Source organism: Nicotiana tabacum, chromosome 16 (genome assembly GCF_000715075.1).
Source record: "Nicotiana tabacum cultivar K326 chromosome 16, ASM71507v2, whole genome shotgun sequence".
In the NCBI taxonomy this organism is placed as follows: domain Eukaryota; kingdom Viridiplantae; phylum Streptophyta; class Magnoliopsida; order Solanales; family Solanaceae; genus Nicotiana; species Nicotiana tabacum.
Window position 1 is genome coordinate 35,106,921 of NC_134095.1, and position 72,089 is coordinate 35,179,009.

The 72,089-nt window shown below is 36.1% G+C and overlaps 1 protein-coding gene and 1 long non-coding RNA gene across 5 annotated transcripts; both read right to left on the reverse strand.

Moving 5' to 3' along the window:
- Positions 1–22,173: 22,173 nt before the first annotated feature.
- On the reverse strand, positions 22,174–23,260 carry LOC107827988 (uncharacterized). Its single transcript, XR_012699997.1, has 2 exons — positions 23,079–23,260; positions 22,174–22,764 (listed from the first exon to the last, which is right to left on the reverse strand). It is a non-coding gene; the product is annotated as an uncharacterized LOC107827988 (long non-coding RNA).
- Positions 23,261–26,117: 2,857 nt separating this feature from the next.
- On the reverse strand, positions 26,118–50,740 carry LOC107827989 (protein ALTERED SEED GERMINATION 2). 4 transcript variants are annotated; one of them, XM_075232729.1, is made up of 20 exons: positions 50,292–50,740; positions 48,311–48,423; positions 47,225–47,302; positions 43,087–43,221; positions 42,867–42,974; positions 42,633–42,761; positions 42,044–42,159; positions 41,840–41,957; positions 40,870–40,975; positions 39,740–39,885; positions 39,441–39,611; positions 39,237–39,347; positions 38,344–38,455; positions 37,407–37,756; positions 36,346–36,436; positions 33,648–33,743; positions 33,473–33,543; positions 33,253–33,380; positions 32,530–32,615; positions 26,118–26,391 (listed from the first exon to the last, which is right to left on the reverse strand). In XM_075232729.1, exons 4-19 carry the CDS (start codon positions 43,219–43,221, stop codon positions 32,534–32,536), a joined length of 2,070 nt encoding a protein of 689 aa, XP_075088830.1. In that variant the 5' UTR covers positions 47,225–47,302; positions 48,311–48,423; positions 50,292–50,740; the 3' UTR covers positions 26,118–26,391; positions 32,530–32,533. The 4 variants fall into 4 exon arrangements, with proteins under 4 accessions (XP_075088830.1, XP_016510719.1, XP_016510720.1 ...); XM_016655233.2 differs by having other exon boundaries at positions 48,355–48,423; positions 50,292–50,737; XM_016655234.2 differs by having other exon boundaries at positions 32,505–32,615; positions 48,355–48,423; positions 50,292–50,737.
- Between the last annotated feature and the right edge of the window lie 21,349 nt (positions 50,741–72,089).

Consider the following 72,089-nt stretch of genomic DNA (forward strand, 5'->3'; position numbering starts at 1 on the left):
ATTTGACAAGTCGTTAGTAATCTGACTTGGGGATATAACAGAATTTAAAGTCCATGTAGTCGGAAAATTAATTTCCTCCCATCTGATAGGTCTCCTAGTGGTGACCTTGGACTTTGCAAAATTGGTTTCGACCAATATGGTCTGATCCGAAGTATCGTATAACTTACATTTCGGATTTAAAGTAGATAATAATTTGAAATAAATCCTATAGGACAGACATATAAGTTCAGAACCAGGCGCATAATTATAACCATGCGTTTTCACATTTAAAGTTAAAGCATCAAGAATATTAACATCAGAAAGAGATAGTTGCAAATTGGGTTGAGTATTAAAATATACTGGACCATAGGCCACTGTAGATTCTATCGAACCCATTAGAGACTGTCTGAAATTCAGATTTCTAGCATCTCTAAGAGCTGCTAAGAAGGTCTCTGGTAACCCTTTAAGGGTTAAAGGTTTAAAAGCAATTTGAACCATACCAATATGCACATAATGGTAATTAGATTTATATAAATCTATATCATGCTTGTTTAACAAACGAATAGTCTGTTCAGATGAATTTAATGCTAAAGACTGTTCAGTCGTTTTTATCAATTGTTTAGAAGAAAGTTTATCAAACCAACCATAATCATAAATGGTTTTTATAGAAACTTTAGGAATTGTCCATTTATTTAACAAATCAAGGTTTTGAGGTATATCTACCTCTTCAAGTCTAGTACTTTTAGTACTTGTTTCTCCCAGATCCATTCCCAAAGGTTCATATCTATGTTGAATCTTTCATATCTATTACACAATTACCATGAAAATTCCTAGGCTCTGATACCATTTTAAATGCTCATGTTGAATGCTCATGTATTCGACTATCTGTAAAAGTGTTAAAAATACAGATAGAACTATTTGCAAAATGATTATTGCAGGTTTTACTGGCCAACTTCGTGGCTGGTGGGATAATCATTTATCTGTAGAGGAAAAGGCGTTCGTTATAAATGCTACGGCAACCGACGAAGGTGTTGATAACATAGGTATGGCTCTAGTAGTGGGTAGAGAAGATGCAGTTTATACTCTTATCCTTACAATTTTAGAGCATTTCAACGGTAGATTTACCTTAAACCATCAGACCGTCCGAACTTTACTTAATGGACTTAGATGTAAGACCCTTAGTGAGTTTAGATGGTATAAAGATACTTTTATGAGTAGAGTTATGGAACTACCCGAGAATAGATATGAGCACTGGAAAGCCAAGTTTATAGACGGCCTCCCTTCCTTATTTGCTGAAAGAGTAAGGAATGTGTTAAAGGGTAGTTGCGGAGAGATTCTGTATAATAATTATACCTATGGTAAGCTTATAGGTGTTTGTACAGAAGAAGGTCTTAAATTATGTAATGAGCTAAGACTTTCTAGACAGCTTAAGATAGATAAGTTTAAAGAAAGGTCCCAAGTAGGTGACTTTTGTACCCAGTTTGGTTTACCCGGAACTTCCACTCAAAATAGGAAGAAGAAAACCAAATATCATAGGTACCCTAACCCGGATAGCCCGTATAAGAAAAAGAGGTCTAGATATAGGCCTAAGGAAGAACGTGATACTAGAAAAGCGAACAGGAAATCTACTCGATTTGCGAAGAATAGATCCAAACGTGATCTCGCTGATATTAAGTGTTATAAGTGTGGAAAGTTTGGTCATATTTCTCCAAACTGCAAGCTTCAAAAGCTAAAAACCTTAGAACTCGATGATGAGTTACACGATAAGGTTTATGGCTTGTTATACATTTCGGGATCAGAATCTGACTATTACTCAGAGACTGAATCTGAAGCTGAAGTTGAGTTAATTGATTTTTCTGATAATAATAAAAATGTTGATACTGCTTGCACTGCTTGCAAAGGTGATATTTGTGCTTGTGATAGTGACGAATTTTATAAATTGAAATCACAATTTGATGATCTTAATATAAAAACTATTACATCTGACAATGTAATAGAACTTTTAAAAGAAGTTACTGATGAAAAACTTCGTGAAAAAATTATTACTTTAGCTGCAAGTTCAAGTTCTAGTAGTTCAAAAACTGTTGAAAAATACAAAAACGAATTTGAACACTTTGCACCATATTCTTTATCTGAAATAAATAGAAGACTTCAAAAGTCCAGTACTCCTAGTCGAGATACTTCTTTTGATGATTTAAAAGAAGAAATCGAAAATTTGAAAAGAGATATTAAGTCTCTTAAGCAAAATCAAATGATTTGCGATCACCGGATTACTCAAATTGAGAAAAATAATTCTCTACCTGAATCTTCGACTAAAGGATTTTCTGATTTTTCTAATGATAAAGGAAAAGAAATTTCTGATGAAAAATCTGATTTATTTTTAGGTATGATGCAAATTGTTACTGCACACAAATGGTATATTAAATGTACTATTTTAATTGATAATAATTTTTCTATAACTGATATAGCTATGATTGATAGTGGTGCAGATGTAAGCTGCATTCAGGAAGGATTGATTCCTACTAGATATTTTCAAAAGACTACTCATTTGGTGAAATCCGCTTCTGGTCATGCTTTAGATATAGAGTACAAATTGCCTAATACTCATATTTGCCAGAATAAAGTCTGTATTCCACATTTCTTCTTTTTGGTAAAAAACCAGTTATACCCTCCAATCATACTTGGAACACCTTTTATTAATGCTATTTATCCGTTTAATAATATAGATAAACATGGTTTTTCTGCTACTTATCAAGATAAAAGGATAAGTTATTCCTTTGTTACAGATCCCGTAACTAGAGATATTAATGCCTTGATTAATATGAAACAAAGGCATGTTGATTCACTACAATTAGAAATTCTTAGTATGAATATATTTGATACTATACAATCTGCAAAAGTTCAGCAGAAGATTAAATTAATTGCTGAAAAAATGGCCGTTGATGTTTGCGCCGATCACCCTAGTGCCTTTTGGAACAGGAAAAGGCATATTGTAACTCTTCCATACGAAGAAACCTTCTCTGAGGATGATATTCCTACTAAATCTCGACCTTGCCAGATGAATGCTGAGCTAGTTGAATTCTGCAAAAACGAGATTGATAGTTTGTTACAAAAGGGTTTGATAAAACCCTCAAAATCTCCTTGGTCATGTTCTGCCTTTTATGTTAATAATGCGGCAGAGAAGGAACGAGGTATTCCTCGCTTAGTCATAAATTATAAACCATTAAATAAACATCTGAAATGGATTAGGTATCCTATCCCTAATAAAAGGGACTTGCTATCCAGATTATATGACGCCAATATATTTTCAAAATTTGATTTAAAATCTGGTTATTGGCAAATTCAAATATTTAAAGAGCATACTTATAGGACTGCTTTTAATGTTCCATTTGGGCAATATGAATGGAATGTTATGCCATTTGGTTTGAAAAATGCCCCTTCTGAATTTCAAAAAATTATGAATGATATTTTTAACCCATATTTGGATTTTATCATCATTTATATTGACGACATATTGGTATTTTCTAAAACTCTGGAGATGCATATTAAGCATCTTGATATTTTCAAGAAAATTGTTATACAAAACGGTTTAGTAATCTCTAAGCCCAAGATGAGTCTATTCCAAACAAGTGTTCGTTTTCTAGGTCATAATATTTGCCAGGGAAAAATTACCCCAATACAAAGATCTATTGATTTTGCCTCAAAATTTCCTGATGTTATCACTGACAGGACTCAATTACAAAGATTTTTGGGAAGTCTAAATTATATTTCCCCTTTTTATAAAAGTTTGTCACGAGATCTAGCCCCTCTATACGATCGGCTAAAGAAAGATCATAAACACCCTTGGACTAACCAACATACTGAGTTAGTCAAAAGTATTAAAGGGCGTGTTAAATCTTTACCATGTTTAACCCTTGCCAATCCTACTTGGCAAAAGATTATCGAGACAGATGCGTCTAATGTTGGATATGGAGGGATTTTGAAACAAGTAAATCCCAATAATAAGAGTGAATACTTAATAAGATTTCACTCTGGTAAATGAACCGAAGCTCAAAAGAAATACGCTACTGTGGCGCATGAAATGTTAACAATTGTTAAGTGTGTATTAAAATTTCAAGACGACTTATACAACCAAAAGTTTTTGATAAAAACTGATGCTCAATCGGTTAAATACATGTTTGACAAAGATTTTAAGCACGATGCTTCAAAATTAATATTTGCTAGATGGCAGGCTCAGCTAGCACCTTTCGATTTTGAAATACAATACAAAAAAGGAATTGATAATTCCCTTCCGGATTTTCTATCCCGGGAATATTTAGAATAGATTATGAATTATTATACCATGTTTTTGGATGATAAAGTACTGATCACTATTCTTAAAGTGATTAAATTAAATAGAGACTTACAAGAAGTTATACTTGATATTATTATGGCTGACATTATTCAAACAAGGGAAAAAGAACACTCTGATTTTCAAGAAGTTATTGATATTCTTCAGTTAATTGAAAATGTGTGTCCCTTCGGTCAAGATGATATCAGCACTAGAATTATGTTATCCTTTTTAATTAATAATGATTTGCAATTTCCGCAGAATGGACCCTTCATGGGTCACCCGGGGCAGAGGTAGGGGAAGATCTTCCCCTAGTAGGACTTATTCTCAGGGATCGTCATACGGATCCTCATCAACCTCTCCAGTAATACAAAGAGGAAAAAAGAGTTTGATAAACTCAAAGGTGCCGCATACAGGAGAATCCTCAGGACATTCTATACATCTGGAAGATATTCCAGAAGACAGTCCGTTATACGGACATCTGCATGCTTATTTAGCATCTAAAAAGCAAAGTGATACTTTTGCTTCAATTGCTAAAGAGGAAGACAATGATGATATCAAGTCATATGAAAAGTTACCAAAAAGAGAAATGATATTTCTCCTTGAAAACTCTGAGATTCAGAGAAAAGAAGAACCGTGGAAAATATTTCAGAGATATCTGATTAATGGATTATACTATCCGGGTGAATCATATAAAACCCGCACCTATTATGAAACTATCCTGATCAGTACAGGTAGTGCAGAATTCCAGCACTTTTCAGGTTATAACACAAATGAAAATGTTTATAACTTTTCAAAGGTCATTATCAAACAGATTATATCTGTTGAAGAATGGGGTATTTCCACAATGAAAGAAAGGCAGATAAGCCTTAATAAATCACCAATGAATTTCACTTATTGGGATTATATTCAAGCATTTGATAGAGTGCTTTATTATAACAATGAAAGACATAAGCATACTTGGTTTATCAAGGTATGCGCCAAGGTATTTACAGGACCTATCCCTAACTGGTTTTTAAACTGGTGGTCATACCACGGTCCTACTACCAAAATTTTGCCTGAACCATTCCTGAAATTATACAAAGAATGGACAAAAGCCTCTCCGTTCTTAACAGATTTGTATCACGCAGATCATATCTGCTATTTAGAAAAAATTGATCAGATTTACTTATTTATTGAATTTTCTATCCCCTGGATCCATAAATGGACCCCGGAAATGGGTTATACGGAAGAACAAATCCCTTGTTTATATAGGGTATTCTACAACAATTTTTGGGACAAATTGATGAAAACTGATCCCAAAACAAAGACGTTATACGGCCAAGAATTATTAGATTCTATAAAAACACAAATTCATTTATATGTGACAGCCCCTCAAAAAAGGATAGTAGAAGAAAGCACTGTTAAACATATTGCTCGGAGAATATCAATCCAAGATGGAGATAAAATGGATTTGATAAATCAATACTTAGAAGGGTTGAAAAGAAATCTGCTCCAATCACTAGATCAGTGTGAAAAATCAGACACTTCAATGAGAAGTGAGACGAGTGGTGATGACCTCGTAGAAGATACTCAACCTATACAGCCAGAAATGATATTATCTGACAGAGAAATTGACAAGGTGGAAGAATTCCTCCAACAGATGCAAAATATGGACAAAAAGAAGACTTGACAGCTTATCAGCCGCCAGGACCCACTTAAACAGTAGATACACTGTTCATCAACAGTAGAAACACTGTTTATCTACAGTAAAAACACTGTGTAGGGACCCAGATGTGGGACCCATTTTACTATTCAAGATTCTTTTTTTTGTTATTTAAGAATGCTTCTTCATTTGAAGAAAGAAGGCCGGAACCCCCCCTTCTCTCTCTACTTTCTCTCTCCTCTCTCTCTCTCTCAACCAACCCCCTTTGTAAACACTTAGTTCATAGCTTAGTTTGTAAATCGAGTTCAAGAATTAATAAAAGTTTTGAAGTTCATCTTCAGGGCCTTGCTTCTCGGCCTACAAGGTACATATTTATTCTTCTTTTAAGTATTTTTAGTATCTCTCCCTAGCCGTGACTATGTCCGGCTAAACGGATTCATATCTATGTTGAAGCACTAATTTCTCTTGCATATTAACCATGAAGAATCCAGACTCTTTCAAAATATAAAGAAATTTTAATATAGTTTCTTGATTTGGTTCCAAGATGGTGGTACAGTCGGTTCTGGTACTACTCTTATTGGCTTTGCCTTAGTGGCTACGTCTAGCCAGCTGTGACATTAAAGCCCGCTGAAGTTGTCAAAAGGGCTATCTCTTTCACAGTTAGAACTGCTAGACACATGGGCTCAGTAAGAGTATGTATCGGCCTTAGACAGGCCCCTTGCTTGGGTAAAAAGATGTAGATCCTTCCATACAGTCATTAAACTATAATAGAATTTCCGTATATTTCGAATCCTTATTGGTCGTGCGGACTACCGCCAACCTTTAAAGTGTACTAAAGCAGCTAGATCTGGATGGCCGTGCGGACTACCGCCCGCCTACCTAGATGCTGGTGTAAAATGGTATCAGAGCTATTTGCAAAATGATTATTTGGGTTTATATGTTAAAATTTTAGGAGAACATATTGGTTCTCTTGATAAAAAACTTGATGATTTGACTATTTTAATAAAAAAAATGGGTACTAAGAAAGGACCAACTGATATTGCCTCCACTTCAGGAAGTAAAACAATTGATCAAAACATTCTTACCCATATTCAAAGACCTCCTGAGATTCAGGATTTTAAATTTAAATCTCTTGATGACTTAGCTCAGCTTTTAGATAAAAAGCTTTCTGGTTTAAATATTAGACCTATTGATTTATCAAAAAATTTTGCTGATAAAATGGAGACCGTTTCTGATTATAAAACTGAGACTTGGTCAGAGTTTAATAAACTCAAAGGGATTGTTAAACAAAATCATAGGTATGCTGATAAACCGAGAATGCAGACCTATTATTATCCTCGTCCTACTCCTCAAGATGTGTTGATTGAGGAACGAGATTGGAATCAGACTAATACGTCTTATAACGGTTCCGAAATTTATGAATGGAATCTTGATGGTCTAACTGATAGACAATTAACCATTCTCGTACACAGAATGCTCATGTATTCGACTATCTGTAAAAGTGTTAAAAATACAGATAGAACTATTTGCAAAATGATTATTGCAGGTTTTACTGGCCAACTTCGTGGCTGGTGGGATAATCATTTATCTGTAAGAGGAAAAGGCGTTCGTTATAAATGCTACGGCAACCGACGAAGGTGTTGATAACATAGGTATGGCTCTAGTAGTGGGTAGAGAAGATGCAGTTTATACTCTTATCCTTACAATTTTAGAGCATTTCAACGGTAGATTTACCTCAAACCATCAGACCGTCCGAACTTTACTTAATGGACTTAGATGTAAGACCCTTAGTGAGTTTAGATGGTATAAAGATACTTTTATGAGTAGAGTTATGGAACTACCCGAGAATAGATATGAGCACTGGAAAGCCAAGTTTATAGACGGCCTCCCTTCCTTATTTGCTGAAAGAGTAAGGAATGTGTTAAAGGGTAGTTGCGGAGAGATTCTGTATAATAATTATACCTATGGTAAGCTTATAGGTGTTTGTACAGAAGAAGGTCTTAAATTATGTAATGAGCTAAGACTTTCTAGACAGCTTAAGATAGATAAGCTTAAAGAAAGGTCCCAAGTAGGTGACTTTTGTACCCAGTTTGGTTTACCCGGAACTTCCACTCAAAATAGGAAGAAGAAAACCAAATATCATAGGTACCCTAACCCGGATAGCCCGTATAAGAAAAAGAGGTCTAGATATAGGCCTAAGGAAGAACGTGATACTAGAAAAGCGAACAGGAAATCTACTCGATTTGCGAAGAATAGATCCAAACGTGATCTCGCTGATATTAAGTGTTATAAGTGTGGAAAGTTTGGTCATATTTCTCCAAACTGCAAGCTTCAAAAGCTAAAAACCTTAGAACTCGATGATGAGTTACACGATAAGGTTTATGGCTTGTTATACACTTCGGGATCAGAATCTGACTATTACTCAGAGACTGAATCTGAAGCTGAAGTTGAGTTAATTGATTTTTCTGATAATAATAAAAATGTTGATACTGCTTGCACTGCTTGCAAAGGTGATATTTGTGCTTGTGATAGTGACGAATTTTATAAATTGAAATCACAATTTGATGATCTTAATATAAAAACTATTACATCTGACAATGTAATAGAACTTTTAAAAGAAGTTACTGATGAAAAACTTCGTGAAAAAATTATTACTTTAGCTGCAAGTTCAAGTTCTAGTAGTTCAAAAACTGTTGAAAAATACAAAAACGAATTTGAACACTTTGCACCATATTCTTTATCTGAAATAAATAGAAGACTTCAAAAGTCCAGTACTCCTAGTCGAGATACTTCTTTTGATGATTTAAAAGAAGAAATCGAAAATTTGAAAAGAGATATTAAGTCTCTTAAGCAAAATCAAATGATTTGCGATCACCGGATTACTCAAATTGAGAAAAATAATTCTCTACCTGAATCTTCGACTAAAGGATTTTCTGATTTTTCTAATGATAAAGGAAAAGAAATTTCTGATGAAAAATCTGATTTATTTTTAGGTATGATGCAAATTGTTACTGCACACAAATGGTATATTAAATGTACTATTTTAATTGATAATAATTTTTCTATAACTGATATAGCTATGATTGATAGTGGTGCAGATGTAAGCTGCATTCAGGAAGGATTGATTCCTACTAGATATTTTCAAAAGACTACTCATTTGGTGAAATCCGCTTCTGGTCATGCTTTAGATATAGAGTACAAATTGCCTAATACTCATATTTGCCAGAATAAAGTCTGTATTCCACATTTCTTCTTTTTGGTAAAAAACCAGTTATACCCTCCAATCATACTTGGAACACCTTTTATTAATGCTATTTATCCGTTTAATAATATAGATAAACATGGTTTTTCTGCTACTTATCAAGATAAAAGGATAAGCTATTCCTTTGTTACAGATCCCGTAACTAGAGATATTAATGCCTTGATTAATATGAAACAAAGGCATGTTGATTCACTACAATTAGAAATTCTTAGTATGAATATATTTGATACTATACAATCTGCAAAAGTTCAGCAGAAGATTAAATTAATTGCTGAAAAAATGGCCGTTGATGTTTGCGCCGATCACCCTAGTGCCTTTTGGAACAGGAAAAGGCATATTGTAACTCTTCCATACGAAGAAACCTTCTCTGAGGATGATATTCCTACTAAATCTCGACCTTGCCAGATGAATGCTGAGCTAGTTGAATTCTGCAAAAACGAGATTGATAGTTTGTTACAAAAGGGTTTGATAAAACCCTCAAAATCTCCTTGGTCATGTTCTGCCTTTTATGTTAATAATGCGGCAGAGAAGGAACGAGGTATTCCTCGCTTAGTCATAAATTATAAACCATTAAATAAACATCTGAAATGGATTAGGTATCCTATCCCTAATAAAAGGGACTTGCTATCCAGATTATATGACGCCAATATATTTTCAAAATTTGATTTAAAATCTGGTTATTGGCAAATTCAAATATTTAAAGAGCATACTTATAGGACTGCTTTTAATGTTCCATTTGGGCAATATGAATGGAATGTTATGCCATTTGGTTTGAAAAATGCCCCTTCTGAATTTCAAAAAATTATGAATGATATTTTTAACCCATATTTGGATTTTATCATCGTTTATATTGACGACATATTGGTATTTTCTAAAACTCTGGAGATGCATATTAAGCATCTTGATATTTTCAAGAAAATTGTTATACAAAACGGTTTAGTAATCTCTAAGCCCAAGATGAGTCTATTCCAAACAAGTGTTCGTTTTCTAGGTCATAATATTTGCCAGGGAAAAATTACCCCAATACAAAGATCTATTGATTTTGCCTCAAAATTTCCTGATGTTATCACTGACAGGACTCAATTACAAAGATTTTTGGGAAGTCTAAATTATATTTCCCCTTTTTATAAAAGTTTGTCACGAGATCTAGCCCCTCTATACGATCGGCTAAAGAAAGATCATAAACACCCTTGGACTAACCAACATACTGAGTTAGTCAAAAGTATTAAAGGGCGTGTTAAATCTTTACCATGTTTAACCCTTGCCAATCCTACTTGGCAAAAGATTATCGAGACAGATGCGTCTAATGTTGGATATGGAGGGATTTTGAAACAAGTAAATCCCAATAATAAGAGTGAATACTTAATAAGATTTCACTCTGGTAAATGGACCGAAGCTCAAAAGAAATACGCTACTGTGGCGCATGAAATGTTAACAATTGTTAAGTGTGTATTAAAATTTCAAGACGACTTATACAACCAAAAGTTTTTGATAAAAACTGATGCTCAATCGGTTAAATACATGTTTGACAAAGATTTTAAGCACGATGCTTCAAAATTAATATTTGCTAGATGGCAGGCTCAGCTAGCACCTTTCGATTTTGAAATACAATACAAAAAAGGAATTGATAATTCCCTTTCGGATTTTCTATCCCGGGAATATTTAGAATAGATTATGAATTATTATACCATGTTTTTGGATGATAAGGTACTGATCACTATTCTTAAAGTGATTAAATTAAATAGAGACTTACAAGAAGTTATACTTGATATTATTATGGCTGACATTATTCAAACAAGGGAAGAAGAACACTCTAATTTTCAAGAAGTTATTGATATTCTTCAGTTAATTGAAAATGTGTGTCCCTTCGGTCAAGATGATATCAGCACTAGAATTATGTTATCCTTTTTAATTAATAATGATTTGCAATCACTTTTTAATTAATAATGATTTGCAATTTCCGCAGAATGGACCCTTCATGGGTCACCCGGGGCAGAGGTAGGGGAAGATCTTCCCCTAGTAGGACTTATTCTCAGGGATCGTCATACGGATCCTCATCAACCTCTCCAGTAATACAAAGAGGAAAAAAGAGTTTGATAAACTCAAAGGTGCCGCATACAGGAGAATCCTCAGGACATTCTATACATCTGGAAGATATTCCAGAAGACAGTCCGTTATACGGACATCTGCAGGCTTATTTAGCATCTAAAAAGCAAAGTGATACTTTTGCTTCAATTGCTAAAGAGGAAGACAATGATGATATCAAGTCATATGAAAAGTTACCAAAAAGAGAAATGATATTTCTCCTTGAAAACTATGAGATTCAGAGAAAAGAAGAACCGTGGAAAATATTTCAGAGATATCTGATTAATGGATTATACTATCCGGGTGAATCATATAAAACCCGCACCTATTATGAAACTATCCTGATCAGTACAGGTAGTGCAGAATTCCAGCACTTTTCAGGTTATAACACAAATGAAAATGTTTATAACTTTTCAAAGGTCATTATCAAACAGATTATATCTGTTGAAGAATGGGGTATTTCCACAATGAAAGAAAGGCAGATAAGCCTTAATAAATCACCAATGAATTTCACTTATTGGGATTATATTCAAGCATTTGATAGAGTGCTTTATTATAACAATGAAAGACATAAGCATACTTGGTTTATCAAGGTATGCGCCAAGGTATTTACAGGACCTATCCCTAACTGGTTTTTAAACTGGTGGTCATACCACGGTCCTACTACCAAAATTTTGCCTGAACCATTCCTGAAATTATACAAAGAATGGACAAAAGCCTCTCCGTTCTTAACAGATTTATATCACGCAGATCATATCTTCTATTTAGAAAAAATTGATCAGATTTACTTCTTTATTGAATTTTCTATCCCCTGGATCCATAAATGGACCCCGGAAATGGGTTATACGGAAGAACAAATCCCTTGTTTATATAGGGTATTCTACAACAATTTTTGGGACAAATTGATGAAAACTGATCCCAAAACAAAGACGTTATACGGCCAAGAATTATTAGATTCTATAAAAACACAAATTCATTTATATGTGACAGCCCCTCAAAAAAGGATAGTAGAAGAAAGCACTGTTAAACATATTGCTCGGAGAATATCAATCCAAGATGGAGATAAAATGGATTTGATAAATCAATACTTAGAAGGGTTGAAAAGAAATCTGCTCCAATCACTAGATCAGTGTGAAAAATTAGACACTTCAATGAGAAGTGAGACGAGTGGTGATGACCTCGTAGAAGATACTCAACCTATACAGCCAGAAATGATATTATCTGACAGAGAAATTGACAAGGTGGAAGAATTCCTCCAACAGATGCAAAATATGGACAAAAAGAAGACTTGACAGCTTATCAGCCGCCAGGACCCACTTAAACAGTAGATACACTGTTCATCAACAGTAGAAACACTGTTTATCTACAGTAAAAACACTGTGTAGGGACCCAGATGTGGGACCCATTTTACTATTCAAGATTCTTTTTTTTGTTATTTAAGAATGCTTCTTCATTTGAAGAAGAAGAAGGCCGGAACCCCCCTCTCTCTCTACTTTCTCTCTCCTCTCTCTCTCTCTCTCTCAACCAACCCCCTTTGTAAACACTTAGTTCATAGCTTAGTTTGTAAATCGAGTTCAAGAATTAATAAAAGTTTTGAAGTTCATCTTCAGGGCCTTGCTTCTCGGCCTACAAGGTACATATTTATTCTTCTTTTAAGTATTTTTAGTATCTCTCCCTAGCCGTGACTATGTCCGGCTAAACGGATTCATATCTATGTTGAAGCACTAATTTCTCTTGCATATTAACCATGAAGAATCCAGACTCTTTCAAAATATAAAGAAATTTTAATATAGTTTCTTGATTTGGTTCCAAGATGGTGGTACAGTCGGTTCTGGTACTACTCTTATTGGCTTTGCCTTAGTGGCTACGTCTAGCCAGCTGTGACATTAAAGCCCGCTGAAGTTGTCAAAAGGGCTATCTCTTTCACAGTTAGAACTGCTAGACACATGGGCTCAGTAAGAGTATGTATCGGCCTTAGACAGGCCCCTTGCTTGGGTAAAAGGATGTAGATCCTTCCATACAGTCATTAAACTATAATAGAATTTCCGTATATTTCGAATCCTTATTGGTCGTGCGGACTACCGCCAACCTTTAAAGTGTACTAAAGCAGCTAGATCTAGATGGCCGTGCGGACTACCGCCCGCCTACCTAGATCCTGGTGTAAAATGACCAGAAAGCTTTTTATCTAAAAGCTGAGCTAAGTCATCAAGAGATTTAAATTTAAAATCCTGAATCTCAGGAGGTCTTTGAATATGGGTAAGAATGTTTTGATCAACTGTTTTACTTCCTGAAGTGGAGGCAATATCAGTTGGTCCTTTCTTAGTACCCATTTTTTATTTATTAAAATAGTCAAATCATCAAGTTTTTTATCAAGAGAACCAATATGTTCTCCTAAAATTTTAACATATAAACCCAAATAATTGTTTTGAGAAATCAATTTATTAATTTCTGCAATACTAATAGCTGCCACATTATCATCAATAAATTTTTGAAAGGCAGTGAAAGTAATACCAGTATTATTAGGTAAAATAAAGGGAGCTTGAGGCGGATAAATTGCTTTAGTAATATTACCACTCCCGTCTTTATAAGATCTTTCTAATACCTTTATATAAAGAGGTAAATAAGTTGTTATAAACCAAGGAACAAAATACATAATTTGATTATGTAAGGCACAAGTTTCATAAAATTCTTGAGATATATTACTCAAATCCTCTTTACTATAAGTATCAAAAAACCATGTTTTAAACTGGTTCCATTTTTCACTAAAAAATTCTTTTTGAATATAAATACGGGCCCGAGAACCTGGGCTAAAATCAATTTGGTGTGGAATCATTAAATATTATTGGGGTCGAAATCCATCTCAGATGGAGAAGGAATATCCTTATCTGAAATATTGTCATTATCTTGAACAATATTTGTTTGAGGGTTAATCTTAACCCTTTCAACCCTCTTATCTTTGGAATCAGGCTTATCGCTAGCAATAGTGTGTAAAGAAGCCGCACGATTGCGAGCTGGACCGTAAACTGGTTCAACAGGGGAAATATGTTGCATAGCAGGTAGAAGTCTGTGATTAGAAAAAGAATGTCTATTATAAATAGTAGACTTATCATCAAATTGAATACAAATCCTACCATCCGGATTTTGAGTGACATGCGAAAATTCAGTATTTGACAAGTCGTTAGTAATCTGACTTGGGGATATAACAGAATTTAAAGTCCATGTAGTCGGAAAATTAATTTCCTCCCATCTGATAGGTCTCCTAGTGGTGACCTTGGACTTTGCAAAATTGGTTTCGACCAATATGGTCTGATCCGAAGTATCGTATAACTTACATTTCGGATTTAAAGTAGATAATAATTTGAAATAAATCCTATAGGACAGACATATAAGTTTAGAACCAGGCGCATAATTATAACCATGCGTTTTCACATTTAAAGTTAAAGCATCAAGAATATTAACATCAGAAAGAGATAGTTGCAAATTGGGTTGAGTATTAAAATATACTGGACCATAGGCCACTGTAGATTCTATCGAACCCATTAGAGACTGTCTGAAATTCAGATTTCTAGCATCTCTAAGAGCTGCTAAGAAGGTCTCTGGTAACCCTTTAAGGGTTAAAGGTTTAAAAGCAATTTGAACCATACCAATATGCACATAATGGTAATTAGATTTATATAAATCTATATCATGCTTGTTTAACAAACGAATAGTCTGTTCAGATGAATTTAATGCTAAAGACTGTTCAGTCGTTTTTATCAATTGTTTAGAAGAAAGTTTATCAAACCAACCATAATCATAAATGGTTTTTATAGAAACTTTAGGAATTGTCCATTTATTTAACAAATCAAGGTTTTGAGGTATATCTACCTCTTCAAGTCTAGTACTTTTAGTACTTGTTTCTCCCAGATCCATTCCCAAAGGTTCATATCTATGTTGAATCTTTCATATCTATTACACAATTACCATGAAAATTCCTAGGCTCTGATACCATTTTAAATGCTCATGTTGAATGCTCATGTATTCGACTATCTGTAAAAGTGTTAAAAATACAGATAGAACTATTTGCAAAATGATTATTGCAGGTTTTACTGGCCAACTTCGTGGCTGGTGGGATAATCATTTATCTGTAGAGGAAAAGGCGTTCGTTATAAATGCTACGGCAACCGACGAAGGTGTTGATAACATAGGTATGGCTCTAGTAGTGGGTAGAGAAGATGCAGTTTATACTCTTATCCTTACAATTTTAGAGCATTTCAACGGTAGATTTACCTTAAACCATCAGACCGTCCGAACTTTACTTAATGGACTTAGATGTAAGACCCTTAGTGAGTTTAGATGGTATAAAGATACTTTTATGAGTAGAGTTATGGAACTACCCGAGAATAGATATGAGCACTGGAAAGCCAAGTTTATAGACGGCCTCCCTTCCTTATTTGCTGAAAGAGTAAGGAATGTGTTAAAGGGTAGTTGCGGAGAGATTCTGTATAATAATTATACCTATGGTAAGCTTATAGGTGTTTGTACAGAAGAAGGTCTTAAATTATGTAATGAGCTAAGACTTTCTAGACAGCTTAAGATAGATAAGCTTAAAGAAAGGTCCCAAGTAGGTGACTTTTGTACCCAGTTTGGTTTACCCGGAACTTCCACTCAAAATAGGAAGAAGAAAACCAAATATCATAGGTACCCTAACCCGGATAGCCCGTATAAGAAAAAGAGGTCTAGATATAGGCCTAAGGAAGAACGTGATACTAGAAAAGCGAACAGGAAATCTACTCGATTTGCGAAGAATAGATCCAAACGTGATCTCGCTGATATTAAGTGTTATAAGTGTGGAAAGTTTGGTCATATTTCTCCAAACTGCAAGCTTCAAAAGCTAAAAACCTTAGAACTCGATGATGAGTTACACGATAAGGTTTATGGCTTGTTATACACTTCGGGATCAGAATCTGACTATTACTCAGAGACTGAATCTGAAGCTGAAGTTGAGTTAATTGATTTTTCTGATAATAATAAAAATGTTGATACTGCTTGCACTGCTTGCAAAGGTGATATTTGTGCTTGTGATAGTGACGAATTTTATAAATTGAAATCACAATTTGATGATCTTAATATAAAAACTATTACATCTGACAATGTAATAGAACTTTTAAAAGAAGTTACTGATGAAAAACTTCGTGAAAAAATTATTACTTTAGCTGCAAGTTCAAGTTCTAGTAGTTCAAAAACTGTTGAAAAATACAAAAACGAATTTGAACACTTTGCACCATATTCTTTATCTGAAATAAATAGAAGACTTCAAAAGTCCAGTACTCCTAGTCGAGATACTTCTTTTGATGATTTAAAAGAAGAAATCGAAAATTTGAAAAGAGATATTAAGTCTCTTAAGCAAAATCAAATGATTTGCGATCACCGGATTACTCAAATTGAGAAAAATAATTCTCTACCTGAATCTTCGACTAAAGGATTTTCTGATTTTTCTAATGATAAAGGAAAAGAAATTTCTGATGAAAAATCTGATTTATTTTTAGGTATGATGCAAATTGTTACTGCACACAAATGGTATATTAAATGTACTATTTTAATTGATAATAATTTTTCTATAACTGATATAGCTATGATTGATAGTGGTGCAGATGTAAGCTGCATTCAGGAAGGATTGATTCCTACTAGATATTTTCAAAAGACTACTCATTTGGTGAAATCCGCTTCTGGTCATGCTTTAGATATAGAGTACAAATTGCCTAATACTCATATTTGCCAGAATAAAGTCTGTATTCCACATTTCTTCTTTTTGGTAAAAAACCAGTTATACCCTCCAATCATACTTGGAACACCTTTTATTAATGCTATTTATCCGTTTAATAATATAGATAAACATGGTTTTTCTGCTACTTATCAAGATAAAAGGATAAGCTATTCCTTTGTTACAGATCCCGTAACTAGAGATATTAATGCCTTGATTAATATGAAACAAAGGCATGTTGATTCACTACAATTAGAAATTCTTAGTATGAATATATTTGATACTATACAATCTGCAAAAGTTCAGCAGAAGATTAAATTAATTGCTGAAAAAATGGCCGTTGATGTTTGCGCCGATCACCCTAGTGCCTTTTGGAACAGGAAAAGGCATATTGTAACTCTTCCATACGAAGAAACCTTCTCTGAGGATGATATTCCTACTAAATCTCGACCTTGCCAGATGAATGCTGAGCTAGTTGAATTCTGCAAAAACGAGATTGATAGTTTGTTACAAAAGGGTTTGATAAAACCCTCAAAATCTCCTTGGTCATGTTCTGCCTTTTATGTTAATAATGCGGCAGAGAAGGAACGAGGTATTCCTCGCTTAGTCATAAATTATAAACCATTAAATAAACATCTGAAATGGATTAGGTATCCTATCCCTAATAAAAGGGACTTGCTATCCAGATTATATGACGCCAATATATTTTCAAAATTTGATTTAAAATCTGGTTATTGGCAAATTCAAATATTTAAAGAGCATACTTATAGGACTGCTTTTAATGTTCCATTTGGGCAATATGAATGGAATGTTATGCCATTTGGTTTGAAAAATGCCCCTTCTGAATTTCAAAAAATTATGAATGATATTTTTAACCCATATTTGGATTTTATCATCGTTTATATTGACGACATATTGGTATTTTCTAAAACTCTGGAGATGCATATTAAGCATCTTGATATTTTCAAGAAAATTGTTATACAAAACGGTTTAGTAATCTCTAAGCCCAAGATGAGTCTATTCCAAACAAGTGTTCGTTTTCTAGGTCATAATATTTGCCAGGGAAAAATTACCCCAATACAAAGATCTATTGATTTTGCCTCAAAATTTCCTGATGTTATCACTGACAGGACTCAATTACAAAGATTTTTGGGAAGTCTAAATTATATTTCCCCTTTTTATAAAAGTTTGTCACGAGATCTAGCCCCTCTATACGATCGGCTAAAGAAAGATCATAAACACCCTTGGACTAACCAACATACTGAGTTAGTCAAAAGTATTAAAGGGCGTGTTAAATCTTTACCATGTTTAACCCTTGCCAATCCTACTTGGCAAAAGATTATCGAGACAGATGCGTCTAATGTTGGATATGGAGGGATTTTGAAACAAGTAAATCCCAATAATAAGAGTGAATACTTAATAAGATTTCACTCTGGTAAATGGACCGAAGCTCAAAAGAAATACGCTACTGTGGCGCATGAAATGTTAACAATTGTTAAGTGTGTATTAAAATTTCAAGACGACTTATACAACCAAAAGTTTTTGATAAAAACTGATGCTCAATCGGTTAAATACATGTTTGACAAAGATTTTAAGCACGATGCTTCAAAATTAATATTTGCTAGATGGCAGGCTCAGCTAGCACCTTTCGATTTTGAAATACAATACAAAAAAGGAATTGATAATTCCCTTCCGGATTTTCTATCCCGGGAATATTTAGAATAGATTATGAATTATTATACCATGTTTTTGGATGATAAGGTACTGATCACTATTCTTAAAGTGATTAAATTAAATAGAGACTTACAAGAAGTTATACTTGATATTATTATGGCTGACATTATTCAAACAAGGGAAAAAGAACACTCTGATTTTCAAGAAGTTATTGATATTCTTCAGTTAATTGAAAATGTGTGTCCCTTCGGTCAAGATGATATCAGCACTAGAATTATGTTATCCTTTTTAATTAATAATGATTTGCAATCACTTTTTAATTAATAATGATTTGCAATTTCCGCAGAATGGACCCTTCATGGGTCACCCGGGGCAGAGGTAGGGGAAGATCTTCCCCTAGTAGGACTTATTCTCAGGGATCGTCATACGGATCCTCATCAACCTCTCCAGTAATACAAAGAGGAAAAAAGAGTTTGATAAACTCAAAGGTGCCGCATACAGGAGAATCCTCAGGACATTCTATACATCTGGAAGATATTCCAGAAGACAGTCCGTTATACGGACATCTGCATGCTTATTTAGCATCTAAAAAGCAAAGTGATACTTTTGCTTCAATTGCTAAAGAGGAAGACAATGATGATATCAAGTCATATGAAAAGTTACCAAAAAGAGAAATGATATTTCTCCTTGAAAACTCTGAGATTCAGAGAAAAGAAGAACCGTGGAAAATATTTCAGAGATATCTGATTAATGGATTATACTATCCGGGTGAATCATATAAAACCCGCACCTATTATGAAACTATCCTGATCAGTACAGGTAGTGCAGAATTCCAGCACTTTTCAGGTTATAACACAAATGAAAATGTTTATAACTTTTCAAAGGTCATTATCAAACAGATTATATCTGTTGAAGAATGGGGTATTTCCACAATGAAAGAAAGGCAGATAAGCCTTAATAAATCACCAATGAATTTCACTATTGAGATTATATTCAAGCATTTGATAGAGTGCTTTATTATAACAATGAAAGACATAAGCATACTTGGTTTATCAAGGTATGCGCCAAGGTATTTACAGGACCTATCCCTAACTGGTTTTTAAACTGGTGGTCATACCACGGTCCTACTACCAAAATTTTGCCTGAACCATTCCTGAAATTATACAAAGAATGGACAAAAGCCTCTCCGTTCTTAACAGATTTGTATCACGCAGATCATATCTGCTATTTAGAAAAAATTGATCAGATTTACTTCTTTATTGAATTTTCTATCCCCTGGATCCATAAATGGACCCCGGAAATGGGTTATACGGAAGAACAAATCCCTTGTTTATATAGGGTATTCTACAACAATTTTTGGGACAAATTGATGAAAACTGATCCCAAAACAAAGACGTTATACGGCCAAGAATTATTAGATTCTATAAAAACACAAATTCATTTATATGTGACAGCCCCTCAAAAAAGGATAGTAGAAGAAAGCACTGTTAAACATATTGCTCGGAGAATATCAATCCAAGATGGAGATAAAATGGATTTGATAAATCAATACTTAGAAGGGTTGAAAAGAAATCTGCTCCAATCACTAGATCAGTGTGAAAAATCAGACACTTCAATGAGAAGTGAGACGAGTGGTGATGACCTCGTAGAAGATACTCAACCTATACAGCCAGAAATGATATTATCTGACAGAGAAATTGACAAGGTGGAAGAATTCCTCCAACAGATGCAAAATATGGACAAAAAGAAGACTTGACAGCTTATCAGCCGCCAGGACCCACTTAAACAGTAGATACACTGTTCATCAACAGTAGAAACACTGTTTATCTACAGTAAAAACACTGTGTAGGGACCCAGATGTGGGACCCATTTTACTATTCAAGATTCTTTTTTTTGTTATTTAAGAATGCTTCTTCATTTGAAGAAGAGAAGGCCGGAACCCCCCTCTCTCTACTTCTTTCTCTTTCCTCTCTCTCTCTCTCTCAACCAACCCCCTTTGTAAACACTTAGTTCATAGCTTAGTTTGTAAATCGAGTTCAAGAATTAATAAAAGTTTTGAAGTTCATCTTCAGGGCCTTGCTTCTCGGCCTACAAGGTACATATTTATTCTTCTTTTAAGTATTTTTAGTATCTCTCCCTAGCCGTGACTATGTCCGGCTAAACGGATTCATATCTATGTTGAAGCACTAATTTCTCTTGCATATTAACCATGAAGAATCCAGACTCTTTCAAAATATAAAGAAATTTTAATATAGTTTCTTGATTTGGTTCCAAGATGGTGGTACAGTCGGTTCTGGTACTACTCTTATTGGCTTTGCCTTAGTGGCTACGTCTAGCCAGCTGTGACATTAAAGCCCGCTGAAGTTGTCAAAAGGGTTATCTCTTTCACAGTTAGAACTGCTAGACACATGGGCTCAGTAAGAGTATGTATTGGGCTTAGACAGGCCCCTTGCTTGGGTAAAAGGATGTAGATCCTTCCATACAGTCATTAAACTATAATAGAATTTCCGTATATTTCGAATCCTTCAATAAATTAATAAATACTTATATATATAATACGATTATACTCATTTTGAATTTCACAACTTTAGTTACTGGATTCACTAGCTTACTTGGCAGCTGGCTAGTAGTGGCGAAGCTAGAATTTTAAGGTTATGGGTTCTAATTTCATCATCGAACCCTAGCTCGTTTTAGTTACTGGGTTCGCAATTAAATATTTTTATATATTTAATAATTTTTTCAATACAAATATAATGTTTAAACAAAAGCTACTGGGTTCGACCGAACCGTAGCTACCACACTACCTCCGCCCCTGACACTATGCCGTGCTATAGTGGGAGTAGTAGCTATTTACAGTTATTTGTCTGCTCAATCACACATTGCTCAATCGTTGCTTCCATGTTGTGTAGTGGTGATTTGTGAATTGTGATAAGACACTCAACAAGAATTTCCTACCCATGATGTTGATGATGTTGGGTGACTGGTTGTTATCACCATTATTGCTGCATATTCTACCCCGTTTTATTTCTAAATACACACACAAAATATGTGTATTCACAGAGTATATATCTGCCTCATGTTAGTTTGTTATTATTAAAAAGGCAACCGAGTACATAAAGTATTCTATATTTACACACAATCCAAAGAAGGACCGCAAACCGAATAATGTAATATAGACAGTCTACCCTAATACAAGCATTAATGGTTGCTTCCACGACTCAAATCTGTAATCTATAGGTCACGTCATATTAGTTTGTTATTCTTGAGTATAAATTAATGCCAACAAGAGTACTAAAGAGCGTTGTTACATAATTAAGGGATAATTTCAAAGACATTCACTCTCTTTCGGTTTGGCTTCGTAACACTGACATTTCTAGTAGTTTCCAAAAATAGACATGAAAAAAAGAACAAGAAGAAAAATGGAACCAAGTGATCAGAAACTCCACTAACCCTAATTTTGCATTGTAATTTCTCTCAATAATGATCAAAGGGTTCTAATGAAGCAACCCCATTTATTTGTCTACATAAATTTGTATGTATGGAATTTCAGAACCTCCAAACAATACACCAAAAAAAAAAAAAAAAAGACCTTAACAATCTACAAAATCTTAAAATTTCATTAGCTTGAGACTTCATCCAATAGCTTATACCTTCTTACCCTATTTTTAAGTACCTTTCTTGTGATTCCCCTTTCCTCTGACTTTGTTCTCCTTATTTTCTCTTCAGTTGTGACCCTTTTTCTGGCAGCCAATGACGGTGATCGCTCCATAGACTTTTGTATTTTAATGGGATTTTTCTTGATAAGTTGCAGCTTCATTAAAGAACCCTTTTTCCCCTTTGGACTTGGCCCCATATCAATATTTTCATTTCTAATAATTAGCTTTTTCTTGAACTTTATTGGACCATCTTGAATGTCACTTGTATTTCTACATGAAGAAGATGAATTTGGAGAGTTCTGTGTTTTATCACCAGAAACCTCCTTTGGACTCAAGCACCAATTGCATATACGATATGACTCAGCTTTTGGATACAAGTTGCTACAATACCTGCAAAAATTTAAAAGGAAGTCTTTTAATTGTTATTATTTTCAAGAAAATCCAAGAAAATAAATTAGAAAGTAGCATAACTAAACTCGGATAGGATCAATTTAAATCCCCCCGTCATATTATGTATACAATTCAACATGTCAACGACAAATTAAGAGCTTAGTCTAAATACGAAACAACAATCAGAAATGTCAGAAAATCCCCCGCTCCTCAGTCCTCAGGGCGCATGCCCTCAGCAACAAGGAAATAAATTAAACAGCACAATTAAGTGGAACTAAAAAATAAAATAAAATAAAAAGATGTAAAGTGGGTACCTATGTTGAGATCTAAATTGGCATATTTTGCATTTGAAGAGCTCAGAAGATAAGCCATAATCTCCACACATGCAACACTCAGTGGCTCCTCTGCTGCTTGTCATCTTTGTGTATCATTTCTCTTATTATGGACACAATACTTCCCTTTTTTTGGGTTCCCCAAAGGGGTTTTATATATGTATGTATATATACAAAAATCCCTATATATATATATATATATATATATATATATATTATATATATATATATATAGAAATAAAAGATCAAATATAAGGATGGGGTGGGAGGGTAGGTGTTGGGGTGGGGTGGGGGAATGGGGTCTTGAAGGGTATTGTCTGCCACACAAGAAAAGAAAAAGATCAATCACATAATAGAAGGAGAAAGTTTATCTCTTTTTTTTCACCTTTTTAATACTTTGTTTCTTAGAATTGCGTATGAGTATTGAAATGAATCATTATATCATTTTCAAGGGGCCCGTGAGTGACAAGTACGTAATATATATTGTAATTTGCGACCGATTAGTTGCTGAAAAAGAACCGTGGGGCACGTAGCTACATTATTTATTTGTATGTTTAGAATTTAAAATGTATTTGAGTGGACATTCTTTCATTGTTCACTCGTTCTAATTTTTTTAAATTAAGAAGACTTGACTAGGAAATGATGAGAGAAGGAATAAAAGTCCAAGACTAATAAAGTTGATTTTGACATATATCATACTTTATTAAACAAATTAAAGTTGATAACCAATATTAATGTATGCAAATTGTGTATTAATTTTGGTATGCCGGACACGATTGATGCAGAGACTAGCAATTTGAGGAAAAGGAAATTTTTGTTTGCTTCTTTTCTCCATCCTTTTGGCCTTAAGTGGTGGGAAAAAAGAGTTTTCTTGATCCATTTATAGTTCTAATTATGATTTGTAATTGATTAATATATAAATTACCGATGACACGATTTCATTCGAAAGCTCACATGGTAAAATACTAATTGTCTTCTTAGAAGCTTTCACATTAAAAGTATTTACTATTGCTGATAAACTTTCCAAAAAAGTCTCTAGTATTTTGAATTACCTGATCGTAGTGTAGCATGGTAAATCCCATACTTATATGGCTACAAAATTTCATTAAATAGACCGTACATAATTTCAGCAAAACGTGTTCTTGATTCAACAAGTTACTTTATTTTTTCAACTCTAAATCCAAGAAAATAGATAAAAGGGTTGTGGGGTGACAAAGACGGATTTAGGATTAAAATATGATGAATTTAACTTTTGCAGCTCTAACGCTAAACCCATTGTTCGTTTAGAATTATAAGTTCAGAACTTAAAATAGTTTTGAGATTTTATATACTTTTCACACACACTTATATATCGAAAATGTAGGCTCGTTGAACTCACTAAACCTATATTTTCAGCCTCGGGTAGAGAAGGAAGAGGAAAAAGGATTCTTTTTCTAGCATTTAGCAAGATAGTAAATGGTCCACACGTAGAGAAAACAAAGAGAAACAGACAATAAAATGTCAAAACTCTTACAAACGCTGTCAAGACGCGGCTACCATCTTAAAACAGCAAAATGTCATTAGTCATTACATACCAAAATTAGACAATTAATCTATCAGATCTGTCAAAACCAGTTTCATTTGATTTATGCAATATATGACATGTCTCTGCAATTCCTAGATGTTTCGAATAAATTTGGTAAAGTTGCGTCAAAAGTTAGATGTGCCTTCCTATGTAAGTTCAAGATTATTAGGTTTGTATTATTCTCTTGCAATTTAACTAATTATACTTGAACTAAACAAGTCCTCCTAATCATAATTAGTGTCTGGTCATCACGTTTGGAAACCATTTTATTCATCAACACTATATACATTTGGAATCATCTGCTTTAATTGTCAAAAATCACTTTCCTAACCCAAATCAATCAAGCCAATATTAATTCTACTTTTTTCCATTTAAATTCTTTTGTCTTTTATCCTTAATTGGAAGTCCTATTCACAACATAAAATTCTTACGAATTCTCAGATTTATATTTTCTTTACACGAAATTATATTCTTTACTTTTTGTTTCAAGACAAGATATGAAATGAAACCAAATCAATCGATTAGTCCTTGGTCATTCTAGTCAGGGCGGATGCAACCGAAACGGTGTCACGCAACACCGCTTCGTCAGAAAATTTATAAATATATATATTAATACTGTCGAAAACGGATAACTAGAAACAAATGACATCACTTGACATAAATTGTGTCTTGATGAGTTGGTTATGTGCTTGATTTTATATAAGAGGTCAAAGGTTCAAACCTTAGCTAGCACTTTTTTTTCTTTTGCAAATATTTGAAAGAGCCTTTTTGGTTGAAAATTGTGATGAATTAAAATTAAACTCAGCATCTTTTTTAACTTAAGACTCAACATACCAATAGACTAAGGCTATTTTTTGTCTAAAAGTATGATAACCAAAGTTATAATTCAGTTCTTCTATAAATTTCGACATCACTTACAAAAATTCATGCGTACATTATTTCTAGAAGTTTCCATGTCACCGTCAAACGCACTTGAGTGAATGATCAATTAAAGAACTAGACTCCGCCGAGTGATAAAGTTAATGAGTTCAACTGCAACACGGAAAAAATGTAGAAGGGAATAACGTCTATGGTCGGAGGAGTTTGTTTTACTTTTTCAGTTTCTGAGCTTCAAAAGATCTTTTACTACTATATTTAACATGACAAACCCTCGTATATTCATTCGTCAGTTCAAGGAAGGGCAGGCAAAAGAAATGCACTAAACTTCCTCTCATCCAAAGGAAATAACTCACAAGTAGTCATTCTCTCCTCACTTTGAGAAATACTTTTGCTAGAGAAAGAATTTACAAAAAAAAAAAAATGACGTAACACCGAAATCCTAATTCACCAAGGATATGATTTTCTGCCGCAGTACACATATTAGCAGTCATTCTCGCCCACATTAAAAGGTGAAGCCAACGGCACTCTACTATTGCTAATCTAAGCCTCGAACTATCAATCAAATACAATGAGGATAGACCATGTTTAACTTGAATGTATTACTATGTAAGATAAAAGACCGAGATATATATTTACAAAGACCTCGCAGGAAGAGAGGACAGCTGAGAAGAATTAAAATATAATACAGAGAAACATGTCACCGGGAAAGACTGCACAGAAATATGAATTACAATTGGATCAAACTTCAGCTGGTTTGGGACCCAAAATTTTCAATCGACTTGGTTAACTATATATTCCACTCTCTTCCTTCCCATGCCAGCATGTCCACCGGATAAACTTCATATCCACCATCTGTAGTAAAACACATACGTTAATACAACACGAGCAAGACTGCTGCACCTACAGCATTCCAGAAACTAAAGAAACCCGGTCAAACGCAAGCAAGCTTCAACAATGACAAAATGGTTAATTACATCCTTAATAGGCTAAATAACTCAAGCCCAGGTACAACATTTTGCTCGCTTCTGTCACACTCCTTGACATTCTCTCATCGGTGTACTGTAGTGTATTAAGCCCAACTTCAAACCCCTACCTCAGAAGTAAAATTCGCTAAGCCACCTACTAGGTCATCTATGAATGACACAGGATGATGAAACTTGCACTTCTGTTAATTTTATTGATGAACTAGAGCCCCACGAATAGAAAAAATGTGTTACATAGTGAGCACAATACTACGGGCATATATGCAAAAAGAACTTATTAGTCCAACAACAAAGAAACAATAACCTATGTCCCCTTTTTCACCCAAAAAGACCAAACACAAAAAAAAATATTGGATTACCATTCTTGATCAAATATTCATTTTGCCTTAATGAGCATCTTTACATTGCTGCATTTTTGGCACAATGAGCTAATTTAAAGATAAATGGCACCATAAACCATATGCATCTTCGTACTATTGCAATTAGAACATGAATGAACCCGTATTAGGTGCAATGTGACCATTTTTGCTAAATCACTTATGGGCTAGACAAGGGAAGTCATCTGACTGAGGATACATTAACCATGCATCATTATCGTCACTCTAGCCTTTATCTTTGGAAATCTTATCAGATACATCTACCATGCATCATTGTTGTTACTCTAGCATTATCCACGAGAATCTTATCAGATAAAATTCCTAGGATGTACAGGAACTATGACTTATTAAATATTGGGGTGCATTTTCTCAAACAAGAAGTTGCCAGAAAGCTACCATTGCTAGAGTTTGTAGGAACTCAAGAGAAGGTGATGCAAAAGCACATACATCAATATTCCAGTCCAAGTGGAACTTCCAGGCATATCACACAATTGGTGTTGCGGAAGCCAAATGTATATAGTGTGAATGAGTCACAACTACTATACCAAAAATTATGACAGCCACCAAATAATAAATAAGACAATAAAGCAACAATAAAAGGAACACCAGAATTTATGAGGTTCGCCAATTTTGCCTACTTCCTCGGACACAACCAATATTTTATTTCACTCCAAAAATACAAGTGAAATAATACTAAAGAGAGAAGATATAAATGCCTTAAGAAGATAAGAAGGTAAATGAGAGGTGTATCTAAATCCTAAATAATAGGCCTTCTTTTATAGGGAGAAATTCTCCCCAAATTAAGTCTCCCACCGATGTGGGAGTTTGCCATTTTCAACAAATCTCCACCTTGGCAAAATTCCACATCTTCAATTTTCTCTCGGTAACAAATTTTGGTTGTGTCTTCATCTTCAATCTTCAGTGTTCAACAATATTGATCAAATCCAAACAATGTTGAAACTTGACCGCAGTCACCACTTTTGTCAGCATATCAGCAGAATTCTCTGTAGTATGAATTTTATTCACCGTGACTCCACCTTCTTCTATGATTTCTCGTACGAAATGATACCGAACATCAATGTGCTTCGTCCTTGCATGATAAACTTGGTTCTTCGCTAATTGAATAGCACTTTGACTATCACAAAAAATTGTGATACTTTTTTGTTCAACACCAAGCTCTTTTAGCAACCCCTAAAGCCAAATTGCCTCTTTCACAGCCTCTGTAATATCCATGTACTCCGCCTCTGTTGTAGACAAAGCAACTGTTGACTGCAAAGTAGACTTCCAACTAACTGGTGCCTTTGCAAAAGTAAACACATAACCAGTAATTGATCTTCGTTTGTCCAGATCACCCGCAAAATCTGAGTCACAATATCCAACTACAGACTGATTGCCTTCCTGCTCAAAAACTAACCAAACATCTACAGTATTGTGAATATACCGTAGAATCCACTTCACAGCTTGCCAATGCTCCTTTCCTGGATTATGCATATATCTGCTAATAACTCCAACAACTTGTGAAATGTCAGGTCTCGTACAGACCATTGCATACATCAAGCTACCAACAACATTTGCATATGGTACCCTTGATATATACTCCTGCTCAGCTTCATCTTTTGGCGACATAGTAGTACTTAGCTTAAAATGCAAGTGAAGTACTAACCGACTTAGTCTTCTCATCTATGCCAAAACGCTGCAGTACTCTCTTCAAATATTCTTTCTGAGATAAACAGAGTTTCTTTGAACGTCTATCTCTTATTATCTCCATGCCAAGAATTTTCTTTGCCTCACCTAGATCCTTCATCTCGAACTCTTTCTTCAGTTGAATCTTCAACTTATCAATTTCTTCCAAATTCTCGGAAGCTATCAACATATCATCAAGATATAGGAGAAAATATACAAAGGAACCATCTTTAAGCTTGCGCACACACAATGATCGTATTTGTTTCTCTTGTACCATTGCCGCAACATAAACTCGTCAAATCGCTTGTACCACTGTCTAGAAGATTGTTTCAATCCGTACAATGATTTTCCAAGTTTGCACACCATATTTTCTTTTCCAGCAACTTTGAATCCTTCTGGCTGAGTCATGTAGATTTCCTCCTCCAAGTTTCCATGTAAAAACGCAGTTTTTACATCCATCTGAACTAGTTCCAAATCCAACTGTGCTACCAAAGCCAATAAAATTCTAATGGAGGAATGTTTTACAACTGGAGAAAACACTTTATTGTAATCAATTCCCTCCTTTTGAGCATATCCTTTGGCCACCAATCTTGCTTTGTAGCGAACATCTTCTTGGTTAGGAAATCCTTCTTTCTTTGCAAATACCCATTTGCACCCAATTGCTTTCTTTCCCTTCGGAAGATTGGCCAATCTCCATGTATGATTTTGATGAAGGGATTGTATTTCATCATTCATGGAAATCCTCCACTTATCTTCTTCTGAACTTTGGACTGCGTCTTTATAAGTGGTAGGAACATCATCAGCTACAATTGAGGCGGCACAGGCAATCGTCTTTATAAGACGAATATATTTTGTTATTGTCCTTTTTGGCCTGCTAGTTGCAATTGATTCAAGTTTGTCGAGGTTCCTGAGTTGGAATCTCCTTCTCTACTGGCTCTTCTTCCAGAGGATAATCTTCATTTGTTTCCTCTTCTGCTTCTTGTGTAGGAAAAATAAATTTTCCCTCAAACTCCACCTGCTTAGAAGCACCCTCATTTTGTTTGGTATCTTCTGTTACCTTATTTATCATAGCAGATTCATCAAAGGTAACATCCCTGTTGAATATTACTTTCTTTGTCATAGGACACCATAAGCGATATCCTTTGACTCCAGAAGTAATCCCCATGAAAATAGCTTTTTTTGCCCTTGGATCCAATTTTGACTCAGTCACATGATAATACGCAGTTGAGCCAAACACGTGCAAAGAGTCATAATCTACAGCAGGCTTTCCATACCATTTATCAAATGGTGTCTTGCCATCAATAGCAGCAGATGGTAAGCGATTAATGAGGTGGCATGTATATGTACCTGCCTCATCCCAAAATTCTTTTCCAAGCCAGCATTGGACAACATACACCGTACCTTCTCCAGCAAGGTCCGGTTCATACGTTCTGCCACTCCATTTTGTTGTGGTGTATGTCTGACAGTGAAGTGTCGGACGATGCCATCATTTTCACAGACCTAATTAAAATGATCATTTTTGTATTCACCTCCATTGTCTGTGTGAATATACTTGATCCTCTTGCCTGTTTGATTCTCCACCATCATTTTTCATTTGAGAAAAATTCTCAACACTTCATCTTTGCTCTTCATTGTATACACCCACACTCTTCGGGAAAACTCATCAACAAAGGTTACAAAATAGTGTTTCCCACCCAATGAAGGTGTTTTGGAAGGACCCCAAACATCAGAGTGTACATAATCCAAAATACCTTTAGTATTATGGATCGCTGTACCAAATTTAACCCTTGTCTGTTTCCTTTTGACACAATGCTCGCAAAACTCCAAGTTGCAAGCCTTTACTCCTTTTAACAATCCTTGATCTGATGAAGTTTTCAAGGATTTTCCTCCAGCATGTCCCAAGCGCATGTGTCATTGTCTGGTTGCTTCTGCCTCTTTTTCGTCACTGGATGTTACTGTCGCTGTCCCAATAACTGTACCACCGCGATAACGGTATATGTTATTGTTCTTCCGATTGGCCTTCATTACCACTAGTGCACCGGAGCATACTCTCATCACTCCATTTTCTGCAATGATTTTGAACCCTTTTGATTCTAGGGCTCCCACAGAAATGAGATTTTTCTTCAAACCCGGTACATATCGAACATCTGTTAATGTTCTGATCATTCCATCATGGTTCCTTAATCGTATTGAACCAATGTCATATGAGGTAAGAGGGCTGTTATCCGCTGTGTGGATGACTCCATATTCTCCTTCTTGAAATTCCATGAACCAGTCCCTGTTGGGACACATATGATAGCTACAAGCCGAGTCCATCAACCATATGTCTGATGATGTTGATGACTCTGTTGTAACTAATAAGAAGTCTGAATCATCACCATCAGCTACATTTGAATCAATAATGGCCTTTCCATTGTTATGTTTGGCCTTATTCTTCAACTTCGAACAGTCTTTCTTCCAGTGCCCCTTTTCTCGACAAAAGGCACATTCATCTTTGCTGGGTCTAGATTTTGACTTGGATCTTCATTTCTTTGTCCTCGTTTGATTTTGAGGACGACCCCTCAAAACCAGTGCTTATCCTTCTCCGCCCTTCTGTTTTTCTCTCTTTCTTTGTTCATAGTTGTACAAAGCCGAACAAACTTCTCTGAGAGAAATTTCGTCATTTCCATGGAGTAGAGTAGTTTCAAGGTGCTCGTACTCATCAGGAAGTGACTCCAACAACATCAAGGCCAAGTCGCCATCATCAAAAGTTGCATCCATATTTTGCAAATCTGTGACCAACTTATTGAAACTGGTGATATGTTCATTCATCGTGGTACCAGGAACATAGGTGAAGCGAAACAGTCTCTTCTTCATGTACAATTTATTTTGACAGTTTTTCTTCAAAAATTTATCCTCCAGTGCTTTCCATAATTTACTTGCAGAAGTTTCCTTCGTGTATGGATATTTTTGCTCTCTAGCAAGGTAGGATCGAATGGTACCGCAAGCAACACGATTGATAATTCTCCAATCTTCTTCTCCAATAACATCTGGTCTCTTTTCTTCAATAGCAAGATCTAGCCCTTGTTGAAAAAGGACATCTAGAACCTCGTCTTGCCACATCCCAAAATGTCCTGACCCGTCAAAAATTTCTACCGCAAATTTCACATTTGACACAATTCTTGTCATAAGCAAAGATGCCAATGATGACGTATTGTTGACACTTGATGTAGATTCTTCTTGTTTATTGTCTCCCATCTTTGACACAAATATTTATTTAATAGTTGACGACACAAATCAAGATTATTTCCTTTCTGGTGTGGAAGATCAGACTAAGTTGCAACCACAGAGCATACTCAGACAGAACCTTAACTCAGTTACCAAGATAAATCTTTTCTGATGTGGAAGATCAGACTATGCTGCAACCACAGAGCATACTTAGACAGTACCTTGGCTCTGATACCTAGATAAATCTTTTCTGATGTGGAAGATCAGACTATGCTGCAACCACAGAGCATACTTAGACAGTACCTTGGCTCTGATACCAATTGTTGCGGAAGCCAAATGTATATAGTGTGAATGAGTCACAACTACTATACCAAAAATTGTGACAACCACCAAATAATAAATAAGACAATAAAGCAACAATAAAAGGAACACCAGAACTTACGAGGTTCGGCCAATTTTGCCTACTTCCTCGGACACAACTAATATTTTATTTCACTCCAAAAATACAAGTAAAATAATACTAAAGAGAGAAGATACAGATGCCTTAAGAAGATAAGAAGGCAAATGAGAGGTGTATCTAAATCCTAAACATTAGGTCTTCTTTTATAGGGAGAAATTCTCCCCAAATTAAGTCTCCCACCGATGTGGGAGTTTGCCATTTTCAACAATTGGCACAACAAAAAGTTTGCACGGGTTAGATAACAATTTATCATACCAGTATTTAAGAAAATAAGCTTAACCTTTTCAGCTTTGCGTGCATTCGAATGGATGTAAGCTGCCTTCTGTAAACTCGTGCATCCTAAATCTCTCCAAAAATTCAAAAGGCCTGCATTGAACAATATGGATAGCTCGGAATTGTCAGAGACTAATAGCTAAAATAGGAAAATATCCATTTCTCATCTATCAGTCAACGTGGAAGTTTGTCATTCCGGCATTATCAACACTACTATATTCTCATCAAGATTAGGTGATCTATTATATTTATTAAGGTGCCTTACAACAAGAATGGAAGAACGGGTTTGAGCTAACATAAAGTAGCTTAAAAAACAGAGGAGAAAACAGGGTGAAACAGGGATTGAGCTACACTGTCCAGGCTTTAGATATAAAAGACAAATCATGAATAACCGGACCACCCGAAGGAAGTAATTAACAGTCTGCTTTTCAATTCCATATTAGAGTTTCGACTGGTGAAGGGGAGCCTTGGAGCTACAGTAAATTTGTCTCCGTGTGACCTATAGATCATGGGTTCGAGCCGTGAAAGCAGCCACTAATGTTTGCATTAGGTTAGGCAGTCTACATCACACTCCTTGGGGTGCGGCCCTTCTCCCGGCCCTGCGTGAATACGGGATGCCTTATGCACCGGGCTGCCCTATTAAAGTTTTGACGGGTGTACAATAGAGGTTATGTCCCAAAGCATCTATAAAATCAACTTAAAAGAAAATAATAAGCCTGTTAAGTCTTACAAGACAGCTTCACGCGTGCGGCACAATCTGCGTTGATTGCTTTCCATTGCATCTAAAACATTGGATGTCTCTGGTCCTGCAGCTCCACCAGCCACAAGGGAAGGGACAGACGCACTTGGAGTCCAAATCTGAAAAGCAATACATGCACATGACTCTACGTAAATTTGTCATTACGAATAGTAACCACTATTCTCAAATACTTGTGCCATTTCTCTCTCACCTTAATGGTGCTATCAATTCCACTTGTAGCCACAACACAATCATATGGGTGGCACTGTACACAATTTACAACTGAATAGGGATGAAGGCCGAGACGTCAGACTAGATATAACATGGTATAACAACCACTGTAAAGTACAAGAACTTAACAAATTTATGAGAACAGAGAAAAATACCAGCTTCATCTCCATGAAGCATTTTTATCAATCTACCAGTTTGTTTCTCCCAAATAAACCATCTTCCATCATCACTTCCACAAGCAATATATTCACCTACACAGGGATTTTCAAAACATATCCACTAAGATCCTTGGAATAAAATGGCTAGCTGTGCTTAACAGAGCCATTAATTTACATGATGATTAGCACAGAAATAGAATGGATCAATCTGACACATTTCAAATTTGAAAGTAGCTTAGAAAACCTTTAAATTCAACACATCATCAATAATCCTGATCAAAGTAGTAATCCCCTTCCTTCCAAACTAGCCACTCTCCCAGGCACAAGCACAACCAAACCCCCCCCCCCCCCAAAAAAAAAAAAAAAATACACCCAACCCAAGGAGGTAAACTCACCAAGATTATGGAAAGACAGCCAGTATCTAGGCAGATAAACAACACATGATTTTCAGAATGATTGAGATGCTGTGACCAGCAACCAAAGTGAACCAGGCTAAATATATAATCGGTCCAAATAGCCAGAAAGATGATCAATTTCTTCTAAAGAACACATCCAATGTTTGAAATTTCTCCACATCACCCAAAATCATGGACCAGTAAATTTGCTATCACTCAATAAACTGAATCCATAATCCAGGCAGATCCACCTCTTTACCAAGAACTACAAATGGCAGATATAGAGGCTCTGACTGTGAAGAAATTGGAGTTTTTTTTCTGAGGTTTTGGGGGTTGTGGGGGGGTGGATATGAGGAAGTACGCTATGATGATCCAGAGAAACGTGTGGTTTCTGAATGTATTTGTTCAAAGATTATGCCATGTCTTTGTTTCATTGGTCACTTTTCCACATCATAGCATCTGAACTACAAATGGCAGATATAGAGGCTCTGACTGTGAAGAAATTGGAGTTTTTTTTCTGAGGTTTTGGGGGTTGTGGGGGGGTGGATATGAGGAAGTACGCTATGATGATCCAGAGAAACGTGTGGTTTCTGAATGTATTTGTTCGATGAGAAATGCGAGTCTGTTTTGTCCACTTTCTTCATCCCCCTCTATCAAAATGATCAAAAAGGAAGGCGGGGGACAATCTGGCTGTAAAACAAAAGTGACTTTTGGGACTAAAAAGCTTTTTTTTAAAAGATTATGCCACGCCTTTGTTTCATTGGTTACTTTTCCACATCATAGCATCTGAACTACACGTGTTTCGTTTTTTCTACTCTCATGATGAAGGGTTAAATAGACACATATTGCAGAGAGGTTCAGAGGCCCAATAGGTTACGGTCTCAATTGAGGTGCCTAAGTGAAAAAAATTGACAAGTTCAGGGGGCTACCTATGTATTCTTTTGTTTTTTGGAGAAGGCAGCCTTTTTATTCAGCCATAAGAGAAATTTCTCAAATGGGATATTGAATACGCTAAGCTAGGTGTAGCCCGCTTCTCCTACAATTTTGCTTGAACTTGTCAAGCCTGGTGCCTATGCGATTATTAAGGCATGGTGCTATTGTAAAATTGGTGGAGTGGCTTGAATCAAGTTTGTCTAGAGAGGCACAGCAGAGAGTGCATTCATGAATGTATCCCGTAAACCAATCAATCTTTCCGTTACATATCGGAGACAGGGAACCAGCTCAGCAGGAGTAGGAGCGGATGTCACCAAGTGGATCAAGGCAGTGGCGAATCGAACCCTCACCAATAAGGTGAAAGTTTAACCAACTGGATTGCTAAGATTTCCCAGTGAGATTACACTTAATTGAAAAAGAGTATAGGTACAATTGCTCGTGCCATTTTTCCTCGTGAGATTGGTTATACTATTAAGGGAAGGTAAATCTGATCAGATGTGCTAACTCCACAGTAACTTACTCAAAAGTCAAACCACCTACTCCTACATAAGAAGGCAACAAGAAATGAGCTACATGAATGATCTCTAACCAACTACTCCTACATTAGAAGGCGATGAGAGAAACGAGCTACATGAATGATCTCTAGCTCAGCGTTGTAAAAAAAACAGCAATTATTCCTCAATCCTAATTAATTGGGTTGACTATATGAATCATCAATATCACGCTACTTGAACCCATTTCAACCCAACAAGCAACAGTTGAGCTTTCAGGACAAATTATGTTATCTAACACTTAAAGTTCTCTACATTTACCACTGGCTTACAAACATCTAAAGAAACTAAAGAACTCCCGGCAAACTTAAGGTTCTCTATATTTACTATTGGTTTACAAATTTCTAAACAAGCTAAAGACCTTCCGGCAAACACGAACATAAAATAATAGCATCAACATCACTAAGCCTTAATATCACTAAATGGCATCTAGAAGATGCATAGCCAAAATATACAACAAAAGGGTGTCTGCTCATGTACATCACTAAGCTGTTAATCTCTTATCAACTATATGTATCTTTTGCTTGCATATAGCCAAATACACGTGGATTTTTAGAGATTGGTCTTTTGAGACAAATTTCCTTCTACGTGCATCCTCTTTTAACACCTTCAACCATCATAGTGTCACACATACAGACCAATTGACTTTGACGTCTTCGTAGGCTTAATTTCTTAGTTTAACAGATCCTTCTGAAAGAGATTACAGGGGAGCAAAGCAGATGAAAGGCAGTTCTTCTACGCAACTATAATAACCAGATAATGTTTAAGGATAATCATGAATATCTGCATGGAAACCATTAAAAAAATTGAATATACCTCGTTCTCCAAGAAAGCTGGCCTGTTTTATATCAGTGCCTACGTTGCAATGACCAACATATCTTTGCTTCATATCTATCACTGCTTCAGGCTGCAATATAATTCAAGAGAACAAAAAAGAACACTGTTTAAACAAGGAAACAAACTTGATATTGAAAGACGAGATGTGCAGGCATCCAGATAACAAGGGGGAAGAAACTTCTCCGAGCAAGAGATGTTCAACGTTTAGAAAATTTGGCTTTCCTGAGCATATTGACACCCTCTTTAACAAATTAAATCCAAGACTGCCTACTATTCTGCAAATTAGTAGTCCGTCTGCAGTATGAGTATTGTGACACTTTTTAACAAATGAAACTCGTGTCACCCAACTACAATTCCACAACTCAATAAGCAGTCTACACGATGGTATGACAAAGACAATTACTGTGATCATTGGATGCTTCTGATTATTTGTATCACTTTTCACACTTCAGCTCACCTTCTAAAACCTATGATACCTTTGAAATTCAAATAATAAACCTCGAAACTGTTGGTCAAGTAAGCAAATAAAATTCAGTTCCATAGGAATATGGGATAATTATGTGAACTATCTATTGGACATAACCAAGCATCGGAGCAGGGGGATTCATAAGCAACAGAAACCAGCAAGTCATCACTCACAATCTACCCAGACGGCCAGACAAGCCACCAAGAGCAGTGTTATGCTTTGAGACTCAGAATACAATTCATAAGTATAAAACCGGTTACTGGAAAGATATTCGAGATGATATTAGGGACTTTTGGCTTAGATTAACTCTTCTGGAAACAAAGAAAAAGAGATACTAATCAGGTAAAAACAACCTAACCAGCAGTTCAAGATATAAAGATTTAATATAATATGCAGAACCATTGCTACACTCATGACCTCAATAGACAAAAAGCCTCAACAAAGCACAAAGATGCACAAGCATATCAAAGCAAACACGTCACAGTAAAAGGATAGAGAAAAGAACATCTATTCTGAATCCAGAGAATAAATAAAGAAAATTTACAGCACAGAAAAACAACATTCAAGCCAAAACCTTGTAAGCTGCTTTCTCTTTTTGACTAGAGGTTGGCAAACCACTAGCACCATTTGCTCGTCCAGTCTCCCCAGTGGAATCACCTCTCCTATGAATTCTTAAGTTCAAACTTCCATGGAGGATATCGGGATCAACATCCCGTCCTTCATCACCAGATATTGATGTTTCAAAAGCCAATTCTAGCTCCTCGTCATCATCAGAATCCTCTCTTTCAGACCTGGGACCATCTTGCGATGCATCACTGTTCGCATCTGAACGATAAAGTATGTCACTTAGAGATAATACTCTTCCTGCCCGAGGATCTGACCTAGATTCTCCTCCATTTGCCTTATTTGCTTTGTCTGCTTCAGCTGTAAATCCAGGAATATTGTTGGTACGCATTAAAGCATGAATATGAATTAGCATTCCCGACAAGAATAAGCTCGAGTGAAATGAATCTCGAATCCTCAACAATATTGAGTTCTCTACAGCTATATTCCATCCATAGAAATAACTACAAAAATCATTTTGACATTGAAGCTATATATAATAAGAGTCCTGAAAGATTAATCAGAAAGTGACACACAAGAACAAAATTGACATCGAGTTGAAGGAGCAGTGATTCCCAGAGGACTGAAAACAGCAGCGCAGACAGGAAAACATGGACATAGTCCTCATGGTGGTGGCAAAATATCATAATTAGGAAAACCCGGTAAACTCATGGTGCTCAATAGGGTTTTCAATAACTCATCAGCTAGTCATGGATAAGGAAAACTACAAACAAGATTATAGAAGTACTGGGAAAAGGGAACTGAAAGATTTAAAAACTAGAATATACTCAGCAGTAATCTAGTGTTTCAATAGGATTTTGATAGAGCTGGCATTGATACCAGCTAAACATATTTTGTTTTAGGCAAGAAACTACTAAAATCGCAGGCTCAATATGCAAGTCACTAACCTGCAGCGATATGATCTTTTATGCTCTCCACCTTTAGGGAAACTTCAGAATCAGATGGAGCCAAGGGTTGAGCGCCAATAGCGAACTCCAATGCTTCTTTATGTTTACCCAACTGCAGATAATATCAGTAACAATCAAGTGCTAAATGCAAAATCAGATAAATAATCAATTACCCACTATCCTAGTCTGCAAAGATATATGTAGGTATGGATAGCGACAAACAATACCTAATTAGATCAAAGGTATATAATACGGAGGATTAGTGCATATTTGAAACCAAACCAAGGGAGACTTATTTCCTAAATAGTATTAATAATTAACATTTTTTTTAGTAAGCTAATAAGTAACATTCTCGACCTTATTAAAAAAATTAACATTCTTGGGAGGCGAGAAATTATCAAGTGCTAGAAACATTAATCATAAACTTAACTACAATAACGTTAGCAAAAGTATCTAAACCATTTACAAGGTTTACTAACAAGAATGACTGGTAAAATCCACTTTTCCCAAGTTATTTCATGTCTGAGAAGAAAAACTTATTCTAAAGAGAATCCTAAAACTTCATATGATTTTAATACCATATCACAGTATGAGTTAAAATATGACTAAAAGCATATACATCGCCTTAAATTTTGAGGACATCATAAATATGATGCACAATCACCCTCGGAATTTCTCACTGATAATTGATACTCCAATGCGATATTGGAAAAAGAAATGCCAAAGAAGGACGATTACTACCAAGCAAGAAAAACCATATGGCTAAGAGGACTGCGACCATGAATGGAGGGATGAGGTCAAATGCCCACATGGGAAATTGGGCGCTTTCTTCTATCCAGCATATGAACAAAAAAATTTAAGCCACAGAATCCTACAAACACTGAATAACATACCTGTGAAAGAGCATCAGCGATCAAAAGAAGAGGCCTAAAGGAAGATGAATTGAGCTTTCTAGCTCTATGACAATCTCTTATAGCCATATGTGCATCATTTTTCCACTTCCTCTGATAAAAGGCCAAAGATTTTTTAAATTACGTATATTATCCTTAAATAAGCGTTAACGCAGTACAATAAGGAAATTGTCTGACTTCAGGCACCTTGAGCAATATTGCTGCACGAGTGCATAAACATTCTAAGGTTAGAAAGGGACCAATGTCATCCCTGCAACCCTCCAAGACTTCATTACAAGCTTCTATCCCATAATAAAAGTTGGAATCTTCTTTCAAAGTCTTCATTGCCATCTGAATCAATTTTTTGCATTTTTCTGGCTGGGGAAGAAGGAAAAAACGATGATTATGATTTGTCATCCTAAAGCAAGAGAAAGCAAAATGCAATTTTTTATCACTTTGGGCCAGGAAGCAGGAGATCATGGGAGGGGTAAAGAAGGAAGAATAACCTTGGTAACTGGAATTCTTTTCGATGAAGAACCGTTTACAAAGATTCCACTAACTGATGATTGCAATTCGATTCCATTGAGCAAGGGAGCAAAATTCATCAGGTTTGTCACATCTCCTGAAGTATACGGCATAGAACCTCCATGTGCTACAACCAATAAAAAATTTATCATAAGACAGTAACATAACCAGAGCTTCAAGTATGATTTATCTTAAGCTTTCAAGCACAAAAAATGTAATATCTCAGCAGGTAGTAGTGAATCATTTTACTTTCAACTCACAGTCACTTTCGAATATCACATGCACGTGGACCAAGCACTTGAAGCAAGTTGACAGGGCTAAAATCATTTGTCAATTAACCTTGAACAACACCCAGTATATCTGACACGGGCGCTCATGCACAAAGAGTTACAGTTTTTCTAACAAATCACATGAATGTGGCACCAAGACTGTGTAAAAATACAAGTACAGTGATCCCGAGGTCAGTGTACCACTTACCAAAAGAAGACCATCATCAACAAACAATAAAAAGAAGCCAACTACAATAAATTTTGCTCTCCCTCAATGAGGTCGCCACCTTGACAAGGATAAAGAGCAACTTAATGAGTAACTAACAGAGGTCACTGATATTAAAACAAGCGTCCCCATGCACGAAGTGCTCTGTGCTACCCCGATGGTACAGAACAAACGTAAGATCGCATTAATTACACATAAGAAGACCCAGAAATACCATGTGCTTATTATATAATACTATTAGTATGTTCTTCATTATCATACCTTATCAACAAACATACATCTTCTTTCTTTTCTTCTTTCCTCCATATTGCTTATCTTTCAAACTTGTTAAAACACTAATTAAAGTTGGCTTCAACCACATGAGGGAGAGCAGCAGAAAAAACATAGTATAAATATTGAATACTCAATACGTGAAATCCCTAACAGAATTCCTCAAGTACTGTACTCGAACTCATTATAGCTAATACTGCACAAGTTAGATTCATCACACATTTCAAGGGATTCCAGAAACTGAAGGCACAAGGCGCACAACCATACGAGGTAGCAGAGGAAAGTGAAAACGGAATCAACAACAAAGTTACCGATTGTAAGATAGAATATAACGGAAGCTATGTACCAGGATTCACATCCATCAAGTATACATGTTCTCCACTGTAGCTAAGCAAAACCTCCTCTCCGTTGGGACTAAATGCGACATGAGTCAGATGCATGCTGGAACGCCCCTGAGGAAAAAGAGAGAAAAATTCATCAGCTTCCATTTTCGAAGCCACGTGATATGCTACAATCACTTAGGAAAATAAGCAGTGATGGGTTACAGACTTACATCAAGACTAATATGCAATATGTATGGAGAACTAAGAAGAGTTGCCATTAAATGGATGTAAAACTAACTTTACATGGCAAGAAATTCTATAGAAATAGATATCCACTGTAAAATTCAGCCACAGCTGCACTAATCTAGTATGCTACTATTACATGGCCATGATAAAGTGGAGTAGCTCACTTTCTTGAAAGTTAGCTACTTTTCCAGTCCCTCCTTTTCCAGTGTTGTTGCATTGCAGTTTACACAAATACACACACACACACACACACACACACACACACAGAGATGGACCATGTAACCGTATTAAAATTTTAAGATGGTTGGCAGCAATGAAAAACCAAGTCAGAAGTGGATTACCCTCTTTGGATTAATCAAATTTTAAAGTAATGTTTTGCAGAAAAAAGCATGTGATCCTATTCAGGACCCCCTCCCCTCGTTTTCTCCCTCTACCCAAAAAAAACGACTAGACAGCTCATAGATATCCACTTCCAACTACAGGATTGACAATATAGCATGTAGTGGACTACACAAGTTCCTTGCAAGAACTTCTCAATGATTTCTTGTTCTATGAAGTCAGAAGAAGGTTACAAGGAGGACATCTTCAGTGCAAGGAGCTACAAAGTGCAAAAAGAGATGAGGTGCTCCCGATGATCTACTAAAACCACTGTACCTCAAATGATAAAGAAATAATAGAAATTCTAGCTAGCAAAACTGTTAGCAGACTCTAAAGTGAGATAATGCAGAAACTGAAACTGAAACTAACACGATCAGAAAGATGCATTGGGCAGAAGTAGCTGACACAAGGTGGAGGTGGCAGCTTTTTTTGACTCGAGGATAATGGAGGCAGCATTCTCCTATCATACAACCGAGCAAACGCATCACTGCAAAAAGTAAATAGCAGATTAGAAACCAGCAGTACGGCCTGAAATATACCCTTATTGAAATAAACTAGTAAAGACAACTACACCTTCCACCAACAAGGAGCAAATGAGGCCTTGTGGAGCTAATATCACACGACTTCAGAGCAAACAACTGTTTCGGAGGATCAGTTAATGATTTCTTAGCTCCACAGCGCAAGTCAAGCTGTCATCATGGACCAAACATATCGTAATGCAAACCGTTTAGCTACATCACAGCTTAAATCAAAGTTCTTAACATTCATATCAACTTGCTTGACTACAAATGCAGATCGACTATTTGGAAACACTAAAATCAACCACCCGAGAAAGAATCAAAGTCTTCAAAAGTTGCAGTTATTGTTATACAACAAATGTAAAAACCAATACTAGTCATATAAAACTTTTTGAGTTGGCAGCTAAAGCTTCAGGCTAGCCAAGGAAAAACTATTAGAGCACCAAACACAGTTGCTTTTGCCAAAATTACAAAAAAGTATACCCAAAGCACTTTATGATGATGTCACAACAAAGTGAGAAAAAAAACACTCGTTGATGAGGCAGCTGTAACTTGATCTTCTTATAAGAGAGATAGGGGACCTTTATCCTTTGGGTGAAGCAAGAAATACAATTCAGCACAACACAAAGTGAGTTAGGACTAACAAGTATATTACGGCATTCTTGACGAGAAGAACCAGCTGGGGGACAAGACGCACCCTCCCGTAAGTCATGCTGCCTCACAGTCCCATCTTCACTAGCACTCCATACCACATGAGGATTCCCAACTTCAACCTATAATTAGAAACAGCAGCATATACTATAAATAGAAAGGAAATAAAATCCACAAATACTTGATTATCACTTAAAAGGATGTTTCCCCGCTGCCTGAACACCTACAGCTATTTTTTTAACCCTCCTGGTATGACACTGAAATAGAGCGGATGGAGTCAAACCACTGTCTTCAGCACCTCTTCCCTTTAGATGAGACAAATGAAAAAGACGAACCTGCCATATAAAGTAAATATAAAGAGAGCATTAATTTCTGAAAAACCCACTCAAGGCAAGTGAACAGCATCGTTATAAAAACACACAAAGGTTTGGTGTATCAATAAACTACTTCAGCATCTCCTGCTCCAGAAACGACTAGCTCATCTGAAGTTTCTGGAACAAACTTCGTGCAGAATATGTTGGCAGTGTGACCGGTCTCAATGGAATGCAAAAGTTTGCGGCTTGAATAACTCCAGATATTCATCTGCATCAAATAAAGTTTTTTTTCCACTGAGATTTTAGTGAACAAACACAAGATGCCAAATATCAACTGACAATACAGATAGAGTCACCATAAACTAAGGGGCCCCAAAAATAACCAGCAAAGTGCAAAAGAAATTGTGAACAACTGCTCACAAGATTCACAACCAGCTCTTCGACAAACTGTTCCATCTTCAAGTCGCATTCAAGAGCTGTTGCCAGACTACTCCTGGCAGACCCAGCGGCAACCCTTGCTTTGATTTCTTTTTTGTGTCAGTAATAGCCCTTCATTTAAACTAGATGTAACAAAGCATCTCTGAAGATTTACATTCCATTTTTAAGTTTAAGTTTATATATCTCAAATTCTTAGCCTCCCTTCACAGGAATATATTCGTGTCAACCCCAACTGTTAACTCCAAATAATTGTTACAGAACAATTCATGGAGGTCCTCAATTTCAAAGATGCAGGATCATCCAGTGGCCGTAACATCACAAGGAGCAAAACTTGTGTATGCAGTTATTTGAATTTTGTTGCTTATCATGAGTGCCATTTGCAAGTTATGGATGAACACAGAGATGGATCATCCATCTCGGAGGAGAACTATGAACGACACACCAGAAACAAAGAATTACCAAGTGAAGAAGGTTAGTACTCATCCTAAAAGATAAGAATAAAGAAACAAATCTCACAGCTTGTTCAGCAATGTTCTGTATCACCTATCCACCAAATTTTGCAATCCATGGCAAGAATAGCTTTCCCCTTTCCCAAGGGAATAGCAACAAGTAAAGTGGATCAGGGCATAAAGACATAAACTGAGTTTTTAAGTTGATGCCAGAAAAATATTATTCCTCCGAGGACATGCCACTCTCTACCAGGTAGAGGATCATGATTGTAAAGATTTCTAAAGCAAGTCACCACCACGCTGTTAGAAAGGAGACTTATCCCTGGGCTGCTATTTGAATGCCAATTTTCTAAGTGATCAAGAGAAATAAAGACCATTTGATCTGAAATGGTTCATCTGAAGTCTACAGTTATTGTTTACAACATTAGCAATCAACATATCAGCAGTCAAACTGGCTAAAATAAACAGATTGATTCAAGAAGCCCATTCCGGATATCAGATTTGATTATTTAAAAATATGGACCTCAGATAAGCGGGTTGCTTCTACAGTCAGTGGAGCTCAAACTGATTTAAAACAAAGCAAGAAATTATTTTCCCAAAAATCCATGTATTTTTAAGGTAAAAATGTACAGAAGAAAGTTTGATATCTCTCTTTAATGTGAATCGATCACAATCAGAGACGGAAAACAGTCCGAAGAAAGTCTACAATAACAATATGGTTTAACAAAAAGTCAAAGAACGATATTTGAAGCGTCTCCCTAACAATTACCTCAAACAGCTAGATGTGTTGTCACTAGTGACTTGCAATATCGACATTAAGGGCAACTCGGTGCACTAAGCTCCCGTTATGTGCGGGATCCGGGGAAGGGCCGGACCACAAGGGTCTATTGTACGCAGTCTTACCCTGCATTTCTGCAAGAGGTTGTTTCCACGGCTCGAACCCGTGACCTCCTGGTCACATGGCAGCAACTTTACCAGTTAGGCTCCCCTTCTTGCAATATCAACATTACAAAGTAAATTATTAGGCATTTACAGAACCATGGATGCTCTTATGGTAGTTTAGCAAACTTAAACTACTACAAAAAAAAAGTTGATAAAGCAACTGAACATATGAAATATTGTACGGGACACGAGGCGGTGTTAACACTAGGCTAGAGGTTTGGAGACAGACTCTAAAGTCTAAGGGTTTTAATTTAGTTGAGTAAGATTAAGACAGAATACTTAGAATGCAAATTTAGTGACGTAACTCATGAGGCTGGTTTGGAAGTCAAGCTTGATACACAAGCCATCCCGAAGAGAGAAAGTTTCAAGTATCTTAGGTCGATAATCCAGGTAATGAGGAAATCAACGATGATGTCACACATTGTATTGAAGCGGGGTGGATGAAATGGAGGCTTGCATCTAGTGTCTTGTATGATAAGAATGTGCCACCAAGACTTAAAGGTAAGTTTTATAGAGTGATTGTCAGGCGGACTATATTGTATGAGGCGGAGTGTCGGCTAGTCAAGAACTTCTGTGTCCAAAAGATGAAAGTAGCGAAAATCAGGATGTTGAAATGGATGTATATGCATATTAGAAGAGAAAAGATTAGGAATAAAGATACTCGGGACAAGGTGAAAGTGTCCTCCATGGTGGACAACAGTATTATCAAAGGCGTGCTTAAAGCGCGCTTAAGCCTTGAAGTGAGGCTCAGAACATGTTGAGCGCTTCGCCTTGCTTTGCGGGCGCTTCAGTGTCTCATCAAGGCTCTAAGGCATGTTTTTCCTTGCCAATGAGTGTAATCCTGAAAAACTATACTAAACAATTGATATTTCACTTTATCGTAATTTTTTTCGATTTTTTGTCCATATATTTGTTATGCATGCTTATAATTATTGGTTGCCGAGAGTCTCCCGGAAACAGCCTCTCTACCCTTCCGAGGTAGGGGTAAGGTCTGCATACACTCTACCCTCCCCAGACCCCACTAGTGAAATTTTACTGGGTATGTTGTTGTTGTGTTGTTTGCTTATAGTTATTGGTCTTGGACTACAAATACATATTTTTACTTTTTCTCCGGTTGCGCCATTTTTCATTAAAGCCCACACTTTATTTGCGCTTTGCACTTAAAGCTCCAACAGGCCTTAGAGTTCTTTTTTTGCGCTTTTCGCCTTTGATAACACGGGTGGACAAGATGCGGAAGCGAAGCTGAGATGGTTCGGGCATGTGAAGAAGAGATGCACATAAGCCCCAGTGAGAAGATGTGAAAGGTTGGCCATGACGGGTCTAAGAAGAGGTAGAAGCAGGCTAAAGAAGTATTAGGGAGAAGTGATTAGGCAGGACATGGCACATCTGCAGCTTACCGAGGACATGACCCTTGATATGAGGGTGTGGAGGTCGAAAATTAGGGTAAAGGGTTAGTAGATAGTCGAGCGTATTTCTTTTACATATCTATAGCATTAATATTATTTTCGTACTTGCTTGTAGTTAGATTTCTATTACTACCGGTTATTTTTTTGCTTTGGTTATCTTATTATCTTGTTATTGTACTTGCATCTTGTACTGCTTCTCTTCCACTTCTCCATTACTGCATTTCTTTTCAACAATGTTCTAACAATACTTTCTTGAGCTGAGGGTTTATCGAAAACAGTATCTCTACCTTTAAAGTTGGGAGCAAGGTCGGCGTACATACTACCTCCCCAGACCCCATTTGTGGGATTTCACTGGGTTTGTTATTGTTGAAACATCTTTCCTTGGAAAGATCGACTTATGTGCTGACTAAAATGTATCAAAACGCAGATGTGACTCCTCCAGTACCATGATTGACTCAACTCTGTTCGAGTCAACCCTCACTGGATCACATCTAACCCATGGAACAAAATAGCAAATAAATCTCAAGGTTTTTGTTGACAGTCTTTTCCCACTTTGTTATATTATGCAAACGTCACAATGAGCAGAATCATCAAAGACATCATAAAAGGTATTCAGCAGGCAATAAATCCACAGCTAGAACAACTTACGAAGTCCCCCATCCCCATCCTCATCCCTGCGTTCATGGTAAACACTAAATAAAACTTCTTGTCTGTCCAAGTCAAACACCTATGTTTTCGCACTTTGGAAAAAGAATGCAAATAGACTTGAGCCTCTCACAAGAAAACTACGTACAAAAATGATCAATATAAAACATACTAAAGAGTTTCAAATGACTACTAATCAACAACAATCTGTCTACTTGACAGGGTGGAATAAATATAAAGAACATATATACAAGTATGTGGTCCTTGTCAGTTCTTATATCTGGCTATCTTGCAGACTCTAAAGCCGACCCCACTATCACATTGAGAAGCTTTTAACAGTTCATCTAAAATAGAAGAATAAGGGAGCAACGAGGCGTAGAGAGTATCATACTCTTGTATCATCTGATCCAGATATCAAAAGCGAGCCTTTTGAGTTCCAAGCTATCGCATTCACACAACCCTGATGCCCCTGTTAAACAATGAACACACCCTTGAGACTGTGAGCACAGACATATATATCCATGAGTCAACAAAGTACTACCAAACAGAAGTCCAATGGAGAAACTAACAACATTTCTTAGAGGGTTTAACCGTCTGACACATGGACACTCAGACACCCACCTACATGCCTTTGATGTCCAATTCTCTTCACATAGATTGAGAACCAGAAGCAGACATATCCTTTGCATGTACGCAGCATTTCATGTCTGCATCGTATACCCCCTTTTTTATTGTGAAATTCAAGGTTAGGTCTATTATTATACAATTTCTACTGAACATTGTAAATTTAATTTCAAAGCATGAAAGAAATAGAGGATCAGAACTTTATTGCTAATGTGTGGAAGGAATTATAATACAGCTACATAATGGTTTGCTTATGAAAATGTGTTTCTTCAGAAGCATTTCTGAATACATTTTACTAGAACCATTCATCAGAAATACTAATTTTCCTATCCAACACTTCTACTTTATACTATTTCAAACTTGATGTGACATCTCTTTCAACTGCGTCAATGTTTCACACTTCAAAAAATTTATTAACCTACTCCCCAACCAACTCAACACATCAAAGTGAGCCTTTTTTTTATGACGTGTATGCAAGTAAGGTGCAATTTTGACCACAATCATTTCACATAATGTTCTAGCATCTTGAAATATTAAAATTTGTATTCTGATCTAGGTTCTACATGCATAAATTTTATTGCAATCCATAAATAAGAAAAAAATGTCTATATGATGCGCCTATTTATGTAAAGGAAAGAATACCACTTACATGGGTTGCACTTGAGAAAAAAGGTAAATAATTAACAACCTTAACTAGTTGATCTCCAGTAAAATAGGAAGAGGGTTTTAATGACTGTCATTTGTAATAAAAAAGATGAAAACAAATATTTTTGATCTTTAACCTACTCTCGACAGAGAGATACCCAACTTTGAATCATATTACGTCAGATAAAAGATACTATGAGATAAACACCTTAATGGTATGTGCAGTAGTGTTGTACTCATCAACGCACTCACCTCCAATTCTCTTTCTAAGGCCATTCTTTCCAGCAAAGAGGAGTGCATCTGCAATCCATGACCGGAGTCCTATAATGAATAGAAACCCAAGCAGAATATAGTGATGAGACGAAATATGCAGAAATGTAATGAGCTTAAAAACACCAGCGAGAACCTTATTAGTAATCCAAATTACTAAGGGACTGGGAGCTTTGCTGGTCTCACATATAGGAAACAAAGAAGAAAAATATTTCCGATGGCTGTAAAAGCATTTGATAAAATTTTAAAAAGACTAACAAATGTGTAACTGCCCAAAGTCAAACCAAAGCTCTAAGCTCTTGTGATGGTTTTGACTTGCAATTCTCAAAATCTAACAACATTGGTTTGAGTAAGAAAAGCAAATACATTTGCCCTTCACTTATTTATTTCAGATTTTTAGTCGACACGAAATAGTTCTCGTGCGTTGATTTTTCAACTTATTTCTTCTTCTTTTTCCAAAAGTAGTAACGAACACGATGAATAAAATGAGGGTTTGCGTTTATCGTTTCTTATTCCCATTTTCATAATTGATATAATTATTTAGAGCTACTTGTGCTCTTCTTTACATTAATTTTTGCTTGGAATGCATGAGTACATATTTTAGAAAAAGAAGAATCATTTCTCACTGATTAAAATTGGTGAAAGATTAAAATAGTATGAGTAGGAATCATCAATCAAGAAGATCTAAAAATATGTAGAAAAGAGAGATAACATGCTAAAAGTTTGGAAAGAGAAGAGAACCAATCGAACCCTGTAATTGCTTAATTCATACTGCGCATACAGGTGTGTTTGTTTGATAGAAATATTTTCTCCAACTGTCCAACAAAATATTTTCCACTAGAAAAAAGAAAAATGATTTCCCTCTTATGAACAAAAGCCATTTTCCTTTACAAATATCTCAACTCATAATCAAAGCACTTACTTCATTCTAACTTCGACATTGTAGTATGTAGTACTTTAATATCGAAAAATTGTCAAAAATATTATCTTCATACGTCATCCTATACCTTGTGTGATTACCAAATGTCACCAACTTTTACATCAGACCAGACAGTGAAAATAAAACAAAAATTAATTCCCTAAAGAATATATTTTCTATGTTATTCCTTTGTGCCACAGGCATGAACTCCAATACTGACCAATAGTAAGGGCTTTAACCAGAGCTTGGATTTGATTTATGAAAAAAGTAGATTGCTATTGCAAACACTTAGGGTTTAAACGCCGAAACGAGGCCATCTAGGGATGGCTTACTTGATTCAATTGAAGCTGCTTCAGAAACACTATGAAACATTTACAGGGTATCCTTTTTTCTGATAAGTATTTCTAGGGTGTCATAATCTGTTCAATCTGTTACAACTAGTCTGATCTTTGCCATTAGCACAGCATAAATACTTTCTCATTATGCATTTGTTTATGTTTTTTGTTTCTTGTCAGCACAATTTCAGTATCATTGCTCTACTATTCCAAAATTAAATACTAAACAATGCGTATAAAGTTTCTCCCTTCCCTTTCAAATTCAAGTTGGGCTAGTGAGGGCAACCACGACAGTCACTAATAGGTCATCCCTATAGTTATAGTTGTTCCTATTATAATATCATACAATAGGTTGTCCAATATAAGTCAAGGCATGAGTAATAAGTGATTATTGTTCAATGAAACTCAACATTTCATCCGCTGGAACCTTAGCTAGAAAGTTTGAATTACACTCGGAATGTGGTAAACTTTACACCACCAGTATTTCCTTTCCTCACGTTTCAAGGCACAATTATTCACTTAACTAACTGAAACTACAATAAATAATCATAGCTTATGGCATCATCATAACGTAAAAACTACATAGAACAAAAACTCATAGCAAACTGACGAAATTTCAAAATACAAACAGATAACTGAATGAGGAGATGAGAATTTAGGCGTACATGGCGAACGTGGAGGGATCGTTTGTTGATCAAGTCAGTGATGTTGCCGTCGTGGAAACAGAGTGATTCCATTTGACGAAGCTTCTAGAAATAGCACGGAAGAATCCAGAGAGTTCGAAAACCCTAGGATGGTGAATTCGGAGAAGGTGAGAATGACGAGTGTATGTATCTACTGGCGATCATCAGAAACCAGTAGTATTGAACACGAACCGAAAGGAACAGAAGAGAAATGAAGAGTCGGTTGTTGTCATACGGCGACGTTTAGCTCCACGTCTCAACCACGAACCATTTTTGATCCTGTCATGTGTTTTTCTGTTGCTAATGAAATAGAATGTGAATTTCCACTTGCATCCGTTCAAAAAAAGTTAATTTAAATGCACTTGAGAAATAAGGAAGACTTTCTCTCTATCTCAATAATTATATTTATTTTCTTTATGCCGAAATTCATTGACCTGATAAATTACTACTATTAATAAAGGGGAATCGAGAGGAGCTTCCGGTCAAAATTAAATGACTGAAAAATTCTGGTATTTTTGTTTATTCCATAACACGCGTCATTCACATCACTGAGTCATTAGGTCCCACTAGACTTTTTCAGACACATTAAGTTGCATGCTTTATGGTTATTTACTATCTCACCGTGTGGGCCCTCTTTATCAGAGTAACTTTTAGCATTATTGACTCAACTTTTCGTGTGCACTATCTTTACAAATTCATATTGCACTCATAACTAGTTATCAGAATAAATACATAGTCAACAAAAAGAATCTAAAACGAGAATGCATTTGATTTTGTTAGGAAATTTGGTGACATTAACTACTAAGACTCTAGAGCTCTATTTGGTTTTAATATATCTGATAGTATATCCTTACAAGTTTGCCATGAAATTAGAAAAAGAAATTCTCTACTTTTATACTAAGTAAGTTATAGTGGTACTTAATAGTTTTATCCACATTAAATGTGTTCACCCAAAATAATTTACTATCTCTTCACATAAATACACCTAACACATACTCCAACACTATTTACTCCAAGGGCAATGTAGGGAAAAAAATAACTAATTCATTCTTGAAATCTGAAAAAAATCACTTATTTTGGACCACAAAAAAGGGCTAAAAAATTACTTATTTTGGACCGGAGAGAGTAACATAATGTATAATAAAAAGTGAACTTACACACATGTCCCAAATAAATCTCAAATTACCAACATCTAGCCATTAAACATAGACTTACCAAAACTAGCCAACAAAAATTAAAAAACCTAATAATATGGTACTTGCTCTCAAAGAATCACATGCAAAAATCACTTACCATATTTTTAAACGTGATTAGCAACACTGGATACAAGACGGAAAGGAAATTTTATGGATGAGGTAGCAAATAAGGTGATGAAATACAAAAAATATATACAATATTTCAAAAATCTAAACAAAAAAGGAACTTTTTCAATGGGTACAGTTGAAATTCATTGAAAATATATAGATAAGTCAATATACAAAATTTGACGAAGATTGGAGGTGATTTGGACTGGTTTTGTATCAAAATTCGTAATTAAATCGAGTTCAAAAAAGTCTTCTGCGACACATGTATCAAACATGTATCACGCATGTATCTCACACACAGGTATACATGGATATATATGTGATACACAATAGATACAAATATGATACATATGTGATACACAGTGTGATACACATATCATTTTTTTTATGTTCAGTTTTTACCGAATTTTCAATTCAAACCACCTCAAAACTTCACGAAATCATCCAAAAACTAAGATTCAAGCTCCTTAAATTGTGTCCAATCTATTCTAATAATACCCACGTAAAACAAAGCAAAAATTTGATATGTTTTTGCTACAAATAGCATTTTGGCTAATTTGGTTAATATTAATAATATATTATTAATTGGCCAATTTTTGTAATGAGCTACCTATAAATGGATATAGCTGATAATTCTCCTAATAAAAAAGATAGCTTTCTTTATGTTGGGCCCAGGCAAAGCTCGGGCTATGCCTCCACTAGTAGGTTCTTAATCATGAGTCTTGCTCATGATTAAGGTACTTGCTCTCAAAGATTCACATGCAAAAATCACTTACCATATTTTTAAGCGTGATTAGCAACACTGGATACAAGACGGAAAGGAAATTTTATGGATGAGGTAGCAAATAAGGTGATGAAATACAAAAAATATATACAATATTTCAAAAATCTAAACAAAAAAGGAACTTTTTCAATGGGTATAGTTGAAATTCATTGAAAATATATAGATAAGTCAATATACAAAATTTGACGAAAATTGGAGGTGATTTGGACTGGTTTTGTATCAAAATTCGTAATTAAATCGAGTTCAAAAAAGTCTTCTGCGACACATGTATCAAACATGTATCACGCATGTATCTCACACACAGGTATACATGGATATACATGTGATACACAATAGATACAAATATGATACATATGTGATACACAGTGTGATACACATATCTTTTTTTTTATGTTCAGTTTTTACCGAATTTTCAATTCAAACCACCTCAAAACTTCACGAAATCATCCCAAAACTAAGATTCAAGCTCCTTAAATTGTGTCCAATCTATTCTAATAATACCCACGTAAAACAAAGCAAAAATTTGATATGTTTTTGCTACAAATAGCATTTTGGCTAATTCGGTTAATATTAATAATATATTATTAATTGGCCAATTTTTGTAATGAGCTACCTATAAATGGACATAGCTGATAATTATCCTAATAAAAAAGATAGCTTTCTTTATGTTGGGCCCAGGCAAAGCCCGGGCTATGCCTCCGCTAGTAGGTTCTTAATCATGAGTCTGGAAAACTCAGTTGCACACTAAAACTTGGCGTTCAAGTTTCCCTTTATTCTAATTCATAGTGGGATTAATACACCCTTGAGTGATAAGGTGATAGAGAAAATATTTATACTTCCTCAAAGGCACGTGAGTAGAAAAGAAATTACTGAAAAGTGATTAAATTGTCCACGGGTTTCCAATTAGCCACTAGCCAATAACAACAACAATAATAAACCCAATATATTCTCACAATTGGAGTTTAAGGGTATAGCGTGTACACATACCTTACCCCTACTTTTTAAATAGGTCGAGAAACTGTTTTCGGTAGACCCTCAGCTCAGGAAAGATAAAAGGGAAGGGGTAATGACAAGCAAACCAATCAGAAAATCAAACGAAAAATAAAAAACTAATACTAGGTAGTGCAACTAGACCAAAGCGAAGGCAACAATTGACCACTAGCCAACTAATAATATTTAAAATTTTCTTATTTACTTTATCTTTTTTTTTCATTCTTTCACTTCGTTCTCAACACACCAATTCGTGTTTTATGTCTCTTACGGCATATGTCTCAGAGACCCAACATTCCACACTTCATATTTATAGCCTTCGGTCTTTATTTTCGTCGCTTGGTTGAGATGGCCTCTAATTTCAACTGATACTCTTAAATTGATCCATATTCTAATCAAGTCTTTTTAGTGCTCAACAAATTGTTAAATCTTTTTAGCTCTTACATTCCATTTAACTGAAATAATAAAATTTTCGATTTTGGTTTCTGAAAGAAACATAGATGATCCTATGTCACCATTCTTGTTTGCAATTACCATGGAATATCTGAGCAGACTACTTAGAGGATTGAAGCAAATAAAGGAACACAAATACCATCCAAGATGTAGCAAGCCGAACATAACTCATCTCAGTTTTGCAGATGATTTACTCATGTTTGCCAGGAGGTGACACTAGTTTTATGCAAGCTTTGCACCAATGCTTCAGGCAATTCTCTGTTGCTTCTGGTTTACAAACTAATCTAACAAAGAGTGTTATCTACTTTGGAGGAGTGGCAAAGCCAGAACAAATGAGAATACTATAGAGTACAGGTAATTCACTAGGGGAGCTATCTTTCAAATACTTGGGGATTCCATTAGGCACAAAAAAGTTAACTATACTTCAGTGGCAATCGTTGGTAGAGAGAATTGTAGCAAGAGTATCTTCATGGACTGCTCAAAAATTATCTTATGCTGGTAGAGTACAGCTATACTATTTGGCATCCAATCTTACTGGGCTCAAATGTTCATTATACCAGCAAAGGTTATGAAGCTAATAGAGCCCTATTGTAGAAGTTACATTTGGTTTGGCACCAATACAATCATAAAGAGAGCATTGATATCTTGGGACAAGATATGCCTACCTAAGTAAGTAGGGGGTTATAACCTGACAAATCTCCAAGTGTGAAACAAGGCAGCAATCACTAAAACATACTGGAACCTGGCTCATAAGGAGGATAAAGATTGGATAAGATGGATTCATGCATACTACATCAAAGGGAAAAACATACTTGACATGGCTATTCCACGACAGGAAAGTGAGATGGTGAGGAAGATTCTGGATGCTAGGAAAAATGCACAGCAAATACCAGCCCTAAAACAGTAGAAGAGCTTCATTAAGAAAATATACTTAGGGCTTCTGGGGAATCATAACAAAGTAGAATGGAGAACCGTGATATTCCATAATGAGGTTAGACCTAAAGCAGTATTTACAATGTGGCTCCAGTGTCATGAAAGGTCGTTAACTATGAATTGATTAGCCAAATGGGGAATCCAAGTTAACTCAAGGTGTATTCTATGTATGGCTACAGAAGAATCTCATCTTCATCTCTTTGGTGAGTGTAGCTTCTCCAAAGCAGTATGGATGAGATTACTGAGATGGTTGCAACTATTGAATGCTCCAACTAATTCTTGGCAATAAGTGTTTACATGGCTGCTTTCCCAATCCAAAGGTAAGTTGCTGAAGGCAAAGATACTCAAGATGATGTATGCAGAATACAGTTATGTGATTTGGAAAGAGAGGAACAGTAGAGTATTTGAAGATCAAGCAAGGAATGTAGAACAGCTAACTAGGGAAGTGGCATGCATATGCAACATTAGAGCACAAGGGGGAGCGATGACAAAGATGCAGCAGCTTCATTTCTAAGGCAAAATAACAATTCAAAAACCAGCAGACCGGATAGTACTTTGAGGATTTATGTACTGCTTATAGTATAGTTATAGAGATAGGACTATGTATGGATTGTAGCAAGTCGAGGATGACTATGCTGATTTGTAACAATTGCACTTGGTGATTAATGAAATATTCTAATTACCGGGGAAAAAAACATAAATGTTAAAGGATTTGCTAAATGAGGCACTACTTCTGTTATTGCAGGGTGTAATACTCACTCACTTGATTTAATTAAAGTCAAAATGTAACTTCTAGGTAAAACACCCCCCCGCACCAATGACGGCTTATAATCTTCGGCTGACATTTGCCTTCCACAATGGTGCCCATGCAACAAATAGTGGAACTCTTTATCCATTTTTTGAGTTTATCAACCATCTTCATCTTCTCTCCCTCATATTCAGACATATAAATATCTACTATAAATTTTTATTAGCTTCACTATAAAGAAGAGAAGGTGATAATTATGTCTGTGTGGTCGAGGAAGAAAGAAGGTAGAAGAAGAGAAAAAAACTAAAGAATATATATTAAGTATCATTATGCCAAGCGTGTCTACCACTATCAAACACAAAATTGGGACTGTCATATGAGAGGATAAACAACACAGGCCAAATACATAAGATGTACCCCGTACTTGTTCCGATAATTGAGTTTTCATCTTAACATTTACGTGTGTTCCAATACCACCCTATACTTGTTCAGTCTAAATTTTTTTATACCACTTTAACCCATCTCTCAAGAATTATGTACTGTGTTGCAAACACACGCCCTCAGATGATGCCACGTAATTAAATGAAATATTAAACGATTATTAGTCTATTAATATAATTAATTAACTTAATCATATTTTACCTAATTATACGTAATTAAATATCTACCAAAACCCAGTTTTTCTTTTCATTCCTTTTCATTTCATTTCACCCCTCAGTAAAAATTTCCCAATTTCATACGGGAAAAATCCTAATCCTAATCCATCTCAAAATCTTTTTCCTGAGTAAAATCGAAGGGACAAGATGAATGTTTCTTCGATTAAACCTAGTTTGATGCGTATTTCGTTGTTAAATTTATGTTTTGACCTATTGTTGTAGTTCTTCGAGGTGCAAGGAACTGAGTTTAGTCGATGTTAGCAGTCGTCGAGTCCACAATATTTCTTCTATTTGGACAGAAAAAAGACCTCGTAAAGGTTAGACTTTTTGTTCTTCTTCTCTATGTGGTTTCGATTTCTAGTGTTTTTGGTTGTTGCTACTATAAAAATATAGAATTTCTTGTTGCATGTGCTTTGATTTGCTAGGTCCTAGTCTTATATTGTTTGTTATCTGCTTTGCATAGGATTTGAAATGTCTTTTGAGCTCTTTACAATAAGAAAAATATTTATGGATAAGCTAAACTCATTTACGAAGGATGATTATATAGGTGGAATTATTACCTCGACACTTGATGTTGGTGTAGATAGGTTTTCCTACTTTGAGTTTGTGAGTTATGTTAAAGAGTATGGCTACAATCCTTCTTCTACTCGTATTTATGTAAGACCACCTAACTATTCTGGTTTGGTAGAAATTAAAGTGGACAATGATATTATGGGCATTTGTCATGTGTTAAAATATGGAGATGTGTTGGATGAATTTGTGGAGCACGTGGTTGATGAACCAATAGTGGACCCCTCATTTGGAATTTCCTACTTTTGAGGAAAAATCTGGTCAAAACTTGGGGGGCTGTGAGGGTATGGAAACTTATGAAAGGGCATTTAATATAGTTAGAACCCCTTTTGAACCGACCCCCTCAAACCTATTGCCCCCCTAAACCTACTGCCCATGTTAAATATAATGTCCCTGTTGAATCTGAAGATGGTTTTAGCACTGAGGATAGTTCTAATTCAAATCATGTAGATTTATTTGAAGCAGGAGAAAAGGATTATGTTAGTGATGTACATGAGGAATATAGGTATTTTAGGGACGAAAGAGAAAAGTTAGAGTTCCTGCAGCTGAGAGTGTTAAATTGGGTAAGAAAACAGTAGATATAGGTTATGATGAGTATGCAGCTAGGAAGGAGTCAGATCAAAAGAGTCTTTTGGAGAGTAAAATAGTAGGTGATGAGCCATATTATCCTTTAGATGAGGCTGCCAGCTTTGAAACTGATACAAATTATGATGAAGGTGAGTGAGAGGTTAATGAAAGAAAACCCAAAACAAGAAGAAGAAATGTAAAAAAAAAGAGTGATATTTGATCTAAACTGTAAGACTATTGTGTGGGAGCTTGGTCTTGCTTTTGAGAGTGTTGACAAGTTTAAAGAATCTCTTACTACATTTGCAGTTGAAGAAAAAGATGTTGAAAAATATGTTAATCAGCCAACAGGGGTGAAGTGTAATTGCAAGGATGGCTATCTATGGCATCTTTTTGCTAGCTATGACGCAAGGACTAAAGACTTTGTGGTGAAGAAGTACATTCCAATACACACATGTGAACCTACAAACAAGAGCAAGCTATGCAACAATAAATACCTGGCTAAAAAATTCAAAAAAGAGAGTAACCTAACATTAGAATTTTCAAATTTCAAGAACTTGTCATAAAAGAATTAGTTTTGTATGTTGGGAGGAATTTGTAGGAAAGCAAAGAACAAGGTTTTGAATGACATAATGGGTGACCATGTGCTGGAGTTTAGTAGGATTTTGGACAATAGAGATGAAATGCTTAGGTCCAATCCTGGTTGTACATGTGTTGTTAAACTATGTGAAAAGATTTTTGAAAGTGACAAAAAATATTTGTTGGCTTCTACATCTATTTTTATGCATTGAAGAAGGCCTTCAAGGCTGGGTGTAAGCCTTGTATTGATTTGGATGGTTACTTCTTAAAGGGTATTTGTAAGAGGCAGTTGCTTGTTGATATATGTAAGGATGACAACAACCAGATGGTACTACTAGCTTGGGCAGTGGTATAAGTTGAGAATAGTTTACTTGGCCTGGTTTATAATGTTATTGAGGGATGATCTTGAACTTGAAAATGGGACAAATTTCACATTTATAACAGACATGCGGAAGGTTAGTATTCTGTATTATTTTTCTTCTTTACAGTTCTATCATTGTGTATAATATACTTCTGTTTTTTTCATAAATCTTACTGATATTTACTTATTGTGTAGGAACTTATTCAAGTAATGGATGATGTGCTGCCAAACTGTGAACATAGAATGTGTGCTAGACACATCCTAGCTAATTGGTCCAAGAATTGGAGAGGCATTGAAAGAAGAAATTATTTATGGAGATGCGCCAGAAGTACTTATGAAGTAGGGTTGAAAAAGAATCTTGACTTCATGGAAAGATTAGGTGGTAAAAAAATTATTGATGACTTGTTGTGGTATAACAAAGAAAGGTGGTCTAAGGTATACTTCAAGTTCTTTAGCAACTATGGCAGTATGGATAACAACATGATAGAAAGTTTCAACTCATGGATATTAGATCCATGGCACAAGACAATTATAACAATGCTTGATAAAATAAGAGTGAAAATGATCAACAAAACTGGGCAATTGAGGAAATTTGCCAATAGCTGGATCTATGATATCGCATAAATGGTATTGAAGGTTTTACAAGAAAACACTGCAAGTCAATAAAGTGTAACATTATATGGAATGGAAGCACAGGATGTGGAGTAAAGTAAACTGAGTATATGAAACACTTGGTTTCTTTGGAAACCATGACATGCAGTTGCAGAGGTTGGATGCTAAAAAGCATACCATGTGTTCATGTTATAGTTGCCTTTCATTTCAAAAAGTTGAAGCCAATTAACTATATTGCTCACTAGTATACCAAAGAGACTTATATTAAAGTCTATAGTCATTTCATTCAGATTGCCTTTGATATGTCAATGTGGCCAGATTCCCAAAATATGTATGTTATTCCACCACAAAGCAGAAAAATGCCAAAGAGGCCCAAGAAAGTTAGAAAAAGGGAGCAAACTGAAAACAAAACAGGTAAACTGTCTAGGAGAGTACTAGAGATGACATGTAGAACATGTAATGAAAAAGGACATAATAAGAGAGGGTGTCATAAGACCAAGAATGTAACTTCTGATGCAGCACCAAATGCATCACCAAGTGGTAATTCTATACTAAGTGTAACACCAAGCAGTTCTACACCAGATGCAACACCAAAATCTGGAAGAGGAAGTGGTAGACCAAAAGGTTCCACCAATGTGGCTAGACCCTACAAAAGACCTAAAATGATTGAATGGGGGTGCTACAACCAGAAAAGGTTTCACTATTCATAATGTAAGTCTTACCATGTTTTATATAATAGCTAAGTTAAGCGGTACTATATGTTAAGAATTATCTTTCTTTAACAGCCTGGAATGCCTTCTAGTAGGCCCGAAAATGTTATATCTTCAGTAGAGGTCACTAGAGATATTAGGCACACACCATCAACTGAAGTGAAGCGGAAAGAGAAAGCAACTATGACACAAAGGCAACTCCAACAGATGAGAGAAGAGAAGGCCATCAAGACAAGATTCAAAGTTGCATGGTTGCATCAAGGAAGCTCCACAACACATACCTGGATACCTTAGAAATGTCATGTGTGCTTGACAGATTTGTCTGAAACTTTTATATTGTATGATTACGTAGCTTAGACTATATCTAGATATTTTTTTGTGTTAGAAGTTATGACTGAAATTATGTTATTTCACATAGTATGGGCAATTGTGACTACTATAGTTTGGAACAATTACTATTGTTCTTATGGTAACTAATGAATAACCAGCAATGCCTGTAATTTCGGAACAAATTTGTGTTTAGTGTGTTCCTTCAATGTACAAATCTAGATTGGTTGTTGTATGTAATTCTATTGATCCAAGATGCATAAACCAAAAAAATTTAGAATAAAACAAGCACCAATTTCATTCCACAAAACAAAAACTGTTTACAAAAGGTATTCACCAACATTGAATACAACTATTCATACACCAACCATATTCAACAATTACACCAAATGTATAAAACAAAGAGCCTATGGCAATTTCATTCCATCATCCTTCAAATACAATACTTGAAACCTAGTACTAATGTCGATAATAACACAACATAAAATAATAACCAAAGAGCATTCTCCATTTTCCTTGATCGAGCAGCTTTGCTCTTCCATTTCTTTGATCTTCTCAACTTCAGTCTCCAAGTAATCTAGTTAAATGTGTATCTTATCAATCTCATGTTCATCCTTCTTTGTTGCCGTCTGATTATCAAGTTTTCCAAAAGCTTCAACTTGGCTCTCAAGTTTTCCGATCTCTTCCTTCAATTTAAGAATTAAATTTCACCATCCCTCCAACTTCAAATATTACATGCTCGAGCATCCTATCACAAACAAGCATAAAATTATATTTAAGTGTTTACTTATTAAATTATTAACTCAATTAATCTTACTAATCAAATCAACTTATCCCGTAATAAGGACAAGCACAATACCTTCTACCAAGATTCCTAGAGGTCCAAGAGGTTAATAATGTCAGCAAATAACCATGATTACATTGCACTTCTTGAGTAGACACATGATCGTTTTCTTCCATACAAAGCCTAGTCAACCTTTTCGAAGGCATTTGAAGGTCGTCCCTATAGGTTTCAGACAAAAGAAAAATAAGGGGAGAATTTGAATAGAAACATACTGAAAAGTTACCTAACTTTGCCTTCAAAAATCCAATATTGAACAACAGTTATGGCTGATCTGGTAGAAAAGAAAATTAGGGTTCTTGAGGTAGATATGGTAGAAGAAGGAAAATGGTATGGATCGGGTATTTAATTGGATGCAAAAGGAAATATTACTGTTAGAGAGTGTAATTAGAGCTGATAATTTATTTTTTACTTTTATTTAGATTTTACGATTACATAAAAGCATTAAACGCATCCATTCATTGTTATGCACAATGTGCCTGGGATAGGGCTTAAAAGGGTGTAAAAAATTAAGTCAGAACAAGTATAGGGTGGTATTGGAATACCCGTAAAGGTTAAGTTGAAAACTCATTTATCGGAACATGTACGGGATGCATCTTATGTATTTTCTCAATAATTTACTCCAAAAGTGTTTAGAGGGAACAATGAACGCTCGTAAAGTTTGAGTGTGCAACCAAATGTTTCAGACAAATTTAGGGTGCAACTTATGTTTTTTTACCTTTTTTTGCTTTAAAAAACTCGAACTCGAGATATTTAATTAAAAATGAAGGAAGCATATTCATCTTATTATATTGATTGATATTTATGTCAATAATCTTGTTGTTGTTTACTTTAGCGTCATCCATTTGTATCCTTTTTATTCTTTTGGATGGAATGTTTGCACTAAAGTAATGGATGAAAATTATTTACATCCCCCAACTTTGCTTTCAAAATTAAACTCCCTCCCCCATTCTTGTGTGACGATCCGGACGGTTGTTTCATAAGTTACAGCTTTGTTTTCTCCGTTTATGCTTTCTTCTATGTTCTTCAGCTGTGTTTTATCTTATTATGTTGGTTGATTCGGGACTGGAGTGGTCTTGGAGTGGAATGGGGCACTTAGCCTCCTATTTAGAAGCTTAAATTGGGAAAAGTCAACTAGATGTTGACTTGTGTGTAGACGATCTCAGAATGGAATTACGAGAGTTGGAGTAGCTTCGTAAGGTCAATTATAACCTGTGTGCGAAATTTGAGAATATTCGGACGAGCTTTGATTGGCTTCGGAGTCATTTGTGGAATTTATGAGTTTGGAGTTCTTAGGGTTGAATCCGAGGTTTGATTCGATGTTTGGTGTTGTTTTGAGTGATCTGTAGTTTTGACTAAGTTTGAATGATGTTATGGGATGTGTTGATATGTTCGGTTGAGGTCTCGAGGGCCTCAGATGTGTTTCGGATAGTCATCGGAGGAGATTAGCTGTTGGAGCAGGTGCTGGGTTGTTGAGAGAGTTGCTGGTATTTTGGGGGTTCTCTGAAGTTGAGAACGCGGACCGCGCTAGAAATTCACGGTCAGCGATGTGGTTTTACGGGGCGGCAAAATTTCCGCGCTTAGCGGAGGAGGCTGGCGCGGACATCGGAATTTGGAGGCGCGATTGCAGGAGCTGGCAGTTTTGCAGCCGCAGCAAAAAATCCGCAGACAACGGATTTAGTGGCGCGGAGGTGCTTGTTTTGCGCGGTCAGCAAATTTGGGACCCGAGAGGTGCACTATAAATACAAGATTCAGGGTTTTATTTTCATATTTTAACCTAGAGAGCTCGGCCTTTGGCGATTTTTCGAGGGATTTTCAAGAAAACCATCGGGGTAAGTGATTCTAACTCAAGTTTGGCTAAAATACATGATTATAACGATAGATTCATCATTTGAGTAGAGACTTGAGATGAAAATTGGGGAAAATTTATGGAACTTCATAAAATGAACTTTTGAGATTTGAAAGTCGATTTGAAGTTGGAATTGAGTGCAACTAGTATGGTTAGTCTCGTAATTGAATGGGTTGGTAGATTTTGTAACTTTGATAGGATTTCGAGAAGTGGGCCCGGGGCCCGTCTTTTGAGTTGACTTTTTGACTTTTGGTCTTAAGCTTAACATATTCTTATGGGGTTGATTCCTTTAGCTCGTGTTGATTGTATCGAATTATTTATGGCTAGATTTGGAGCATCCGGAGTTCGATTTGAAGGGCAAAGGCATCGCGGAGTAGGATTTTGTCTTGGTTGAGGTAAGTAACGCTTTCAAACTTGGTATTGAGGGTTCGAAACCCCGAACTATGTATTATATGACAAATATTGAGGTGACGCGGATGCCAAGTGATGGGCGTGTGGCGTGCACCATAAAAATTATGGCCTGGTTCATTCCATGGCACCGTTAGTGACTCTTTCTTGTTGATATCTGTGTTGGTGCTGATATGATTAAGGAAATGAACTGTAAATCATGGTAATTATCATGTTAGGGCTTCATGCCAACACTGTTGAGACCCGAGTGATCGTTTCTTGTTGTCATTTCATTAGATTCATTGATATTCTATACTCAGTGTTATTCATGCATATCATATCATGTCTCAGTCTCAGTTGTTATTTGGCACATCATATTATTGTTTTGGGCTAGTTTCATAACATTGTGAGCCCGTGTGTGTGAGATTGGAGAGTGATGACTGAGTGAGGCCGAGAGCCTGATTATGAGTGACAGTTATGGGATCGGGCTGCATGCTGCAGCAGATTATTGATTATGCCTTCGTTGGCTTGATATAGTGCTTAGGCTGAAAGGAGCCCCTCCGGAGTCTATACACCCCCACTGAGCGCATGTGATATTTTGAGGGATGGATTTCCCTGGACATAGATTTGTCCGAAGTATTGATATATGGAGATGGATTTCTCCACATGGATGGATTTCCCCTTTTCCTTGGTAACGAGTGACGTCTAGTCATTGTTGAGTATGTTGCAGGATGGATTTTCCTGGGCTGGATGGCCATATGCGATACCGAGTGGTTGAGAGAGTGAGTGTGTGTGTGTGTGTGTATACATGGAGATGGATTTCTCCTCAGGATTGGATTACCCTTATTCCTCGGTACTGGATGACTTGCAGTCAGCGTTGTATATGTTCCAGGATTTCCCTGGGCCGAATGGTCATATGCAATACTGAGTGGTTGAGCACTTGATAGTGAAAGCACATAGTGCATTTCATACATTCTGTGCATTGGTATGTAGAGTTAGTTGAGCTTTATATCTTACATTGTTCAGATCTGTATATATTTCAATGTTGAGTTGTTTTCCTGAAACAATAGCATGCCTATTTTACTGCACAACTTATTTCTACTTTCTGTTGAGGTTACGTTCGTCACTACCTGTCAGTCCAAAGGTTGGACCTGTTACTTACTAAGTTGGTGTACTCACGTTACCCCCTGCATCTTGCGTGCAGATCCAGGTGCGTTCGGTCCTGGTAGCAGTCACTGATCGAAATTGTAGGCTTGGGAGATTTGTTGAGGTATTTGCATGGCATTCACAGATCTGGACCCTCCTTCTATATTCTAGTTGTATTTTAGTTGTTTCCTCAGTGAACATTTGTAGTAGACTATGTTATTTTCTCTAGACGCTCATGTACTCCGTGACACCCTGGTTTTGGGCTGGTTGTATCGTATTATGAGTTTTGCTTTGTGTTTCTAAATAGTTCATTTAAAAGATAAATGTGTTTATCCGCAAATGTGTTAAACGTTAGTATTGTGGTTTGGATTACGTTGAGTTAAGGCTGACCTAGTTCCACGATAGGCGTCATCACGACAGGTTGAGTTTGGGTCGTGACTTCTTGCCCCTCAACTTTGGACAATAAATAATCTCCCCATCTTATCATGCATAGTGTCTATTTTGACCTTGATATTTTTAATCCTCAATCTATGTAATATCTTTTTATATTATATATAATATATTTTTCTCTAATTTAGGTATTTTATAAAAGATAACGCGGTGCACAAAGCATCCTCCATTCACGCATGATCTGGGGAAGGGCCGTATCCCAAGGGATGTGAGGTAGACATCATATCCTAATGCAAGCATTACTGGCTGCTTACACGGCTCGAACTAGTGATCTTTAAGTCACACAGAGACAAAATTATTATTGCTCCAGGTCTTTCCTTCAATCTAGGTATTTTATCTATAATTTAAATAAGTCTATATATTATTATATTTTTTATTTAAGTTCATTAAAATTATAAGTAGAATAATATTTTTATAAATTTGTTATAAAATTTGTCACTATTATTTTACGATTATTATTTTTATATTATGTATACTAAGTGTATATGTGCGTGTGTGAGTGTATATATTTAAGTGACGGTTTTTTACTTATTATCTATCATTTATATGATAAATGAGTTTTGATTATCATTAATGAAATATTTTCTAAATTATAATTTAAAATTTATTTAAATATAAAATAGATAATCTTTTAGGAAATTGTTATAAACCTCTACTATGATGACCCGATAAGTCTTTTTGAGTTTTAGCCTTCATTTCTGTTTTCAGAGACCTTGCCTTTTTCTGAATTTTTTTTTGTGAAATTAAGAAAATGTGAAATTTAGCCTTAAAAATGATTTGAGTTGAATACGGTCAATATTTTTATGTAAATGGACCCGGATGAAACGACCCGGCCAGTCGTTTCATGAGTTATAGCCTCGTTTCCCCCATTTCTACTCCCTTATGTGTTCCTCAACTATATTTTATCATATTGTGTTGGTTGGTTCGAGTCCGGAGTGATTTCGGTGTGGAATGAGACACTTAGTCTCCTATTTAGAAGCTTAAGTTGGAATGGTCAACCATATGTTGACTTATGAGTAAACAATATCGGATTTGGATTTTTATGATTCGGTTAGTTCTGTTAGGTGATTTTGGACTTGGGAGCACACCCGGAATATAATTTGGAGGTCCGTAGTGGAATTAGGCTTGAATTGGCGAAATTGAAAATTTGACGATTTTCGATCGACAGTGGAAATTTTGATATCGGGGTCGGAATGGAATTTCGGGAGTTGGAGTAGGTTCATAGTATCATTTGTATCGTGTGTGCAAAATTTGAGGTCATTCGGACGAGGTTTGATAGGTTTCGATATTGTTTGCGGAATTTGGAAGTTAGAAGTTCTTAGGCCTGAATCCGAGGGTGATATGGTGTTTTGATGTTATTTTGAGTGTTCCGGAGGTTTGACTAAGTTTGAATGTTGATATGTGACTTGTTGGTATTTTTGGTTGAGGTCCCGAGGGCCTCGGGATGAATTCGGATTGTTAACGGAAGATTTGGAAATGGAATTGTGCAGCTGTAGCTGCTGCTTCTGATATTTCTGCACCTGCGGAGTGGGAACCGCAGGTGCGAGGGCTGCAGATGCGGAATTTGGAAAGCTGAGGCAAGAGCCGCAAGTGCGAGTAATGGAGTGCACCTACGAGACTGCAGGTGCGATGTTGGGACCGCAGATGTGGTTTCTGAGAGAATAAGTGGGAACCGCACCTACGATGGATTTTTCGCAGGTGCGGTATCGCATATGCGACTATTGGACCGCAGATGCAGAAGTTTTGGGTAGAAGGTATAAATTGTGGACTTCACAAATTTTGGGTCATTCTTCACCATTTTTATCCGGTTTGGAGCTTTTGGGAGAAATTTGAAGAGGGATTCAAGGGGGTTTTCATCGAGGTAAGTAATTTTAGCCCTAATACTCGTATTTATGGTAATTTTCTGTTGTTTAATCATGTAATTAGTGGTGATTAAAGGTGAAAATGAGGGGTTAGGGCTTGGAACTTTTGAGAGTTTAATTGAGGATTTGAGGGGTCAAATGAAGTCGGATTTTGATAAATCTTGTATGTATGGACTCGTGAGTGAAAGAGCTTTCTAGTTTTGTGACTTTTGTCGGATTCCGAGAGAGCCGAGTTTGAGTGAAATTCGAGATTTGTGCCTAATTTGATAATTTTTCTTATGGAATTCATTCCATTAACATATATTGATGGTATTATTCTGGTTGTGAATAGATTCGGAGAGATTGGAGGCCGAATAGAGGGACAAGAGCATTGCGGAGTAGGAATTTGACCGGTTTGAGGTAAGTAATGATTGTAAATCTAGTCTTGAGGGTATGAAACCGCGGATTTCGTATCGTTTTTCTATTTTGAGGTGACGCACATGATAGGTGACGAGCGTATGGGTATGCACCATTGGTGATTGTGACTTGGTCCATCCCGTAGCAACTATAAGTTGCGTATTTGGTTGAAAAGATACTTATGTGTTTTGGAAAGAATTTCTGTATTGAATGCCATATTTGGGCCTTGTGCCAAAGCTGTATGGACCCTTAGAGGCCTTTTGCTGAAGGAGCCTCTCCAGAGTAGACACACCCCCAGTGAGCGCGGGTACCCTGATTGTGAAAGATGGTGAGCTATTTCTGAGGGACTGTATACGAGTGACTGTGAGGTTTGCCCATGGGGCTGTATATGAGTGATGTTTTGCCCGAGGAGCTAGTTATGTTATCATCATTTTTGCTCACTGTTGCAATGAGCCTCTGTTGAGAACAGTTGAAAAATATTTTCAATTGATTTTACTGAAACTGAGTTTAAACGAACGGATTTGATTCAAACTCTACTTTTAAAAGCCTGTTATTCAAACTCTACTTTTAAAACTCTCCTATCTTCCTATAGATGTTTTTATTTGTTTTTTTTCAAACTGTATTAGTCTTAACATTATCAGACTACTTTTAGTAGATGCTTATGACTAGTGACACCCCGATGCCGGGCTTTTCTTCACACTTTTGTTATTAAGATGTTCTTTTGAAATTTTATTATCAAATAGCGGTAATTTATCTTTGAAAAAAAAGAAATATTGCGGTGTTTTTGGTAAAGATTCAGCTTGCCTAGTTCCACGATAGGCGCCATCACGACAGGGTAGTTTTGGGTCGTGACATCGAATCAATGTTCTGACAGTTTTAGTGGGCCCGTATTGTAATTTGGGACTTGGGCGTATGTTCAAAATCGAATTAGTAAGTCCCTAACTTGATTTAATGTTATTTGTTGAAAACTAGTAATTTGAAGGCTTAAAGAATTTCTAGTTCGACCGTTGTTTGACTTTGTTGCTACTAGATTCAGATTTTGATTTCGAAACTTGGGATAGGTTCATTTCACTATTTATGACTTGTATGCAAATTTTGGTGCAAAACGACATTGATTTGACGTGATTCAGACGTCCGGTTGTAAAATTGAAAGTTCTTAAGTTTCATTGAAAATTTCATTCATTTTGATGTCTGATTCATAGTTCTAGGTGTTATTTTGGTATTTTGATCGTGCAAGTGAGTTTGTATGATATTATTATACTTGTGTGTATGTTTGGTTTGGAGCCCGAGGGGCTCGGGTGAGTTTCGGATAGGCTACGGGTCGATTTTTGGACTTGGATAGTTGTTGGTTTGTTGTTGCTAGTGTTTTTCACTTTGTGCTTTGTGATCGCGAAGGTATTCTCGCGATCGCAAAAGGGAAACTAGGATAGGGGTGGAACTTCTTCATCGCAAATATGGTGGCTTGGTCGCGAATGCGGAGCACTAGGGGGTTTACCTTCGCGAATGCCACTAGCCTCTCGCGAACACGTAGGGTTATGGGGCCTGGGAGGGGAGCTTAGCCGTTACTCTTCGCGAACGCGAAGGTTGGTGAGAGTAAGCCTTCGTGAATGCGAAGGCCTTTGGTGCTGCTGCTTCGCGATCACGTCAGAAGTCTTGCGAACGCGATGAACACCTGACGCCAGTCTTTAAAACTTCTAAAAATCGGGATTTAGCCCATTGTTCACCATCTTCACATTAGAGCTCGGCCTGGAGGTGATTTTAAAGAGGAATTTCATCCCCACTTCATAGGTTAGTATATTTTAACTCGTTTTCTTCCATTCCCATCAACACCCATTGATTTGTACTCTTAATCTATGCTCTTTCATGGTAGAAAATTAGGAATTTGGGTAGAATTGGGGATTTTTGTAAAACTGAGATTTAGACCTCAAATTGATATCGGATTTTTAAACCCTTTCACATAATAAGGTTCTGGGGTAAATGGATAATTGGGTTATGGTCCGAATTTTGGGTTTTGACCAAGTGGCCTCAGGGTTAACTTTTGTTGACTTTTTGAAAAAAGTGTAAAGATATTTACTTTATCTATTGTAATTGATTTCCCTAGTATTATTTGATGATATTAAGTCGATTTTGGTTAGATTCGATTGATTTAGAGGTGAATTTTAGAGGAAAATCCCCAGTTGAGCTGTGATTTGATTACGGAGCGAGGTAAGTATTGGGTCTAACCTTGATTTTAGGGAATTAGGAACCCTTGAACTATATGTTATGTGAATTACGTGTGACACGATGTATATGCAAGATGACGAGTGTATATGTGCCGTCAAATTGATTGTTTCCATGTCTTTCTCGTATTTTATGAATTATCTCACTCCATGCCTTAATTGTTACATGCTTTAATTTCTTCCTATATGTAACGACCCAATTTTCCTTCATAGGATGTCGTGATGGCACCTAATCTGTAAGACTGGGTAAGCATAACAAGTATGCGGAATAACTGCAATATTAAACTAAAACTCAAAACATCAACAACTGTAATAAATAAAATCTGCAACTCAAGGTAATAAGAGCTCCCAGAACTCGGTAGATATAAGTCACAAGCTCAAAAGAGAAATATTAATTATCTCTATACATCAGAGTCTAAAGAGGATAAGGAAACAACATAATAAAGATAAAGGGGGACTTCGAGGTCTGCGGACGCTGGCAGATATACCTTGAAGTCTCCATGCACGGACTAGCTCACTGATACCTGGTCTAATAAGAAATACCTGGATCTGCACAAAAAAAGTATGCAAAAGCGTAGTATGAGTACACCACAATGGTACCAGTAAGTGACAAATCTAACCTCAGTAGAGTAGTGACGAGGTCAGGTTAGGGCCCTACTGGAATTAATATGGAAGGCAGCAGATATAATGATATAATGTACTGAAAAAGAAGTGTAACAACACGGAATCAAAAAAGAAAATTACAACATGTAAGGAAACAAGAATCTTACAAGTTAAGGAACAACAACAACAATAAACAATCTAGTAAATAAAGGAAATCAACAGGGCACTCCCGAGGTACCACCTCGTAGTCTCAAAAGGAAATATCTCACAACGGCACAACAGAAACTTCGTGCAAATAATAATAACCGCACGGCAGAAACCTCGGGCCACAATAACAATCTGCCAGGCAGAAACCTTGTGCCATAATAACAACCCGCACGACAGAAACCTTGTGCCACAACCAAACAATTATCTCAACAATAATCACGAAAACCAATACATAACAAATGAAACAATGATATTACAAGCAAAGAATCCTATAGTTAAAGAATAAATACGGAATCAAGGAAGCTGGTAATTCAACTAAGCATGTTACATAAATTGCAAATAAGAAATAAGATACGTAGACATGTGAAATTAGGCTAAACAAGATTAACTATACATGCTAGAGTAACTCAATTAAGGAAATAAAAGGAAACTACTTAGCAAAAACCGGATTTTCAATATTTAGCCGGAGTATGCACTCGTCACCTTTGTCACACCTCCTTTTTACCTACACCCAGTAAAGGGTATAAATATAAGGGAGTTTTTCCAATTAAAGGACAATCGAAACGGGATTTGTTTATTTTAAGATCAGAGTCGCCACATGGGAGATTTATAGTGTCCCAAGTCACCGGTTGAATCCCGAATCGAGGAAAAAATTGACTCTGTATTACAGTCCGCGAACCAGAAATCCGAGTAAGGAATTCTGTTAACCTGGGAGAAGGTGTTAGGCATTCCCGAGTTCCGTGGTTCTAGCACGGCCGCTCAACTGTCATATTCGGCTTATTTATCTGATTTTAATACATGTTGAACTTATGTGCAAATTCTAACTTTTTACCGCTTTATTATTATTATTTTAAAAGAGAATTGCAACGTCGTAAAAACGCGTCTCGAACCACGTCACATCAATGTACCCGTGGTTGTTGACATATCTCGACTCCGTTGAGATTTAGATTTGGGTCACATAAATGTGCACCCGAGTTTAGGGAGGTAATGTTATTAAAATACGCGCCTAAAGAGACTAACGCATTATTATTTTGGGGAAGGCCGTAAAATTCACTAAACGGCCCGTCCCGAATTCTAAATATTTTATTTTAACCATTTATTGAGGGTCCCGCAGAGTTGTATTTTTATTTGGCGAGGCTAGTCTCATTTTTATTCAAAGGCCGATCCTAAAGTTACTATGATTTTCTATTTTTTTTTTGTCTCTCAAAAAAAAAAATTAATTAAAGTGCTCAAAAGCTTAAGGTCCAGTTTAAGAAGATGTCTGAACTTAGTCACATTAATGGGCATGGTATTGGGCCTGAGACGGGACCCAAGTTGGATGGGGCGGAACCGCCCAGGAGAGGTTAAGGAGTCGAACCCTTGTAGCCGGGCAAGCCACAAAACGGCTCACCGATGTGTTCGTCATTTAATCGGACATAATTAAGCAATGGACTCATTTTGCTTTGTAAGTTATGCTTTCTTTTTTCTGCTTCCAATTATTAGAGCAGATGTGAAATGAGATACCCCAAATTCCTTTTAATTACAAATGAAAGGAAAGATAACTACTGAAAGTTTATCTTATTAATGGTTTGGCTTTTCAAACATATTTACGAAGGAAGCACATGATAGGAAACTGGCTGAAGCTAACCTAACTTATTATACCAACTTATATTGAACCTAATTACAACTAACACTCAGACTAAGCAGAAAACTTACATACATTTCGGGGCAAAACAATTAACAGTCCATGCTAATACCAACAGTTTTTCAGTTTATTGTTACATAACTAATTTCAGTCCTACTAGTACAACTTCAAGCAAAGGTCTTAATACATTAAGAAATCAAACATTCTGATACATAAATCAAATGACTAAATCACATAATCTCATGCTTCAGTTTCTATGCCATTCTTCACATTTCAGTTCACAATTAACCAGGATCAAGCTGTGTACCCGGAAATGGCAACACAAGAAGAGGAGAAGGAATAGTCAGCAGCAGCAGATAACACAGCAACAACAAACAACAATCCGCAAACAGCCCAGTAACATATGCAGCAAACCCATGTGAATTGGAAACCAGTCAAAACTGGGACACTCAAACTTAAACAGCTCAAACGACCTCAGAAATGAAATCAGAAAAACATACTACTGCAACACTACACCCAAACTCATCTCAAGCTGTCTCAAAACCTTTGAAATCTCGACAGCAACAAACTCAATCGAAAATCTACTCAACTTTGACCAAAATTAC

Bases quoted from the DNA above. Each gene is read 5' to 3' on its own strand.
- LOC107827989 (XM_016655233.2), bottom strand. From the start codon at position 50,363: ATGGAATCACTCTGTTTCCACGACGGCAACATCACTGACTTGATCAAC. The intron at 39,348-39,440 runs GTGCCTGAAGTC...GCCTTTTATCAG, and splicing joins GTGCAGCAATATTGCTCAAG to AGGAAGTGGAAAAATGATGC. The intron at 36,437-37,406 runs GTTTTGGCTTGA...ATTATATTGCAG, and splicing joins AAGAGAAAGCAGCTTACAAG to CCTGAAGCAGTGATAGATAT.